The following is a 71918-nucleotide window of genomic DNA, read 5'->3' as shown; positions in this document are numbered from 1 at the left end:
GACTGTTTTATGCATAGCAGTGTATATCCGTTGATCCCAATCTCCCAATACATCCCACCCCTCCTTTACCCCGCTTGGTAACCATACGTTTGTTGTCTACATCTGTGTCTCCATTTCTGCTTTGCAGATAAGTTCATCTGCACCATTTTTCTAGATTCCACATCTAAGCGATACTATGCGATACTGGTTTTTCTCTTTCTGACTTAACTTCATTCTGTATGACAGTCTCTGGGTCCATCCAGGTCTCTGCAAATGGCACTATTTCATTCCCTGATGGTTGAGTAATATTCCACTGTATATATATACCACATTTTCCTTATCCATTCATCCATTGATAGACATTTAGGTTGTTTCCATGTCCTGGCTATTGTAAATAGTGCTGCTATGAACATTGGGGTGCATGTCTCTTTTTGAGTTATGGTTTGCTCTGGTTATGGATGAGATAACATTTAAATTGGTTGACTTTGAGGAAAGCAGATTGCCCCTATCAGGTGGGTGACTAGAACAAAAGACTCACCTCCTACAAGCAAGAGGGAATCCTGCCAGCCGATGGCCTTTGGACTTGAACTGCAGCGTCAGATCTTCCCTGGGTCTCCGTGTTGATGGCCTTTCGCCTTGAACTACAGGTTTCGGACTTTCCAGCCTCCATAATCATGTGAGTTGATTCTCTAAAATAAATTCCTCTGTGTGTGTGTATACACATACACAGATTCTATGGATTCTTTCTCTAGAGAACTCTGACGAATACAACCCGGTAGTAACAATCCAGAATATCTCCAGGCATACCGGGTGATTCCCAGGGGGTAGAGAAGTCTCAGTTGAGAACCACTGCTGCTGACAGGTGAGGCTGGCATTCTTTCATGGCATAGTTCCTGACAAGGCTGACCTGGCTAGAATAGTCCAGAACCAAATGAAAGCTAAAATACTTCCTGGAAGGTGTTCTCTATGTGTGGTTCCAAGCCTGGTCTGACAGCAGAGGTTTCAAGGAACCTCTGGAATAATCTTGAGCTAAAACTAGTCAACTTGGCCTTGAGCCATTAAATTCTCTCTTCTAGAAGAACTGTATCATATTTGCCTAAGTTTTACTTCAAAGAAAAATTAAAGCATATCACCTTTGAATCTAGTCTTTATAGATACTCTCATTTATAAGACTTTCTCTCAATTACCTTGTGTTGATAAATAGCATATCGCTTAGAGAAGAAGAGCCATAAATTAGCTGAAATCAATATAGATTTTACATATGAGTAGAAGGATCCTGAGATAATCAGTTTTTTTTTTTTAAGGGGGCAAAGAAATATTATTCAATCATTATTACTGGGTGGTAAACTTGAATGTTCTAAGTCCTTTCTGAAAACAGTATTGGGTGACTCCAAAAGTACCTCATGAGAAAGGCTGGGTTGGATAAATTGCAAACTGGGATCAAGATTGCCAGGAGAAATATCAATAACCTCAGATATGCAGGTGACACCACCCTTATGGCAGAAAGTGAAGAAGAACTAAAGAGCCTCTTGATGAAAGAGGAGAGTGAAAAAGTTGGCTTAAAGCTCAACATTGAGAAAACTAAGATCATGGCATCCGGTCCCATCACTTCATGGCAAATAGATGGGGAAAGAGTAGCAACAGTGGCTGGCTTTATTTTGGGAGACTCCAAAATCACTGCAGATGGTGACTGCAGCCATGAAATTAAAAGACACTTGGAAGAAAAGTTATGACCAACCTAGTTCAGTTCAGTCACTCAATCGTGTCCGACTCTCTGCGACCCCATGAACTGCAGCACGCCAGGCCTCTCTGTCCATCACCAACTGCCGGAGTTCACCCAAACCCATGTCTATTGAGTCGGTGATGCCATCCAACCATCTCATCCTCTGTTGTCCCCTTTTCCTCCTGCCCTCAATATTTCCCAGCATCAGGGTCTTTTCAAATGAGTCAGCTCTTCGCATCAGGTGGACAAAGTAGTGGAGTTTCAGCTTCAACATCAGTCCTTCCAATGAAAACCCAGGACTAATCTGCTTTAGGATGGACTAGTTGGATCTCCTTACAGTCCAAGGGACTCTCAGGAATCTTCTCCAACACCACAGTTCAAAAGCATCAATTCTTCGGCGCTCAGCTTTCTTTATAGTCCAATTCTCACATCCATACATGACTACTGGAAAAACCATAGCCTTGACTAGATGGACCTTTGTTGACAAAGTAATGTCTCTGTTTTTTAATATGTTGTCTAGGTTGGTCATTGGAGAAGGCAATGGCAACCCACTCCAGTACTCTTGCCTGGAAAATTCTATGGATGGAGGAGCCTGGTGGGCTGCAGTCCATGGGGTTGCGAAGAGTCGGACACGACTGACGCGACTTAGCAGCAACAGCAGCAGGTTGGTCATAACTTTCCTTCGAAGGAGTAAGCGTCTTTTAATTTCATGGCTGCAGTCACCATCTGCAGTGATTTTGGAGCCCCAAAAAACAAAGTCAGCCACTGTTTCCACTGTTTCCCCATTTATTTGCCATGAAGTGATGGGACCGGATGCCATGATCTTAGTTTTCTCAATGTTGAGCTTTAAGCAAACGTTTTCACTCTCCTCTTTCACATTCATCAAGAGGCTCTTTAGTTCTTCTTCACTTTCTGCCATAAGGGTGGTGTCAACTGCATATCTGAGGTTATCGATATTTCTCCCGGCAATCTTGATTCCAGCTTGTGCTTCCTCCAGCCCAGCGTTTCTCATGATGTACTCTGCATGTAAGTTAAATAAGCAGGGTGACAATATACAGCCTTGACGTACTCCTTTTCCTATTTGGAACCAGTCTTTGTTCCATGTCCAGTTCTAACTGTTGCTTCCTGACCTGCATACAGGTTTCTCAAGAGGCAGGTCAGATGGTCTGGTATTCCCATCTCTTTCAGAATTTTCCACAGTTTATTGTGATCCACACAGTCAGAGGCTTTGGCATAGTCAATAAAGCAGAGATAGATGTTTTTCTGAAACTCTCTTGCTTTTTCAGTGATACAGTGGATGTTGGCAATTTGATCTGTTTCCTCTGCCTTTTCTAAAAGCAGCTTAAACATCTGGGAGTTCAAGCCAGGCTTCAGCAATACGAGACCCATGAACTTCCAGATGTTCAAGCTGGTTTTAGACCAACCTAGACAGCATATTAAAAAGCAGAAAGATTACTTTGCCAACAAAGGTCTGTCTAGTCAAGGCTATGATTTTTCCAGTAGTTATGTACGGATGTGAGAGTTGGAGTATAAAGAAAGCTGAACGCCAAAGAATTGATGCTTTTGAACTGTGGTGTTGGAGAAGACTCTTGAGAGTCCCTTGGACTGTAAGGAGATCCAACCAGTCCATCCTAAAGGAGATCAATGAGTGTTCATTGGAAGGACTGATGTTGAAGCTGAAACTCCACTACTTTGTCCACCTGATGCGAAGAGCTGACTCATTTGAAAAGACCCTGATGCTGGGAAAAATTGAAGGCAGAAGGAGAAGGGGATGACAGAGGATGAGATGGTTGGATGGTGTCACTGACTCAATGGATAAGAGTTTGAGTAAACTCCGGGAGTTGGTGATGGACAGGGAGGCCTGGCGTGCTGCGGTCCATGGGGTCGCAAAGAGTTAGACACAACTGAGTGACTGAACTGAACTGAAATGTACCTCTATTGATGACAAGGATATTTCCATCAAAAATGAATATGAAGGCTTTATTAAAGGAAATGTGAATGGAAGCAAACAGTATTTCCAAATTTGTATCTTATTTTAAATGTGCCTTTGAGTTGTTCATATCACTAAATAAATTTAACATCACAAGGAGACATTTGACTCCTTATAGATATTGGTTCCCTATATCTATAAATTTGGCTCAAGTGTATTTTTGCAGACTGTCTTGCTGACACAGGAAGGAACCCTGAATAGTCAGCATCCTTGGCATTCTTAAGGCAAAGGGATCAAAGTCACCCAGCTCCTCGCCTTCCTCCTTCCACCTTTCTGCTCTGCCTTTTTCTCCACTTCCCTTTCCCATCCATCCCCACCCCACACATCCCAGCCTCCTCCTTGGTTTCTTTAATCTCCTTGTTTTCTCCCTCTTCCTTTCACATATGTACCTTTCAAAGATCTCCACCCCCTTGTGCTTATGTACCTATTCTTTTTCTATCAAATTTGATGGAAAGAAGAGAAAAATTTAGAAGAAGGGGATAAGATTGATTCTTCTTCCATTCGTGTGAGTGTCAGCAGGAGAGGCCTCCACAAAGGAACCAGGTCTGGGGAAAGTCATGCAGAGGACGGTTCCATCCGTACACTTGGCAGAATGTCACTCACTGTCCTCCCATGTGCATCTCAGTACGGGATGCATAGTTTCAACAAAGCAAACAGAGAAAGAAAAGTCAAGATTATTTAGTTCTTCTACTGCAGGGATGAATTTGCTGTAAGAATCAGCATTTTTTCCTTTGAAATCAGCTTGGTTTGGCTGCATGTCCACCCATCAAAGGTAGTGAATATTTTTAGCTGGGTCTTAGAAACCTCTGCCTTCCTCATACATCCTAATGAGTCCTGTAGGACGTTGTTGTTGTTCAGTCGCTAAGTCGTGTCTGACTCTTTGCCATCAAATGGACTGCAGCGTGCCTGGCCTCCCTGTCCTTCACTATGTCCCAGAGTTTGCTCAAACTTATGTCTATTGAGTCGGTGATGCCATCCAACCATCTCATCCTCTGTTGCCCCCTTCTCTTGCCCTCAATCTTTCCCAGCATCAGGGTTAGCCACCCACAGAACTGAGGAAGGGGACTTTAATCTTTGTGACAGTGGCTGAGGAAATGCCCATTTCCCAGGTTTCATGACCTTCTGAGGCAGGTCCCTCCACTTCACCTTGAATCCCCCGCATCTCTGGGGTCCCTGAGCCCACCCCCACTGCACTGCACATCATATTCCCCTGATTTTGCTCTTCTGGTACCTCAGCGTTTTCCCTCCTGGACATTTCAGCTCTTTTCTTCCAGGAGCATATCCCTTTCCTTTCCTTTTCCTATTCTTTTCCTTCTTTTCCCTTCCAAGTGTGACTGTCTTGCCAAGGAGCACAGGGGTGAGAAAAGGAGGTAATACCTCTTATCTTCTTAGTGACAACTATGAGAATGAAGCTGAATGAATGCCTCAGTAAATTATTCTCCCATGCTTCCATCTTCTATCTGCATTCTTTGATGAGTTTTCTCATAAGCTCCTGCTAGAAATATTTGAACAAATGATTAGGTTGTACTTACCTTCTTTTTTATTTATTTGTTTATTTTTGACTGCACTGGGTCTTTGTTGCTGCACGCAGGCCTTCTCTAGTTGCAGTGAATGGGGGCTACTCTCTAGTTGTGGGGCATAGTCTTCTCAATGCAGTGGCTTCTCCTGTTGCAGAGCACAGGCTCTAGGCACACAGGCTTTAGTAGCTGTGGCACGTGGGCTTAGATGCCCTGCAGTATGTGGAATTTTCCCAGGGCAGGGATCGAACTCGTGTCCCCTACATTGGCAGGCAATTCTTTTTTTTGGGGGGGGGAGCAGGCAATTCTTAACCACTAGACCACTAGGGAAGTCCATGTATTTACCTTATTTTTTATCTCCATTATTCATAGGTAATGTTCCTTGATTTACATGATCTCTGCGTTACTTTTCCTCATGTTCCCATGGAAAAGATGAATTGGCTAAAGGGAGCAGGTCTGGAATTTGGACGTGTGTTGCTCTCTCACAAGTATATAAACTTTATCACACCTTTGCCCAGATCCTTTCCTAATAAGTGTATTTTATAGGTGTTTTTGGGCTTCCCTGATAGCTCAGTTGGTAAAGAATCTGCCTGCAATGCAGGAGAAGCTGGTTCGATTCCTGGCTCGGGAAGATCCACTGGTACCCACTGCAGTATTCTTGGGGCTTCCCTTGTGGCTCAGCTGGTAAAGAATCTGCCTGCAATGTGGGAGACCTGGGTTCGATCCCTGGGTTGGGAAGATCTTCTGGAGAAGGGAAAGGCTACCCACTCCAGTATTCTGGCCTGGAGAATTCCATGGACTATAAAGAGTCAGACACGACTGAGTGACTTTCATTTTTCCCTTTCATAGGTGTTTTTAAATGATTAGTCTTATACATACTTATTTTCCCTAATGTGTTCAAAAGAATGCATGTGGGACCAGTTGGACTTTTTTCAGAGGTTAACTCCAGTCATTAAATAGGTTGAGTCACTTGTGACCTTATAAGGCAAGGGTCTATAACACCAAGGCTTGCAATTCTTCCTTTATAGAAGCTCTTAAGCTGTCCCTTCTTTTCATTCCCTGTTGTCAGCACATTGGTCTGAACCCATGTGACTCTCTGGCTGAGAGGTCTCAATCTATTGCTGTTGCTGCCTGTAGCCAAACCTGCCACCAGCCTGTCTGGACCACCCACCTTATCTATTTTGCACACTATCTAGCCCCCCATTGCCAGCAGGTGCATTTCTGACTGAGGGCTTCTCTGATGCTACCAGATGCCATCATAATGCCTGGGCGTCAGGCGGGGAGTTCTGGGGAACCTCGAATCCCCACCCCCAGGAGCAGCCCTCAATCGGTGACTGCTGGGAACTCACGTATAAACACCTCGGCTCCTGCATTCCGTGGGGGGACCCCTCGGCTCTCTGTGTTCTACGCTGGCTCCCAGAGTCCCCCAGCAAGGTTAATCTCATTACCCAGAGTGGTAAGGTACCTGACAGAGAACACTTTACTGGCTGCCTGCCGTTTCCTACCTGTCCCCCACTAGTCCCATACTGGTATTTCCTGGCATCACCCCCCAAAATCACTTATTTTCACTTGAATCTTCATCTCATTGTTGACTTCTGAAGGAACTCATTCTGAGACACTGCCTCTCATGTCAGCTCCCACTAAGCAGTCGTGTTATATTGAACTTTAAAAAAGTTCAAGGAGGTTAAAAAACAAAAACTTTGTTAACATCATCTCCGCTCATAAATCATTGGCAACTTGCAGTAGATAAAGTACAGATGGTCATAGTCTGAGGCTTGAGATTCTATATCATGTGGCTTTTTTCTACTCGCTATAATCCTGTTTCCTACAACTTCCTTCCACTGAGAATGGAGCTTCCAGCCATTGCCAGGGGACACAGTGCTCGCCTGCACCTCCAAGCCTCTGCCAGCACTGTTCCCACTACTTGAGCACACCACTGCCACCCCCCCCAACCCCACCCATTTCAGTGTATCTAAGGCCACCAACCATCGTGACCATCGTCCTCTTTATGGGCCTTTTTGCTGAACACACTACAAAACTTTGGTGCGTTGCCTCTACTTCTTTATTCTGATATTTACCATATTTTTGTTTATTCCCACCCTGGCCTCCCACCTGAACTCTAAAGCCCTCTTAGAGTAATGTAGCCATTTTCTGTCTTTAGGACCTGGAAGGTAGCTCTACAAATACTAGATGAGGAGACAAAATTCATACTCTGCCATTTATTAAATGTGTGACTGTGGGCAGTATATATACATCATCTCTTGGAGCTTGTTTCTGTATTTGTGATATATCTGTAAGGTAATACTACATACAGTTTGGATGATTTGAGTGACACAATACATGTGAAAAATGCTCTTAAAACTATCAAATGGTATCTAGTTAGTCATGATTAAGTGGTTGGCAGATAGTTCCTCCTGCTGCTGCTGGAAGTGGGAATGATCAAGTTACATAAGACAAGCAGCTCCCTAGAGATAAAGAATGAGTGTCAGGAAAAACCAGCAAAAAAATAATATATCATCATGATGAGTTTTATAGAACCAGTTCATGGGCAATAAAATAGCATGATTCTATCTACTTCACATATTCATTAATCCTGCAAAAGTTTATTGTTTGGATGTCAGATCATTTTTCTCCCCTCCATGCTCAGCGCTTCTTTTTCACTCAAGAGTAAAACCCAAAGTCCTTAAAATGGCCTAAAAAATCCTTTCACCCTCTGCAAACCACTCCCACCCTCCTCCTGAACTTATTTCCTGTTATTCTTCTCCCTGGCTGACTCCAGCCGCCCACCCATCCCTCCCCTGTTCCTCAAAGACAGAGTCAGGAGGGGTGATGACTCCTGCTCTCGGTCCTTTGCTTCAGCTCTTTCCTCTGCCTGGAAGGCTCTTCTTCCAGATGTATGTTTGGAAGACTCCCAAATCTCTCTTTAGTGAGACCTACACTTACCACCTTATTTGATAGTATAACCTGTTCTGGTCTGGTTCTCTCTTTACTCAACTCCATTCTTTTTACTATAGTACTTCTAACATATCTTATCATGCCCTTGTTTATTGCTTGTGGTTGTTGGTGTTTTTTATCAGGAAGGCTTAGATTTGTTGACTAATAGATATCCCAGGACAGTGCCTAGGACAGAATAGCCACTGAATGAATATAGTTGCCAAATTTGTTGACTTAAGTTCTTACTGTGTGCCCGCAAATAAAATAGCTGTGATCCTTATACTTGTGCAGTTATAGCTTAACAGTGATACCCATCTAACCAATCTTATTGACAACTAGTTATGTGCCAGGCAATGTATAAGGCCTTAGAGATACAGTGGGCTTCCTTGGTAGCTCAGATGGTAAAGAATCTGTCAGTCATGCAGGAGACCCAGGTTCGATTCCTGGGTCAGGATGATCCTCTGGAGAAGGGAATGGCAACCTTCTCCAATATTCTTGCCTGGAGAATTCCATGGACAGAGGAGCCTGGTGGGCTACAAGTCCATGGGGTCGCAAAGAGTCTGACACAACTGAGTGACTTTCACTTTCACTATAGATACTACAGCAAAAGAAGGACAGTTTCCTTGCTCTCAGATAGCTAATCCTTGTGAAATGATATGACGTTTTAAAAATTCAGATGTTAACATATGTGAGATACTCGGCCACCAAATTTAAAATTCTCGATTGCTGTTTTCACCTCCCTGTCTTGCAGACAGTCCCCACGAGCGCCCTGTCTTGCACATAGTCAACCTCAGCAATAAGGTGTCTTAAAACAAACACTAGATTGTGTAGCTCCCAAAACCTGACTTCTACTTTCAGTGTGAAGTCATATTTTAATTGTATAGTATAATTTACTGTCCAAGGAGCTATTTTTTGAGATTTTTTTGAAGACCTGTTGCTTTGAGTTGCTAAATACTAGATAATACATTGAAGAATATATGGCAGAAATTAATCTTGTCCCCTCTCCCCAAATATAGAAAAGACATAACATTAGGCTTCTAAAACCCTGGTGACCATTCTGGTTCTTGTCCTGGTCTTGCCATTAAACCAGTCACATAACAGTGACAGGCAGAGAGTGTACGGCTCAGGTCTTTCTTCAAGAGGACACCTGCTGTAGGAGGTAGAAGTGGGTTGGCTGAAGGCCTCCACGCTCTTAAACCTTCAGCATCCGCAGTGTCCAGACCAAGACCAGGGGCTCTGGGGCTGCTGCAAGCCACAACAGGATGGGGAAGGATCGTACAGGAAGAGCCCCCAAGAACAGCTTTGAGGATTCTTTGGGCTGGCTGGTGAAGACTCAGAGCCAAGACTGGGGGGTTCGGTGTCTACAAGGAGAGTGGACGTGGAGGATTCCCTGCAGAGTGACAATGAGAACTGGAATCAGATGGTTAAAGGCTCACGGGGGAGGTGGAGGCATCCCTGGTCACTTGCAAAGAGGCTGCTGTCTCTGGCAGGGGAAGAGGATGACATGAAAAGCAAGCCCAAGATTTCAGGAACTGTGCATCTCCAGAATGTTTCAGTGCTTAGCCAGGGCATCCTGCTACACAGGAGCCAGAGCCCTGACCGGGACAACCTGACACCATGAGCTGTGGAGTGGGTGCATGAATGGGTGCCCCCAGTTTGGCTCTGCCGACAGCCCTGAACATGCGAACTTGCAGAGGTAGCCCGCACTGCCTTGTTAAGATCCAGACTCTGCTTGAGCAGGAAGACACCATAGAGGCCTCTCCCTACAAGACAATACCTGCTCCCTGACCCCCTGCCCTCAGGAGCAGCTCCCACTGCCTCTCCTGGCTGCCTGGCCAGTCACCTGGGTTAAACCCAACAGAGGGCATGCTGAGCTTGTTGAGGGAGGAGAGAGATTATCCCCCAGAGAACCAGCAGAAGTTGGCCAGCATACACTGTCAGGGGAGAGGCCCTCCGAGGGACTGGGGTTTGAGGGGGTTGGAAGGCCAAAGAGAACAAGCGGGAAAACTTTGATTTGGACTCACTTTCTAGGAACATGGGATTTAACACTCCAGCATGAACCCCGGAAGAAGGAAGCAAACACTAAGTTTTTACTCCAATCGCAGAGCAGAGGTGAAATGCCTGAGTTACCGCAGCAGATGGTAAAATAGGATAGAAAAAGTATATGGAAAATAGGATCAGAAACAGTTCACACTCCTTGGAATGAACAACGGTATTCATTTACAGTTTTGCACCAGGGCTGTGTTAGCTCGCCCACCTTCTGTCTTAATATAGTCCAAAGAGATCTGGGCCATCTGGATATCCCGCAGAACAGCACACCAATTCATTACATTTGTGAAATAAAGACATGACTAGTACGCTCGGGACCTTGGTAAGAAATGTGTGTTCAAGAAGATGGGAAATAAATGCTGAAGAGTTTCAAGGACAGGCCACTTCAATAAAGCTTACAGGAGTCCTAAGAGTAGGAGTGAAAAAAAGGCGGTGCACATTTTTAGGGTCAGGGACATGTCAGGGTATCCCTCCAAAGTGAAGACACATGGTTGCATCTCGGATTCCCTATTACAAAGAAGGAAGTACATGCCTGGGGAGCCTTTTCACATTCTGGCGCCCAAGTACTTCACATCTAGGAATCCTGCTCTGTCTGGTCCGTGCCCTGGAGGGCATGGCAGACTGCCAGCTTTGAGTGGAGCCTGGGGCAGGAAGGACTGTACAGCAGGGCCAAGATTAGCAAAAGCAGCCTCCCCACTTAGAGCAGAACATCTGTAGACCCTGTGGTGTGGGACGTGTCAGTGGTAAGAAAAGATGCAGCATAGCGTTCATGGTAAGCCCAAGGAGAATCACAGCTTAGAGCCTTGGGGTTCTAGAGCAAGGCCAGAGCATCTATAATGGGGAATTAATTATATGCATCTCCTAGCATGTTACTGAGATCTGAGAGAGGCAGTGCGTGACCATAGTGTCCAATGGCCGTCCTCCCACAGCTGTCCACTGGGGGGTGGGTTCTGGCTCCCCTGTCATTCCGTAAAGTGCAAAGGGCCCAGCAACAATCCATTAGAACATGGAAATAGTATGTCCTAGCTTGAGCCCAAGGAAGACCAGAGGGCATGAGTGGGCTGCACAAATAGGAAGCCTCGATCTCCGCATCACCCACGTGATTGCATCAGCCCTCCTTCCTCAGCTCTCTTCTGTGGCCGTAGAGCCTTACAAATAGCTGATGGAGGAGGAAAAGGCCCCAGCAGAGTTGACAGGTGAATTGGCAAGGTTTGGGGGTACAAACTGAAAGTAAATAGTAGCATTACAACCTCATTCAGGTGAGAGACAGTAGAGGGGGGAATCTTCCTAATGGGCAAGAGTATACCTAGTCATCCAGGTTATGGGGAAGAAGAAATGGCCCAAGGTGAGAGCATGTAGAAATTGCTGTCATTGGCCAATGCCCCAACCCGCCCAGCACCTGGAAGGAAAAGGACAGTGGGAAACAAGGTCCAGGGTAAAGGCAGATGGGAATGGACACAGCAGGTGACCATTTTCACATGATAATGCCCAACGAAGTGTTAGTTGCTTAGTCGTGTCCAGCTCTTTGTGACCCCATGGACTGTAGCCCACCAGGCTCCTCTGTCCATGGCATTCTCCAGGCAAGAATACTGGAGTGGGTAACCATTCCCTTCTCCAGGGGATCTTCCCAACCACGAGATCGAACCCAAGTCTCCTGCATTGCAGGGCAGGCAGATTCTTTCCCATCTGAGCCACAAAGGAAGCCCTCAAAAGGCATCCACAATAACCACTGAAAAACCAACAAGACAAGCTGATTCAGCCAGTTGACATTAGTGAGCTTGCAACACTAGACACTCTAGAGCTGGCCAGGTGGGTACATGAACGTAGTAGCCAGAGTGACAGTGGCAGAGGCTACAGGTGGGCCAAGCAGCGTGAACTTCCACTTACCAAAGCCAGTCTAACTACTGAGTCCTCTGAATGGAGACCCGCCAGCAACAGAAACCAGTGCTGGGCCCTTGAACTGGCACTGTTTCCCAGAGACCAGCAGGTCACCTGCTGATGAGCTGATGACATTGGGCGCCTGCTGCTCTGGAAGGGCCAGCTGTTTCTCCTCATAGATAAAGAGAGTCCTATTTCAAGTATGGACTTGCTTTTCCTGCCCAAGAGCCTCAGCCAGGACCACTGTCCAGAAGCTAAGAAGCACCTGATCTATAGTCATGGAAAACTACACAACATAGCATCTGAGTAGGGAACACACGTCACAGCAAAGGAGGTCATGTGATCCACAGACACATTACACACTGCTCCCCCAGAGGCAGCCATGCGACACAGCTGCGCTTTGGCTTTTTAAAGGTGCAGCTGAAGCACCAGCTCAGAGGCCGTCATCTACAAAAATGGGATGCTGTCCTCCAGAATGCAGAATAAATCCAAGCGAGAGATCTCTATATGGTACTATAAAGACGACAACTACATAGGCCTGGGAACTAAGGAGCAGAAGCAGGAATGGCCCCACTTGCTATCATTCTAAATGGTCCTCTGGGGCAATTTGTGCTTTCTGTTCCTACAGTTCTGGGCTCTGCAAAGGAGAAACATTCTTGGCAGAGGGTAGAGCAAGAGTTCCGCTGAGCTATGGATGCTTCCTGGATGTTCTGGAGTCACTGTGTCCAGGACCAACAGTGAGAAGAGGAACTCCTTCTCAACCATGTTGGCAGCAGTGATGAACTCACATCAGCAGGAAGAGGTAAGGCTGCTTTTCTACATCAGGGATGTGTGCGATCACTGTAGGGCCCAGGTGATCAACTCAGGCGCCTCTCAGTACTTCTTAGCCCCCATGGTCACTGCAAAAGGATCTCTGTAGTAGTCTTCACCTTACAAGGGTATGATTACCAGTCTCAGAACCTTCAATCAAAAGATCTTTTTACCACACCTTTCTCCTGTCCATCAGTCCCTTCAGATCAGGATTTGATCAGTATTATGGCCTGAGGCTTCTGACTTAATCCTGTTCTCTCTCTCCTTGTCTTTCACAGGCTTCCCACCCCCAATACATGTCTTGGCCTTCTAATTCTATCTTGGCATCTGTTGGAAAATTCAAAGTGACCTAATGGGTTTAGGTTATTGGTTAATCTTTTTTCCATCTTGAAATAAGGAGGAAAACTGAGTAGGTATATAGAGCTAGACATCATTGTTAAGTACTGACTTAACATTTCTATAGTTTTTAAAAGTAAAATGGGAGAAATAGTTATAAAATGATTCATTTATTAATGAGCTTGCTCAGAAATCAAGGAAATCACAAGTCAAAACCAGTCACTAATTTGCAGAGGAAATACCTTCCATAAAGCCTGAAAACAAAAGTTCAGCAAAAAGTTAAACCAAAAACATGTTCATTGTTCCCATCCTTGCTAAAACCTGGTACCCGTTGCTTGAGGAGTTACGTTCTATGATAGTGCAGTGTTAAGTATGACTCATGGGCTTTAAGTGATACTAATCTTTGATATGATCTTTCATTAAAAGTGGTATTTTATACTACAATCAGATACATTTTCATCTTATTGATCTGATATTTCTGTGGCTCTTAAGAGTGTCACCAAACAAAGTATAATTAGGACAAGGTCAATTTTATGTTTGGTGGTGCTGGTGGTTTGGTCACTAAGTCATGTCCAACTCTTGCGACCCCATGGAGTGTAGCCCGCCAGGCTCTTCCGTCCATGGGATTTCTCAGGCAAGAATACTGGAGTGGGTTGCCATTCCTTTCTCCAGGGGATCTTCCCGACCCAGGGGTTGAATCTGGGTCTCCTGAATTGCAGGTGGTCTCCTGCATTGCAGGTGGATTCTCTACCAACTGAGCCACCATCTTATTGATCTGATTTTTCTGTGGCTCTTAAGAATGTCATCAAAGAAAGTAAAACTAGGACAAGGTCAATTTTATGTCTACTACACAGTAACTGGAAATTCAGAATGCACAATTAATGTTTATATTTGTGCACTTTTTAGCAAATGTGTATTGAAAGACATAATCTGCTCTACTCAGAAGCAGTTCTTTTTTACTAAAGGAAAATGTGTTGCCAACTGCTCCGTTTCCATGGATTTATGATTCTAATAGGTCCTGAAAATAAAACCCAATCGTTGCCAAAGTCCCACTTATGTTTTACATCAATAACATGCCCTTTATCCCTGCTTATGCATTGGGAAACACAAAAAGAACATCGTTAGTTAAAAATCCATTAGTTAAAACTTTAAAGAACTGATTTGGAGGGAGGGGAGATGTGTGGGAGCTGACACCTAACACTTTATTTTTATGAAAAAGAGGAAAATTGAACAAAATAGTAACAAATTGGAAAAAAAAAAAAAAGCGAACTTTTTCCGGAATACATTTGAAAGCTTATAGTTCAAATTAAACCATTTTCAGTATGTAATGATGTTAACTCACTGCAGGAAGTCTCAAGCAATAAGAGAGATACAGTTATATCTAAGACATTCTACTTAGAGAAACAAGTGCACTTTACATTTAATTCCCTAATTCTGCTGACCACAAAAAGAGGAACCAGAAGGTTACAGGGTTTAATCCTCATTTAACTGGAAAATCAAATCAAATCACCAACTTGAACTCCATTCCCTAAATAAGCAGCTCAATTTTAGCCACACCTTAGTGTGATCTGGGGGAACTTTCCAAATTCTCAGTGGCCAGGTCCCACTTCAGACTAATTAAATCAGAATTATTGTTGTTGGTTTTTTTTTTTTTAATCCACAAGTGATTCTGATGTGTAGCCAAGATTGAGATCCACTACCTTGGATACCACAATGATTTTAAGTTTTAGCTTACTAGTTAGAGTTATTTTAAGTTTTAAACCAGATTAAATAACAAATCTTTGCTGCTGGATGAAAGCATATTTGCCAAGTTACCTGTAATTTTACTACAGTACTGGAAAAAGAATGGAATCCAAACGCTTGGTTAACAGTATGTCTGATGGTCTTCCAGTCCTGGGGGCAGCTGTGTGACTGAGTTCTAGGCGTTTAAATAGACAGGAAACACTGCCAGGTCTTCTCCCTCTGGGATGAAAGGATAGAGCCCTATTGGGAGGAAAAAAGAGGATTTCATCTTTTCTCCATTCTCCTAGCCCTGAACTCTGATATAAATATGGAAACTGAGAAGGATGTGTTGCAGTCAGGAAACAAAAGAGAAATAAGTCAGACAGAAAAAGACAAATATGGTGTGATCTCACTCATATGTGTAATCTCAAAAACCCTAACTCATAAAAACAGAATAGATTGATGGTTGTCAGAAGTTGGGAGGGAAGCAGGGGCATGGAGCATAGGGAGAATGGACAGGTATTAGATATTTGAAGAATTAACTTGGTTAACTGTAAAATTATAGAAAACTTTTGTTGTTGTTATCCTATGAAACTACAAGATACTTCCAACTGACTCCAAACAAATCAAACACTCAAGTCAATCTTACTGTGAAATTTTTGACAGCACACAGATTTGATAAATAACATCATAATAATCATCTAGGACTTAGGTATGTGACTTTTTTTTCTCCCTGGTGAGAAGGCAGATGAACAGAGTTTGATGTAATAGATTAGCCAGAAAGTTTGTTTGGGGGTTTTTCAGTAAGATCGGATAGAAAACCTCAAATGAACTTTTTGGCCAACCCAATACGTTTGACAGCTACATGGATCTGTCTGAGAGGATGTGGGGTGATGCAAACTGTGGTGTTGAAAATATAAATATATCTCTTTCAGGTAGGGTGTATACATGAAGATTTTATCATTATTATTGGCTAGTACATACCATTCTATTTGCCTAACAGGTGCTGCAATGGACCTTTTGCTGTTCTTGTTCCGTATTCTCTCCTCTTGAGCTTTCACTGGAGGATCTGTGAATTAGAGATAGTAGTCCATAGTCAGTCATGTTGAGTTTGGAGTCAGACTGACTGGATCAAAACTACTGAATGTTTCCCCTTTCTACATAATTTGAGGGGAAAGACCTACTTAACTGTTCTTATGAGACTTAAAAGAGCTTATCCAAACTAATACTTAAGGCACACAGAATGTACTTAGCAACTGTCTATGTGCTGAATAGTGCTATAGGTGTTTGGGAAGTAATGATGGTCCCTGTCCTCAAGAAGCAAAGTGTAGTGAAATACCAGTCTGATGCCTTAAGAGGTGGGAAACATGTGATTTGGAAGACAGTAAAATCTGATGCTTGACACCCCTGGGATCAAGTCCTATTCCTCAACTTTCCCAGTGGCCCTCCAGACGATATATCAGTGTACCATCCCGCAGAACCTATGAAAGAGACTGCTTTTGGGAACAGGATCTTTGCAGATATTATTAAGTAAGGACCTCCAAATGAGAGCATCCTTGATTATCCTGATGGGCCCTAAATCCAAAGCCAAGTGTCTTTATAATATATGGAAGACAGGAAGACATAGAAGAGAAAGACATATGAAGACAAAGGCAGAGACTGCAGTCTCTGGAATGCCTGGAACCGCTAGAAGCTGGAAGGGGCAAATAATGCTACCCTAGAACCTTCAGAGGGTGCACAACCTCGGTACTAGCATGATTTCCAGAATTTTGTTAGAGAATAAATTCTTTTGTTTGACCAGAGCAAGTTTGTGGTGTGTTTCTTCATCTGTAAGATGGGGATAACATCCTAACTAGTCTGATTTCCTAAAGCCTTAAGTGAGGTAACTACCGTCTGGAGGAACTCGCAGAGGTTTAAAATGGCAAGCATTTCTTGAGCGCTTGTTCAAATCATTTATTGTGCTAGGCGCTTTCCATGTATGACTTAGCCATCTATAATTTATTGATCAGGTAACCAAGGTTCAGAGAAATTGAGGGATTTGCCCAAAGCCATCCAACTAAGAAACAGAAAGAAACGAGATCGCAATCATAGCCAACTACCGAGATATCCCTTTAATGCTCCCTGCTACCCTGATGGTAAGAGTGAAGGCAAAAAGAGAAGGGGACGACAGAAGATGAGATGTTTAGATAGCATCACTAACTCAACTGAACAAACTCCAGGAGATCGCGGAGGACAGAGGAGCCTGGCGTGCTGCAGTTCATGGTATCACAAAGAGTCAGACACGACTTAGCGACTGAAGAACAAGTAGAAGCCCGGCCAGCCAACCTTCCACTTCCACAATCGGTCTGCCTTCACTAGAAGCAGCCCGCTCTGCGGCCGGGAAGGGAAAGGGTTAATTAACGTCACTTTGAGTAGCCACCAGCACGTCATTGACCACGGATACTTTCTAGGGCCAAAACTCCCGTGGCGCCGCACTCGCGCCTCTAGATGACGTATGACTAGACGCGGACCAGTAGAAACGCCGAATTTCCGTTTTTCCGGCACCTCCCAGTCCCTTAACTCTAGCTCGGCTGAGGAAGAAGGGAAAAAGGGGGCGGAGCAAGGCGGGGAAGCGGAAGGCGCAGAGGCGGAGCCGGGCCCCGCCCTTGTCAGGGCCACACGTGTGCGGTGAGTGTTGGGGACTCCGCGGCTGCTTCGGGAGGGCCTCGCTCCCTGCCCGGTGCTGGAGTCGGAGGGTTTCTGAGGTAGAGGTTTCACCCTGTCACCCGCCGGGCGGCTTTCTGTGGCCGTCTCTGTTGTGGGAGTTTGGGGATTGACGGGAGCCTGGGGACAAGGGCGAGTGTACAACTCGTGTCCCTACCACGCTGCCTAGAGAGTGCTGGGTTAGCTTTTATTACCTTCAGCCTCTAAAGTCCGGGTCCGGGCTAGTTCGCTTTCAGCCTTTCTGTTGTATGTTTGACACTCACTCTGCGCCCGGTCAGGGCCCGGTGCCCAGTTTGCAATCTGAATGTACAGTTGCAAGTGGTACGCGCTGGAAGGAAACGAACTGGGTGCCGAGATAAAGGATAGGGGAGTCTAAGGAAGTGATCTTTAAGCCGAGACGCGGAGCGTGGCTAGAGGCAACCCTGAAATCTGGAGGCCCAGGGAAAACTACCTTCAGCAGAGGCAGTGGCTTGAGCTGCGTCCCTGAGGTGGGAGCTGTAGAGAGGTGACCAAGGTAGTGAGCTGGAAGTTCAGACATATAAGATAATACGGGAAGGAGAGTCGAGGTTCTGTAGAACTTTGAAAGCCGTGGTGGGAGTTTTGATTTTCTCTACAACGGAAGAATATTCCTCTTTGTAGAGCACAGGAAAGGCTTATAAGCAAAGGAGAAACACAATAGGCCCGGGTTCTTTTTGGAAAATGTATAATAATTTGGAATGTAAATGATTATATAGTTGGATTATTGATGCTGTGCATTAGGGCGGTGGTCGTGGAGATCGAAGTTGAAGGGTTAGAGGTGTTTTTAAAAGATTGGAGAAGACTTCCTGAAGAGTTGAATGTAGCAGAGGAAGAAGAGCAAACTATTACAGGTAAATCTTGGGTTTTTTCCTTGAACAGTGGAATGGATGGTGGGCTACTGATGAAATGGGCAAAATTAGGTTAGGATGTTATTGTTTGGGGGTAGTTTGCAGTGATTATATAGTTAAAGAATTCAGTATTTCGGTTCTGTTGGGTGGAAAGTGCCTGTTAGACACTTAAAAGTTTCAGGGGAGCAGTTAGATACACAAGTCTGTAGCTCAAGGAGATGTTCCTGATGGAAAAATGCATGGGGTTCCAGCATAGAAAGTCATAGGATTGCATGAGATCGTCAGAGAGAAGTGAGGAGAGAAAGGAATGCCAGCATTCAGAAGTTGGATATTGAAAGGTCAGTACTTTCAAAGTGCAGTGCTGAGTCTGCTGAGAGGAGTCAAGATCACTCAGGATCAGTCACGTGTCCTTCTGTGTCTGGGAAATCTTTACTGTTTTCTTTCATGGTTCTCTCAGCTCTGTGACTCTCAACACTTTCTGTGTATTTTGGTTATAGTACTTAGGTATGCCATGTTTTGATTTTCTCTTTGTCTGTCTCTATTACAGCACACTGATTTTGTTTGTTTGTTTGTTTGTATATGTATATTTAGAAACCCATTACCTTTCTAGTACATAATGTGTAGGTATTTAATGCATTTCAAGTTCAAAATGTTAAGTTATAAGCTCATCAGAATGTGCCATAGGAATAAGGAGAATCATTTGAGAAATAAGGAAGGCATATGGAGGGAAAATGATTAGAAATTGTCATTTAGGCTGGATTTGAAGGATGGGTACTAATAAAGAATGGCTTTTAATTTTGGCTTATGAGAAAGAATACTGAGGGAATAAAGTTTTCTTCAGTGTGGTGGTGTGATGTGGGTGAGTTAGGGCCAAATTTTACCAGGGCTTCCCTGGTGGCTTAGCTGGTAAAGAATCCTCCTGCAATGTGGGAGACCTGGGTTCAATCCCTGGGTTGGAAAGATCGCCTGGAAGAGGGCATGGCAACCCACTCCAGTATTCGTGCCTGGAGAATCCCCATGGACAGAGGAGCCTGGTGGGCTACAGTCTGTCAGGTCCCAAAGAGTCGGACACAACTGAGCGACTAAGCACAGCACACAGACTGAGTTTGAAATTTTTCCTGTAAGCAGTGGGAGACTTCTGAAGGTGTTGGAGCAGGTAAATAACATGGAATAGATGTAATAATGGACGATTAATCAGGCAGCAGGGAGTGGAATCATAGCAAATTGAATCTAACAGCAGAAAACAATCTGAACAAGAGATAAAGTGTCTGAATGGAGTAATGGAAGGGAAACAGATGATTTCAAGACACTGGAATGTGATGGTTTGATGTTATGGTACAGGGTCTACAAGCAAACGCATTTTGTTAAATGAAAGAAGCAAGACCCCAAAGGATGTATACTGTCTGATTCCATTTATATGACATTTTTGAAAAGTCACAAAGCTAGAGGGTAGAAAAAAAGATCAGGTGTTGCCAAGAGAGCCAGAAGAGGATGAGTGCAAAGGGGCTGCACAGGGAGCCTCTAGGAGTTGTGGGACAGTGCTGTAAGGTGCTTTGGTGGAGGATACATGACTGTGGGTTTGTCAAAATCAACACTGTACACCAAAAAGAATGATCTTGACCCTAGGCGAATGAAAAGAAAGTCAACTGCCATGCCTGGAAATGGAATGCAGACCTAAACAAAATGAATCTAACTAGTACAGATGTATATCCAGTGGTTAAGACTCCAGGCTTCCAATGCAGGGGACGCTGAGTTCAAAGTACTGAGATCCCACATGCTATGCATCACCTGCTTGCCTCCCCACCGCCAGTGACCTCACTGAAGGAGTGAAGGGAAAACATTTGACCTAACTAACTGAAAAGCAGTGTTTTGAATGGATACTGTTCGGGAAATGACAAACTGTAAATAAATATATTGTAGTTGATAAATTTTGTTTTTACCAACCATAACCCTGTGGCACATGTTTCGTGTTCAAGACATTAGTGTGAACTTAATGATACAGGAATACAGGTTTCTTTGTACACAGAAGATTAATGTACATACATATATTACCTAGCCTTGTCTAGTCAAAAGACCAAGAAGCAGTGACACCACAGTGACAAGCATACCTAGCACTCAGATCTCAGCATGAGGAATCAGGGTTCCTTGAAGAATGACTGACTTTAGGACCTGTGCAGGGATACGAAGAGATAAACGTGGAAGAAGTGCCAGAAATTAAAGATGTGCTAAGAAGAAAAAAGGGTGGACCATGGTAAAAGGACACAGAAACTTAGAGATGTCAAAACTGTAATAGTTTTAGCAACAAAATAAAGATACTATGAGTCCATAGAGGGAATAATATTTTCTTTTTTGTTTTAATATATTTTTTTAAAATTGTTTCTGAGGTTGAACATTTTTTTAAATGTTTTTTGGTTATTTTTCTCTCTTACACTTTACCCATTTTTCTATTCATCTTTCCTTGCTGACTTCTCAGAATCCCATGTATATTTAAAGTCACTAACCTATATTATATGTGTTGCAAAAATTAATGAGGCTTCTTTAAGGAAAATCAGATTCTTAGATTCTTTTAATTTGCTAATTTAAGCCATTAATCACCAAGCACAAGCTAAAGTAAGCAGGATTTTCTAACCAGGTTGAACCACTTTTTCCTCATTAATTGTTTTCATTTAAGTGTTTCCTAAATGCCTTTCACTCCAGAACCCTTTTTTCTTGTACCTATTAATATTTTAAGAAATGTGTTGTTCTTCAATGGACAATTCTTGTCTAGAAAGATCTGGAATTGTCAGGGATCCCTTACATCTACTTTAGAGGGTCAGCTTTAGATATTTTGAAATGAGTTGAACATGCAGCTTTGGAAGGTACAGAAATAGACAACACATAGTAGCTTTTGTTCTTGATAAATTCTGCTTTCTGGAGCTTTGGGCAGCTGAAGGGTTGTCTGTTATTTGTCCTGAGCACAGTGGGGTCTCAATCCAGAAATAACCCGCTAGCCAGATTCCTTTAAAATGAAATATTCCGTATGTCAACAGTCTTATCTTGGAGGTCTTTGAAAATTATTAGTTGCCTCTAAAAGAATAACAAACATTTGAAGTTGTTTTTTGTTTTAGCTACATTGGGTTACATAGGAAACTTTTAGATTTTAGATAATCTTTTGTATTATTTCATTAAATTTGAATGTGATTAAGTGTAGTGTATTGTTTGTTCCTGGCTGGGGAAATGGTAATATTGTCAGTTTCTTGTCACAAAAATCCTCCTGCTGTTGTCAGAAATGCAAACACTGACAGTTGTAGCCTGCTTAGTGTAAATAATGATTTATTTGTAACCTTTACTGTCACTATAATGTTGCCTCCGAAACATCACTCGCTAGTCAAGGTGTGTGTGTGTGTGTGGGGGGGGGGTGTTCTTATTTCTGTATTGGTGTCGAATTTTACTTTTTCAATCTTAGAAATAGTGATTGTGTAGTTCCTGGACTCCTCAGGGACACAGATAACTTGTCCTGCATCTGTGGTCAAGGAGTAAATGGGGCAGTGACGACTAAGGACCTTTATTGGATGAGAGCAATTTAGTGATCATTTCTGGATTTTGTTTTTGTTTTCCAGAGTTGCTATAATGGAAGTCAAAGGGAAAAAAAAATTAACAGGTAAAGATACAAAGACATCACAAGAAAAAAACAAATTTCATAAAAACAATGGTAAGATACTCAAAACATGCTTCCCATGTGGTGGTTTTGTCTATTGAAGGGAGGGTTTGGTGGGATGAGAGGGGGTGTAGCAGATTCCAATCTATTCGTGGGTTAGAGTTAGGATTAAAATAGTGGACAAAGTGTCACTGTGTATGAGTGATTAATATGTTTATTGGCAAGCCAAATCTTCAGGATTTCTAATTGTGATGTCTTTACTATTCCATCAGGTGTCAGTATTGCAAAGTAGAAAAGTCAAGAATTGTATCAATGACTAATTTCCTAAGCAGTCTTGGTGTTTTTTTCTTGTAGCTAGAAATTTTGCGATATAAACATTTTGAATTTGTCTATATGATGTACTTTCTAAGTTTTAAATGTTCGTTTTATTCTTAGACTCCTATTATGTTGTTAACCCCCAAAATACACACACACATGAAGACGTAAATAATATCTCATCTTGTGATGTGTGCTTAAAACAGATATATACCTACCTGACAGTAGTGGGTTATCTCTAGAATTATGAGTAGTTTTTACTATGTATTTCTATACTTTGTAGGTTTTCTATAATGAACCTGTGTTATAATTTTATCATCAGAGGAAGTTTTTAAATTTTGTTGTAATTTTTTAAGTCTTTCTGTGCTCCATTTTGAGAGAAGGACAAAGTATGTTTCACTAAAATATGTGTAATGTTCTGTGACAAATACAGCCCAGTGGATAAAAGATCCAGGCCCAGGATCGTTGAACTAATAATTATTTATTATTGTCACTAGATTCAGGTTCTTCAAAGGCATTCCCCAAAACAGTTAAGGAAGGTGGACCTAAAATCAGATCTAAGAACTTTGAGAAAACTGCCACAAAACCTGGGAAAAAAGGTGTGAAGCAGTTCAAGAATAAGCAGCAAGGGGATAAAATACCAAAGAACAAATTCCAGCAGGCAAATAAATTCAACCAGAAGAGGAAATTCCAGTCAGACAGTAAAAGTGATGGTAAGCACTGATTTCTTCAGCGTGGTTTTTACACAAGCCTTGCCCTGTCTCATGTGAAGAGCTGACTCATTTGAAAAGACCCTGATGCTGGGAAAGATTGAGAGCAGGAGGAGAAGGGGACGACAGAGGATGAGATGGTTGGATGGCATCACCGACTCAATGGACATGGGTTTGGGTGGACTCCGGGAGTTGGTGACGGACAGGGAGGCCCTGTGTGCTGCAGTTCATGGGGTCACAAAGAGTCGGACACGACTGAGCGACTGAACTGACCTGCCCTGCCTGCACCATTGTGCACAGGGACTCTTGAAGTCTGTTAGAGACCTCCTGTTCTTGTTCCGTGACAGGCAGTATCTCGGGTAGAGATGGGAAGGTGGTAGATGGGATTAAATAAACAACAGAAAGCATCTTCTCCGTTTTCCAGGGTTGCTACTAGTGTCTTTATTTTTACTCTCCAGAGTTGCTATTAGTGTCTTATTTATTTTTACAAAATTGTCCTCTAGTGCTTAGAATTCCTAGGCCCTTGCTAAATTCCCCTGGCTGTGGAGTTAGGCTAAGTTGTAATGGGCTTTATACATTGGAATCTCAATGAAGCGTTCCTTTCTGTAGGCTGACATTAATGAACTCATTCATTCAGCAAACAAATACTTGAGTTTTCTGCACACTGTCATCAAGAGACAGTGAAAAGAAATTAATCAGTGAGGGTACAAGCCCCAGGTAATCAGCATGGAAGCCAGCCTTAAATAACCAGTGTCCTGGTGAATGAGAAACATGTAGATACTGCTGTCACAGAGTTCAGGCCATTCTAAGAGTACCAGCTTACCATATGGCTCAGACCTGGTAAACCGTTCCAGAGAAGGTATATAATACACATGATAGATTTGACCTGAACTGGTGCAGGCTAGGTTGCTAACTGATTAGAAATGCTGGCCAGGCTCTTCTTTGTCTATTGAAACAAACTACTACTCTCTTCATCATGGTGATGTTCAAGGGGTGGTCTCTAACTCAGAGCGTTGCTCTCTATTGTACAACCAAGATGCTGTGCATCTTGCTGACCTGCAGGTGCCTTCTCTGCAGCGTCAGGAGACTTTCTCTGCTGTCTTTCATTCCCTTTTTCTCCAGCATGCTGGAGCCTGACACTGCCCTTTTGCTGCCAACTGAGACCACTGCCAAGGGGCCTTCTTAGTCCAGTCCTTTAGCCCTGGTCCTTGCTCTCTGCTCTGCTTAGGGCTGCTCACTGGAGGGACAGCAGCCTTAAGACAGAGACGTAGGGAGGGAGGAGAGCAGGGAAATTTTCATTATTTCTCATGAGGCCTGAAGGATTTTTTCTTGGTCTAGCCCTTTTCTCTTTTCCCCTTTTCTTCCAGTTTCTATTGCCTATCTACTCTTACCTTGCTTCTCTCATAGATCCTAATTCTTCCTTTCCACACTGGTATTCTTTTTTTTTTAAATTTTCTTATTTTTTGGCTGTGCTGGGTCTTTGTTGTGATGTGCAGGCTTCTCGTTGCAGCCCATGTTCTAGAGAGCATGAGCTATCCAGTTACAGCTCACAGGCTTAGTTGCCCAACAGCACGTGGGATTCCCTGACCAGGGATTGAACCCACGTTTCCTTCATCAGAAGGAGGATTCTTAACCACTGGACCACCAGGGACGTCCCCACACTGGCATTCTTGATACCTGCATTTTAAGTGCACACACATTCTCATTAAAGAGTGCCCCTTGTTCCTTTTGCTATAGGAGATAAGTTCCCCGCATCTCAAAGTAGAACTCTGATTTTCTCATTTTAATACCAGCAACTGAGGGGGACTGGATACTGGTCATTCCCAAAATTGGTTATATCTACTGCAGCCCAACATGGCATATGTCAAGGCTGCCCAAATACTTTTACAATTAAATGAACTGTGGATCGGTTACTATCCTCTGCTGTATAGTATATGATGTCCTAATATTAATAGTAAATATGCCTCTGTTGCCTGTAATCCTCTGTTATTAGATTGGGAATAAGTAAGTGAGCAGTAAGGGGAGTAAAATACATTGTAGTATATGATATGCCATTAAAAATTACATTCTTGAGGAATATTTAGTTTCATGGAAGAATACCTAGAGTATAATAATGTTTAAGTAAAGACATCAAGGAAATTATTATTATTATTATTATTTTCCATTTATTTTTATTAGTTGGAGGCTAATTACTTTACAGTATTGTAGTGGTTTTTGTCATACATTGACACGAATCAGCCATGGATTTACATGTGTTTCCCATCCTGAACCCCCTTCCCACCTCCCTCCCCATCCCATCCCTCTGGGTCATCCCAGTGCACCAGCCCTGAGCACTTGTCTCATGCATCCAACCTAGACTGGTGATCTGTTTCACACATGATAATATACATGATGCTGTTCTCTCAGATTATCCCACCCTCACCTTCTCCCACAGAGTCCAAAAGTCTGTTCTATACATCTATGTCTCTTTTTCTGTCTTGCATATAGGGTTATCGTTACCATCTTTCTAAATTCCATATATATGCGTTAGTATACTGTATTGGTGTTTATCTTTCTGGCTTACTTCACTCTGTATAATGGGCTCCAGTTTCATCCATCTCATTAGAATGGATTCAAATGTATTCTTTTTAATGGCTGAGTAATATTCCAGTGTGTATATGTACCACAGCTTTTTTATCCATTCATCTGCTAATGGGCATCTAGGTTGCTTCCATGTCCTGGCTATTATAAACAGTGCTGCGATGAACATTGGGGTGCACGTGTCTCTTTCAGGTCTGGTTTCCTCAGTGTGTATGCCCAAGAGTGGGATTGCTGGGTCATATGGCAGTTCTATTACCAGATTTTTAAGGAATCTCCACACTGTTCTCCATAGTGGCTGTACTAGTTTGCATTCCCACCAACAGTGTAAGAGGGTTCCCTTTTCTCCACACCCTCTCCAGCATTTATTGCTTGTAGACTTTTGAATAGCAGCCATTCTGACTGGCGTGTAATGGTACCTCATTGTGGTTTTGATTTGCATTTCTCTGATAATGAGTGATGTTGAGCATCTTTTCATGTGTTTGTTAGCCATCTGTATGTCTTCTTTGGAGAAAAACATCAAGGAAATTAACATAAAATATGTGTGGTGGGAAAAGACAAGAAGGAAATGAAATTTTAGTCTCTAGGTTTTAAGATTATAGGAGAATTTTGTTTTTTGAGTTTATTTTCTAATCAGAGAAAGGGCAGTATCTAGAAATAATCAGTTCTCCTAAGGGTTCTTTGCAGGGTACTCATGTAAATAATACCCATCTTATTAAGTTGTTCTTTGTTTGGCCTCATTGGGATTTTTTTTTATTCAATTAATAAGTTGCTTAGATTGTGAAGATAAAAAAATAAGCAATAGATAGATACTTTCATAGGATGACCCTAATTGTAGAGAACTTAGAAATTTTCACTGTGCATTGTCATGAGTTAGAGACAGCAGAGAATATTAAGTTTCAGAGCCATATCTGGGTTTACATCCTGTCTCTGCCACTTAGGAGTTAAGTGACCTTGGATAGGGAGTTTATCTACCCAGTGTTTCTTTCCCTGACATGAGAGGGAATAATAACAGTACCCACCTCACAGAGCTGTTGTAAAAATTACTTAATACATAACAGCACTCAGAGTAGTGAATTTGTGACTATTGTTTTTCCTATGTTAACTTGGACTAATTTCTGTTTTCATTGAGAATTGACTATACCTAACGTGCAATGATCTTTATGTTCTAAAGTAAAATTTCATTTTTACAATGGAAAAAGATGCTTAAAATTTTTAATTGCTTTTATAATCCTTTTAGTTTCCTTTTTTTTTTTTCTTAATAGGTGTCCTGTTAAGAATCAATTTGTTGAATGAGTGAACAGTTGGTATCAACCAAATTTAAAATATGTAAACTGCTCAGAAAATGAAATAAAGTTTAAGTTGATAGGGAATGTTTTCCCCCTTCTAGTTCCTACAATGAGTATTGATCTTGATTACTGATTGCCATAGGTACCAAATTTGCTGGGTTTATGGCACTGAGAATGTTAAGTATAATTGAAAATAATTTCTGTAATGACTAGAGTCAGCAGTCAAGAAACCCAAATGGGATGAATTCAAAAAAAAGAAGAAAGAACTGAAGCAGAGCAGGCAACTCAGTGATAAAACCAACTATGACATCGTCGTTCGGGCAAAGCAAATCTGGGAGATCTTAAGAAGGTAATGCTAGCCAATGGCGTCTTTATTGAGCCCTTGGAGATGATGGAGGAGTAACAGTGTACTTTGTAAATAGTGAGATGTCCTAAAATAAATGGCATAGCACTTCGGTTATTTAGGGAGTTTTCATAACACTCCAGGAGAAGCATCACTGTCTGGATGTGTGCCCTTTACAGAAATGCGTGGAATCATTAGGATGGCATCAAGATCTGCTTAGGAAACTGTATGAGAATTAAAATGGATTTGATGTCCTTCCTGAGAAATTTCTGAGAAAATGGAGGATAGTTCTTTTTGGCTAGGTTTTGAAATACTTGCGTATTTGGTATCTTGGATTTGTTTTATTATTTGCTTTGCTTTGAAGTTCTGGCTGTTAAGATTTAGATTGATGCATGAAATTATACCTTGTGAGATGAGTTTCTGCCTTTGAGAAAATTGCTTTTCTCTAGCTGCTCTGGAATGGTAATTTTAATGTCAAAGGTTTGCTTTCTTCGAAGGGAAGATCATACTGAACTGTGTGAATGTACATTGGTACGGTTTTTAGTTTTGTGTGTTTAAAATAATGTCTTTACTTAAGCTATGTTTCCTGCCTCTTTTATAGAAAAGATTGTGATAAAGAGAAAAGAGTGAAGTTGATGAGTGATTTGCAGAAGTTGATTCAAGGGAAGATTAAAACTGTAAGTAGGGCGTACTCATAGTTGCAATTTTAAGAACTAAATTGACTCTCTCTCAGTAAAGGGTAGTTGATTATTTATTACAGATGAAATTGTTTCTGTTTTTAATATATTTGGCCTCAGTTTTCAAATACCTTTTATAATCTCTCTGAAAAATTTAATAGAGACCTTACTGCTGGGAAATTGCAAAAAGACTATCAAGTATTTGGCTGTTCATTTTAAAATAATTTATTTAAAATAAATCAGTGTTCTCTTGGCTTGGCTATTAAAGAATCTGCCTGCAATGCGGGAGATCTGGGTTTGATTTCTTGGATTGGGAAGATCCCCTGGAGAAGGGAAAGGCTGCCCACTCCAATATTCTGGCCTGGAGAATTCCCTGGACTATATATGCCATGGCGTCGCCAAGAGTCAGACACAACTGAGTGACTTTCACTCACTCAGTGTTCTCTTAAAGTTATCTCAGGGAATTTATTAGTTCAACAGTGTTTGTTAGGATGTCTTACTGTGAACTCTGTAGGTTCTAAATGCTGGCTATTTTGAATGTGCAAAGCAAACATATTACTTTCTTCCTTGCTTTTATAAGCATTATGCAAAGATCTTTAACATAGTAGATTTGGGAGTTTTAAAGTGATTTTCATTATTGCTGTTTAATCCTGTTTTATAGTAAACTTCTGTTGATTCTTGTGTATTTGGATAAATACTTAGTGATATTTGGTCTTCCCTGATGGCTCAGATGGTAAAGAATCCACCTGCCACACAGGAGACACAAGAGATGCGGTTTCAATCCCTGGAGAAGGAAACAGCTACCCACTCTAGTATTCTTGCCTGGAGAATTCCATGGACCGAGGAACCTGATGGGCAACAGTCCATGGGGTTGCCGAGTTGGAGATGACTGAATGGCTAACACTTTTACACTTTTAGTGATATTCACTTGTAAGCCAACAGACTCAGTATCTTTGGAGACCCTGAGGGCCTGCCTTTGTCATACATATACATAGGTCTAAACAAATGCTTTATTGCAGTTTGAAGGACTGTCTTCCAATAGCAAGTTTCCAGCTGTTGCTTTCTTAAAGCCAGCAAGATCTTTTTAGGATAGAACTAGCCATCTCTAACAGTAACCTCTTATGCCCAATTTATAAATAATGCACGCTCAAGACGCTTCTCATTTACCCTTAGGTTATTGTTACTACTGATGCCTGTGGACTCGGGAGTTAATCTGTGCCTTCAGACAGGACAGCCCATTTATTCTTTACTGTGTGCCAGCAGTTATGGTAACCAGTGCATACTTTGTATCCTTTCGCTTAGTCATCATCCCTATTAGACATTTGATAAATTCAAGGGATTAGAACTTGTAAACAGTGTACCTGAAGAACTATGGACAGAGGTCCGTAATATTGTACAGGAGACAGCGAACAAAACCATCCCAAAGAAAAAGAAAAGGAAGAAGTCAAAGTGGTTACCTGAGGAGGCCTTACAAATTGCTAAAGAAAGAAGAGAAGCGAGAAGCAAGGGAGAAAGGGAATAGCATATCCAACTATACGCAGATTTCCAAAAAACAGCACAGAGAGACAAGAACGCCTTCTTCAGTGAACTGTACATGAAACTAGAAGAAAGCAGCAGAAGGGGAAAGACTAGAGATCTCTTCAGGAAAGCTGGAAATATCAAAGGAATATTTTGCTCAAAGATGGGCACAATAAACGACAGAAACGGTAGAGACCTAGTAGACACTTGACGAGATCAAGAAGAGATGGAAAGAATGCACAGAAGAACGATACAAAAAAGATCTAAGTGAACCAGATTGTTATGATGATGTGGTCAGTCACCCAGACATTCTGGAGAGCAAAGTCAAGTGGCCGTTAAGAAGCACTGCTGTTAATAAAGCTAGTGGATATGATGGAATGCCAGTAAAACTATTCAAAACCCTAAAGGATGATGCCATCAAAGTGTTACATTCAATATGTCAGCAAATCTGGAAGACCCAGCAGTGGCCACAGGACTGGAAAAGGTCAATCCTCATCCCAATTCCCAAGAGGAGTAATACTCAAGAATGTGCTAACATCAGACAATTGCGCTCATCTCCCATGCTAGTAAGGTCATGCTTAAAATCTTGCATGCTAGACTTCAGCATCCTGTGAACCAAGAATTTCCAGATGTCTAAGCAGGGTTTAGAAAAGGAAGAGGAATCAGAGAGAAAATTGCCAACATTTGCTGGATCATAGAGAAAGCTTGGGAATTCCAGAAAAACATCTACCTCTGTTTCATTGACTACACTGAAGCCTTTGACTATGTGGATCGTAACAAACTGGAAAGCTCTTAAAGAGATGGGAATACCAGACCATCTTACCTGTCTCCTGAGAAATGTGTATGCGTTATGGAACAAGAAGCAAGTGTGGAACAACTAATTGGTTCAAGATTATGAAAGGAGTATGACAGGGCTGTCTGCTGTCACATCATGAGATGTGATATACGCTGAGCACATCATGAGAAATGGCAGGTTGGATGAGTTACAGGCTGGAATCAAGATAGGCGGGAGAAATATCAACAACTTCAGGTATGTGGATGATACCACTCTAATGGCAGAAAGCGAAGAGGAGCTAAAGAAAGAGCCTCTTGATGAAGGTGAAGGAGGAGAGTGAAAGAACCGACTTAAAACTAAATATTAAGAGAACTAAGATCATGGCATCTGGCCCCATTACTGCATGGCAAATGGCAGGGCGGGTGGGGGTGGCGGTGGGTGGAGAACAACAGCATCTGGGCTCAAAGAAATTCTTTCCAGAGTTGTAAGGATAGCAAGTTTCTTAATTTCTCATAAACTTACTTTCATCTATAAATATCTAATAACACCAACTCACTTTTAAGTCTACATTGGAAAAATAAATTTAAACCACATATATTGGTTACATAGTAGGTAATCAATATATGCACAAAACAACCTAATTTTTAAAAAAATTATTTACTTATTTATGGCTGCACTGGGTCTTTGTTGCTGCACCTGAGCTTTCTCTAGTTGGGACACACAGGGTCTACTGTAGTGATGATGCAAAGGCTTCTCATTGCAGTGACTTCTCTTGTTGCAGAGCATGGGCTCTAGGCACATGGGCTTCAGTAGTAGCAGCTCCCAGCTCTAGAACACAGGCTCAGTAGTTGTCGCACATGGGCCTAGTTGTCCCACAGTGTGTGGGATCTTCCTAGACCGGGGATTGAACCCATGTCCCCTGCATTGGCAGGTGGGTTCTTAACCACTGGACCACGAGGGAAATCTCAGACTGATTTTTTAAAATTATTTTTAAATTTTTATAAAAAAGTCTAAACAGACCTCCCTTAAGCAAATTCTTCTGCAATCTGTGACTTTGATGAAGATACACCTTTACCTTCTGATTTGTTAGAATTAAAAAATTTAAAGACAGACTTAGGAACAGGTAATAAGCACTATTGAAATAGACTAGTATATAAAAAGTAATATTGCATGACTGATTATCTATGGTTATTGCTTTAGAAAATTGATCGGCAGGTCCATCCATGAGGATCTAATCCATCCAGTAGTTGTGAGGGGGTTAAGGTTGGAGAATCAGATTTGAAATACTTTTCTAGGAATATAACTGGATGTATATTCAGGAATTATAATGAAAATGTGAGAAATGGAGTGATTAGCTCATAATATAATTGCCAGTGTGTATCTGGATATAATTATTTATGTAGCAAGACTTTGGTTGTCAAAGCCAACCATTCCTAGATCATTTATATTAAAAAAAAAAAAAATCACAGCGTAATAGAATTTTTGCACTGGAAAATTCCTCTTTTAGGGAAAGTAACTGTCAGAGAAATGAGAAATACAGTATGTATAATGATTGTACAGATTTGGTTTGGTTTTAATTATAATGATAAAATCTTTAAAAATAGTTAAATCCATTCCTATCTCAATGCCATACAGTAGCCAGCAAAACCAAAGAGTGCCATTCTGAACAATTAAATAAAGAATTTTACTCCCAAGTAATGTAGATTTGATTAGCCATGAAGACCCTATTTTTTTTTTTTTTCCTCACAAGGAGTTGTAAAAGAGGGAGCAATACATCATAAGTGATATGATAAAAACATACATTTTCAGGGAGAATTTGTCTAAAGGCCCCAACTGTTTTCCTACAGATTGCATTTGCGCACGATTCAACTCGTGTGATCCAGTGTTACATTCAGTTTGGCAATGAAGAGCAAAGGAAACAAGCTTTTGAAGAACTGCGAGGTATTTTCTTACATGTATTTTGTAATCATTGGTATAAAGTTGCTTGTTTTCTCCTGAAATACTCAACACTGTGTTGAAAAAGAATTCTGTTGAGGAATAGCAGAGCGTCCTCTGCAGGACCTTTTCACTTTTTGTTTGTTTTTTGCCTGAGACAAATAGGGAGCTATTTGTTTGTGTTCCCAGGATTGTGCATTCAGTTCTCTCCTTGTTTCTGGAGGTTACCCAATCATTGTAATGTATTTTGTTTTTCAGGTGATTTGGTTGAGTTAAGTAAAGCTAAATATTCCAGAAATATTGTTAAGAAGTTTCTCATGTATGGGTGAGTTGTTTTATTTATAAAATATTTTAATTAGTTTTTTTTAAGATTTGGATAACCTATTGTGTGCAAATAAATGTTTCGTAAAAATCTGTGACCATAATGGTAGCCTTAAGCAGATGTTTGCAAGGAGTATGGTCTTAAAAAACAGTTATTAAAAAAAAAAAAGTTATTGAAATAATGTAGAAGGTAGTATTGCCTTCTTTGACCTTACAAGTGTATCTTGAAGTCCTGGAAGAAGAGAAATGGTTATAATAAACTTTTAATTAGTCACTAGTTATTTAGAGGTTGGAGTGGTAGGAAGGGCAAATGAGTAGACCTGACCAGGGTAAGTGGGTTAGGAAATGTCAAGACAGGAGGATTTCCTAAACCAGGTGGAATTAATACTTGTCTTGCCCTCCCAAGTGTAATAATGTGCCCAAATGTGCTAACCAACAACAAAGAAGTACAGCTGGAAAATTCCTAAAAACTGTATTCCTGACTAGAATTATTGGCCTCTTGATTATTTTAGGATAGAATAGAAATACTTGTGATTAAGTCCTGTTTTCAAAGAGAATCCTGGAATATGTTTTATTCGTATTATCCTGCATCTTTGACTTTTACCTTCTCCTTTTCTCCTTCTACCCAGCTTCTTTCAAGCTAAACAGTTTCCTGATAGGAACTGACATTTATTGAGCACTTACTATGTGCTGGTTACAGTTCTCAGCATGTCTTAACTCATTTATCCTCATAGTAACCGTATTCTTTCTATTTTATGACTGAAGAAGCTGAAGCACAGAGCAGTTAAATACCTTGTTCAGGCGCTTTTAGCTGGTCAGCGGAGCCAGGTTTCAAACCCAGGCAGGCTGCCCCCCAAGTCACATAGAAAATTTGCTGGTGGTCCAGTGGTTAGGATGCTTTCATTTCTGAGGGCCTGGGTTCAATCCCTGGTTGGAGAACTAAGATTCCCATAATTTGCACAGCATGGCCAAAAAGAGGGAAAATAGCAAGGAAATACAAGGTAGATATACAAGGCAATTTGATTTTCCTTCTCAGAGCATTTCTCTGGGGTAGTCACTCCCCCCCCTCCACACACACAATGATGAGAGGTCTCAGGAGAAGTGCGTTGTGTTTTATCACCACCCAGCTTTCTCCTTGTATCACTTACTTTTCCTGTGGTCACATCGGATTTAGGAGTAAAGCACAGATCGCAGAGATAATGCGAAGCTTTAAAGGCCACGTGAGGAAGCTCCTGCGGCACGCGGAAGCGTCCGCCATTGTGGAGTACGCCTACAATGACAAGGCCATCCTGGAGCAGAGGAACATGCTGACAGAAGAACTCTATGGGAACACATTCCAGCTTTACAAGGTGATGCTTCAAGACAGTTTTTTCCTCGAGACTTACTTTTCCTTTGTGCTGTTCTTTACCTTCCAGTGCCCTATTTTCAGAATATATTTTTCCTTTGGTTGGTCCTTTAAGAGACTGTCCCCTAACCTTTATCCTCTTGGAATGTTTTGTCTCTGGTGTATTGAGCAAGTGATCATACTTAAATTTCTCTTTCCCAGAGCATGATCTTTAAATCCCCTATAAATTAAAACTGCTTGTGTTACTCCTTCACAGGTACTCTTGAACTTCTGTACTAGAAGTACACTTCAGTACTTCTGTTGCTACAGTAGTCAGATAGACCTAGGAAGAAGATTCTTAATCATCAGTGGAGCTTTGTAAACACCTGCTAACCAGCCCTGGTTGAAGGGCATCGAGCTCCGTGTTGGCTGTGGATGACCCTTCTCCGGGTCCTACGTGGAGAGGACGCAGAGTAGAGAGACCCAACCCTGGGTGTACTACAAGGCTAGTAGTGGGACTAGGACAGTTAAGGGATCTAGTGCAGACGTTAGACGCAAGTACACACATTGATCTCAAGGGAGATGGATTGGTTCCTGGGTTGCTTCTGCTGGGCAGGTTCAGCTCCTGGCTTGAACTTAGTGCTCCTTTGTCACAGTCCCTCTAGGAATATCCAGCTAATCACAAAACACATGGTGGCAAGAATTTGTTAACTGACTACTTGACCTTGTGAATAGGCACTTGTTAAGTGCTTGGCAGGTCTTTACTGGCTGACTTGTTGAGTTGGTTGGTTATTTAGCCTGTAAGTACGATAGTGTATATCAAATGAGAATTAGATAATCAGGAACTACTCTGAGTGTATCCACAGAGGTGCTTTTGTTATGGGAAATCTAAAAATTTAAGTTTATGTAAAATGACTCTAATTGATTTTCTTTGTTCTAAAGTTGGAGAAACATGATCAAATTTAGAGGGGTTTGATTTTTCTTCTCTTGCAGTCAGCAGATCACCCAACTCTGGACAAAGTATTAGAGGTACAGCCAGAAAAATCAGAGCTTATCATGGATGAAATGAAACAGATTCTAACTCCAATGGCCCAAAAGTAAGAAAACTTTTTTTGTTTTTTATTAACAAATAGCATTTGAAAGGGAAAAGTTTTATGTAGACTTTGCATAGGAAAGGTAAATAGTTTGCCAGTTACGGTCTACTATATAAATTGGATTGTGAGATTTAAAAGTCCATGCATGTGGCCTACTTGGCATTAGGGCATTGCTCTGAACCCTTCCTGGGTTGTGAATCCTGGTGTTTCCCTCAATTAGTGACTCTGTGCCCTTTGGCAATTTAACTTCTCTGTGCCTTAGTTTCCCTACCCATATAATTGTGATGATAGTATTTATTTCATAGAGTTTTATGAAAATTAAACAATATTTCCAAAGTGCTCAGAACAGTGCTTTGCCATTAAAAACAGCTTATTTTTGCCTTCTACTTGGATATTCCATGTGAACTTAAATTTGGTACCTGATCATTAACCTACACTGTACATCTGAATTCATCATGTGTCACACTAGGAGGCTTGGGTCAATTAGGTGTTGTTGCAATTGCTGATACTGTTTTGATCTGTTTAGGTTTTAACTGCTGAAATGTTTTTGTAAAAAGGATACATTATAAAGGAGATGTGACAAAAAAAAATAGCCATTAAAATATAGTCCACATGTGGATTTCTAATCACGTGTCCATTGTTGGGTAAAAGAAAGTTAATGGCTTTATTTAAGAAAATTGAATATATTTTGAACAGCAATTTCATATTTGCTGATTAGGTACTAGAAATTTGTAGTCTGGTCTTGGTTGTAGATGGCACTATTTTTATAGGTCTGAAAGTTTTTTTTCAAGTCTTGGTGTTGCTGAAGCTAATCTATTTATGACAAATGACATTTGCTAAAACCATTTCAGTTGTTTTGATTATTTTAGGACAACAAAGGTTACCTACCTCTGTATTATTATACTACCATTTCTGACTCTTTTTTTCTGTTTTCAGAGAAGCTGTGATTAAGCACTCACTGGTACATAAAGTATTTTTGGACTTTTTCACCTATGCACCCCCAAAGCTAAGATCAGTAAGTTCTTGATTTTAGTTTTTAAACTGAAACATTGAATGCTGAGTAAAAATGTGAAATACTGCTTTGATGTATATTGGTGGTGTTTCCTTATTTAGCAAAGATAATACTCTCCACTTCCTTTGAAGAAGTCGCCTTCTTCCATTTAGACTTTTTAGTCTATGGAATTTAGACTAAATTCCATTTAGACTTTTGCTAGAAAGACAGTAGACCTGACCATAGTTTTATCAGTTCCATTGAATTTTCATATTTTAATTACAATCTAGAGAGTATACTCTAGCTTAACATAATCAGAAAATTAACTAACACATGGAGGAATATTCAGCATTCAAGGAGTTTGAAATTCACCTTTATTGATACAAAAAAAAAATTATATCAGTGTTAAAAGGTGACTGGAGGATATTTAGGTAAAACTAAATGGACCGTGAAAGACTGGACCTTATATGAGAGTGAAGGTAAATTGCACTGCCCTTCAAGTCAATGATGGGAGTATAGATGAGAATTCATTTAGTCCCTTGAATTTTGCTTGCTTCATCATACTGTGAATTCACTGTCCATTTGTTCTCATTCTAATAATAAGCAATAACCAAATAATGAGATTCACATTTTTTTTTTTACAAATATGCCAGATTGAACATTCATAGGAATTTTGACCCTCTCAAAATTGACATGCAAAATAGTTTTCCAAGTGTAGCCACCTATCTAAGCACGTAGTTTATAACAGCTGCTGCTTCTCTTTGGGAGGATCGTGCTTGTTTCCTGCCCAGTATCTCACAGTTCTGGATTTTCTGAGGCAGGACTTTACTTTCAGAACTGAGAAAATGATCATTTAATATACTCCATAAAGTCTTTATCTTTTTAGTGTTGAATGTTTTTTAGTAATAGCCAGAAAATATTTGGGAACTTAGTGTGAATATAAACAGACAAATCTTTGTGGCCCCTGCGGCATTTTCAATAGAGAGACTTAAAAAAAAAACTTTGGAGATGAAAGAAGCATGATTGGAATATATGTGTAACTCCCCAACTGGATAGCTTTGAAGAGATTTGTAAGTTTAGATCTGTAAGCTGAAAGCTGTACTCTTGAAAAGGGTTGTAAGATAGTTAAGGGTGGAATTTTTTGTTCCTTATTGATAAAAATGGGCTACTTTTCTCCTTCCTGGCAGGAGACTTTGTTTATTTAATATAAATTTTTAAAATTGGGAATGGACTAAACTGGCCCTGCAGCTATTGGCTGGCAGAACTCATCCTGTCCTATATGCTTGTCTTCCAAATATAATTACAAAATATATATATACATTGAAAACAGAGAATAAAGACTAAAAATAGCTAAAATTACCTCATAATACTTTAATGACTGGGTTTTATTAAAAGGTAAGTGAAGGCCTAGTCTAAATGTCAATATAGAGATTAATTTTCCTTAAGAGAAATGTTACTTAAGTGTCTTGATGGTGAATTATTAACGTGATTTCCAGAGGTGATCCATTGATAAACTAAAAGAAAAACATTTTCAGACAAAATTATTATTTTGACTTTCTGCTCATTATATGTGACTTTTTTGGAAGAATGTTTTATTTATTTTATCTGGCTTTTTAAGTTAAAAGCTTTCTTCTTATACCACAGCCAGTTCTTAGATTTCTTTCTTCTTGAAAAGTCATTGAGAATATACTATATATTTACAGTTAACCCTTGAACAGTATGGGAGTTAGGGGTACTGACACTCCTGTCTTCAGTCAAAAACCCACCTGTAATCATCCCTACCCCATCAGGGATGGGGATTTATCCAACTGCAGATGGTATAGTGCTGTAGTACATATTAGTGAAAAAAATTCATGTGTAAGTGAACCTTTCTGGTTCACATCACACTCAGGGGTCCACTGTATACATACTTTTTTGAATAGACTTTGATGAAGCTCAGGTATTTTAATAGAAATTGCCTGTGGGCAACATTTACTGCTCTTGATAGGAAAAGAATGTTTCTAGGAAGTGGTTATATGTATGCATGCCTGTCTACAAAATTAAAAATTAAGTTGTTTGCTACCTGTACTCTCTGCCTTTCATTCTCTGTGCATTACCGCTCCTTACTAGACAGATTGTGAAAAAGCAAAAGGAAAGAGTAAACCAAAGCCCTGACCGCATTTATTCCCCAGGAAATGATTGAAGCCATCCGAGAAGCAGTGGTGTACCTGGCACACACGCACGATGGCGCCAGAGTGGCCATGCACTGCCTCTGGCATGGCACGCCCAAGGTAAGGGCCGGTCAGGAGCTGCCTCTCCTTGGACCTTTTCAGTCTCCTTGGGGTCTTCCCTGTTGTGCACAGCGTTATCTTTGCAAAGTTGTACCTCAAGGCCTCACAGAAACTGGCTCCTCTTTGAGCCTCTTATTTCTTCTCTGCTGGAGTCTTCAAGTTTGAAAACCTTGTGTTGTCATTGTATGGGAAGGGATCTGTCAAGCAAATAAACACAGTATTTGTTGTTTAATTGCTGAGTCGCATCCGATTCTTTTGTGACCCGATGGATTATAGCCCTCCAGGCTTGTCTGTCTATAGGATTCTCTAGGCAAGAACACTGGAGTGAGTTGCCATTTCTTTCTCCAGGGGATCTTCCCAACCAGAGATTGAACCTGTGTCTCCTGCGTTGCAGGCAGTTTCTTTACCACTGAGCCATCAGGGAAGCCCAAACAGTGTTTATGTTCGGGTTTTTAAAAGTGTTGATACCTGTCAGTTTCTTTGATTCCTCAGTGAATGATCTTGGTGCTGGGAAGGAAGAGGAAAGAAAAGAAAATGTGCAGCCATACATTGCTCCTCTGGGTCTTAAGTACTTTGAGGGAAATGCTACAGATTCATATTAATTACAGAAGCTTAATAGAAATGATCCTCATTTCCTTAATTGGTATAATTCCCCTTTAAAGGACAGTTGTACTTTGTCCAGTTTTTAATACAAATGTAATCTCTGTTCAGTAAATAATGTATTGAATGCCACCTGTATGCTTGACTTTTATGCATTTGAAGACAGCTCAGATATTGGAAGAGGGATCTCAGTTTTTAGTATAAAGGAAGGTAGTTTCACCAGACTTACCTTGCAGCTGATAATTTCATGGTTCCATATTTATGTCTCAATGGAATGTCACAAAGAAGTCTTAAGATTATAGTAGCTCTGAGAGGAATTCTTAGAATATATTGCATTTTTTTGTTCTGGCTAAATAACTGTTTTCACTAATGAAAAGCACTCCAGTGGACGTTTAGGATTGTATAAAATTTCTAACTATGAAAATACCTTAATCTATAGTTATTCTATAACAAAATCTGTAACTGTAAGTTCATTGAGACAATTTTTCTTTTTTAAGGACAGAAAAGTGATTGTTAAAACAATGAAGACTTATGTTGAAAAGGTGGCTAATGTAAGTATAAAAACTGCATATCTCTTTTAATACTTTTTAATAGTAAAATGCATTTGTATCTGTTATAGGAAATTAGAAAAATTTAGAAAATTATCAAGAAAATTACTTGTTATTTCATTTCATTTAAATCTAAATATATGCCTATACATGTATTTTTACATATTATTAAATTTACACAAAATAGTTTGTTTTTCATTTGACATTGTACTTTGGCAATTTTCCATTTTTATTAGATAATTTTGAAGACCTTAATATTTAGTCTCTGGGAAACTGCACTTCAGAAACTTGTTACCTGTTTTCATTATCATCAAAAACATAACAGAAAGTGAAACTTGTCTCTCTTTTTTCTTCAATTAAATCATTAGTGTGGTCAAAGAAAATTTTATTCAAAAACATAACAGAAAGTCAAACTTGTCTCTTCAATTAAATCTTTAGTGTGGTCAAAGAAAATTTTATTTCTAAGTTTTATAATTCGTTGAAATCTTTTGGAGATGTTTTAACAGCTTTTCAAATGAAATTAGAGGATATAAAATGTGTTTCTTTTGAGGAAATAATTACCTCAAAAAATAATATCTCTGTATTTAAATAAACTAAATCATTTTCCATAGTAATTCTAAAATATATGTAGTAATAAGCATTAGTTTTCAATTTTTGAATTATTTTATATATTATGTTTTATAGCTTCTAATTTGCAGGTGAACTAAAAATGAGTGATATCAGCAACTCTTCCCTGTAAAAAATTCCAATAAGCACTGTTGGCATCTAGTGAATACTTGATATACTAAATGATAATTCAAACTCAGATAAATTAGATCTCTGAGATTATATACATACCTGTCATCTTCTGTAGGGTCCTAGACTAGGAAGAGAGTTAGTGTAAAACCACGTAGAAGGCAGCCAACTTGCTTGGAACAAAATGGAATAAGAGATTCTCTAGTGAGTTGTTTTCAAAGTAGAAAAATTTTTATGATTCATAATTCATCATTAAATCTTCTTGTATAGCATTTTTTCTTTTTTTTTCCATTCATTTTTATTAGTTGGAGGCTAATTACTTTACAATATTGTAGTGGTAGTGGTTTTTGCCATACATTGACATGAATCAGCTATGGATTTACATGTGTTCCCCATCCTGATCCCCCCTCCCTTGTATAGCATTTTTATTTGATTATTTTGATTTAGAAATGAATAAAAATAGAATGTTACTGGCAAGTTCCCTTATTTGGGGGGGTGGATAAATTAGGAGTTTGGGATTAACATATACACACTATTATATAGAGAGTGAATAATCGACAAGGATCTACTGTGTAGCACAGAGAACTCTATATATATAGCTGAATCACTTTGCTCTACGGCTGAAACTAACACAACATCGTAAATTGATTGTACTCCAATATAAAATAAAAATTTAAAAATAAAATGATATCAAAAGAAAAAGTTATGAAAGATGTTAATAGTAAAAGACAGTCTTCAGTAATAAAGTTAGATTGTTTTCCAATTTTGTTATATCAACAATAATTTTTCTTTGGAGAACCAAATCCCCACAAGGCATTGCAAAGTTAACAAATTAGCAATGCAGTGCCTGCTTTATCTTAAGGAGTTGCTTCTAAGGGGGTGAGATAAACTAATACTGTCCATGGGTTTGGTCTCTGGGTTATTTGGAAGTGTTTAATTTCCATATATTAGAACATTCTCTGTATTATTTCAGTCTTTTAAAATTTATGACTTATTTTATTGCGCAGCATATGGTCTATCTTAATGTCTTGAAAAGAATGTGTGGCTGTAGTCCTCTATAAATGTCAGTTAGATGAAAATGATTGGTAGTGTTTTCAGATCATGGATGTTTTTACTGACTTACTTATCACTGTCTACTTCTGTCAGTTGCTGAGGAAGTGTCGTAAAACTTACAGCTATAATTGTAGAATTGTCTATTTCTCACTTAAATTCTGTTCCATCTTCTGTATTCACCCAGTGATATTTTGCACTTGGGCACACTTCTGTGTATGGGACTTAAAGAACCAGAAAACCAGTGGTTGTTTTCTGTAAGCACAGTGTTCACTACTTTGTTTCCTTCACTTAATTCATCTCAGGGATCATTTTATTTCTATATATATCTCTCTCTCTACCTCTTTCTTGTTACTGACTTTATATTATATAACTTCCATAGTTCATTTAACCAGTCCCTACTGTTGGACGTTTGGGTAGTTTCTAGTTTTTTATTTCAAATAATTCTCCAGGGCATAGCCTTTGCTCATATGTGGAAGCATGTCTGTAAGATACCTGCCTAGAACTAGAATTGATAGATCAGAAGGTACGTGCCTTTAAAATTTTTAGTCTACTGTCAGTTGCCCTTAAAGAGGTTGAACCACTTTACATTCTCATTAGCAACATAAAAGTGTGCCTGCTTTTCCCCAGACCTTTGCCAAATTAGTGTATTATCAAGGACTTTTACTTTTGTGTATAAGCTAGGTAGCAAATGGTATTTTGTTTTAATTGTTGTCCCTAATTTATGAGCATTATTTCATATACTTAAAGCCATTTGTACTTTGTGGACTGATTCTTCATGTTCTTAGCCCCCTTTTAGTTGATTGTTGATCTTATATGTATAGTAAAGATGTTAGACCTTTGTTATTTTTCTCCAGTCTGTTTCTGATTGAGATGCTATTCCTGCCATATTTGTCAGATATGTCTCTGAATGAGTATTGATTGCAGGTGGATTCTTTACCAGCTGAGCCACCAGGGAAACCCATTGGTTGGTAGCAAAAGTCAAATACCTCTAGAGTTTAAAAAAAAAGATTTATATCATCATCTGGGATAGAAAAGAAATATGCCACCAGCTTTGAAAACTCTTCTTTAACATAAAGTAGAAATTCTTTAAACCTTTGGAACACTGTCGTCATTATGAAAATAATTCTGTTATTTAAAGAGTGACAATTGTGAATGTCCTAATGTATATTTATATAGTCTCATGCTGCTGTAATTTTTAAAAGCAATTCACTTTATTTTGTTCTCATATGCAGTATATAAGTATATTCTTCTAGTTTTTTTTGGTGTTTCTATTTTAATTATATAAGATTATTTTAAAGCAATTGTGTAATTTTTCAAAAGAAAGTGAAAAATCATTTGTAATCCTTCAACCCAAAGGTGACAGTGTTTTTCCTTCCGTATTTCTTGTGTGTGTATTATGTATATCTTATATATATTATTTTATTACACCTAAGTTTATATATTTTTATTTTCATGATTGAAATGCTATGCATAGTTTAACGTATTATTTTATAGTCCTTTTTTCCTCCCACTTTGACTGTAATTTTCTTTTGAATTTAATTTTAAAGTAGCTATTCATTAACAGGATACCTGTTTTTGAGAGATATCTGGTTAGTTTCAAAAATGAGTCTTAGCTATTTGATATTGAAGAATGTGCTCATCTGTTTCTTTTTGTTACTCAACCTAGAATGTAATTAACTAGGTCCTGATAAGAGAGCACGTTTCTTTGAGTGACTTTTATCTATCCCATTTCTATTATGCTGGATAAGTTGTCAGGTTGATAACCTTAATAAAGTAACTCCATGGGTGAAAGAAAAGGGAGAATCTGTGTATCTTTTAACCTTTACTGGTTTTTAATTCCTGCAGGGCCAATATTCCCACTTGGTTTTACTGGCGGCCTTTGATTGTATTGATGATACGAAGCTTGTGAAACAGATAATCATATCAGTAAGTAATTTGCATGGTCTTGAATTTAAGTTAAATGGATATATCATTTTTAAACATTTGAGTTTGATTTCACACATAGATGTATAAAGTGTGCTTTCTGTCAGTATTTGTTATTTTTTAGTTGCCTTAATTAAGCCTAATTTGGGGGGTTGCTTTATTCCTGTACAAACCATAATCTTGTTACTTGATATTACTAATTAATATTGCTTTAAACATGTGTAAAAAGACTGCTTAAATTAGGATAGCATGACTTTTTAGACCATATGATTTTGGGTTGGCCAAAAAGTTCGTTTGAGTTTTTCCATACAATATTACGGAAAAACTCTAATGAACTTTTTGGCCAACCCCATAGTAAATGAAAAATCAGCACTGCAGTGTTTAGATTTGATCAGAAATTTATTTACATAGTAATTCTTCAGTTATTTAGGAACTTATGTCCCCCCAGGCAGAAAACATCCACGACCGTTTTCTCTCTCCCTTTGGAGAAACTACCTCTACACAGCTTATCAATAATCTGTGCTGCCTTATCAATACATTGTCTTGACTAAATTTGCCCTCTGAAAAACTGAATATTCTCTTTAAAAAAAAAAAAAAAAAACTGCACCAAAGTAGAAACTGCATTATGAAATAATTTTCTTTGTTCTTAATTACTGCCCACTTTTCTGACTTCCGATCCTGTGATCTGCTTTTATTTTTCCTTCCTTTATTTCTAGTGGACAAGTGGTTTTGGGCGTGTGATACAGGTTGTAGGGGAAGGGATAAGAAACTGCAACATGGGTAGCAGCAACTAAACCTGGAAATGTTTTTAAAACCACATGATCTGTATAGATACCAATTGTTCATCTGAAGGGTGTTAGACATGGATGAGGTCATTGCAGACATCTTAGTGACAGAAGCTGCTTCCACACTGTCTGCAGGGAGCAGCATTTGAATGTTCAGGAAGAGGATTGCCCTGTTGGCTGTGGTGGTGCTAAGGCCTCTCTCAGTCCTATCTGGCCAGTAGAGCTGGGTGATTAGGGAGAATATCCTAACTAGTGAAGGGGCAGGAGATTTGTTTTCTTAGAAGCCCGCTGTATGTTCCAGTGTGTGAATTTCTCATGCCCTTGCTGTCATTTTCCAGCTTTTCCCTTGACTGTTTTAAGATTGTGATGACTTTCTCTGGAATAGGATTGTGGGAAGAAACAAGCTGGCAAGACTTTCGTGTCACTAACTGAGTATTTTGACACATTCCTTGTGACTTTATTACCCTTTTGACTCCAATCAATAATGCTTGTTTTTCATTCCAGTGACAGAAATGTGAGGCCATAGATTGGCTAATGAATAAAGTTGTTTCATGAAAATGGAAACAGACTGGGCTATTGAACACTTGCTTTTGTTTAATATTTTCATGACAACTGAAATTTGCATAACTGTTCCAAATGGATTTTAAGAGAAACCCAACTTCCTTCAGAATTTGCCACGATTGTCTGCTAGATTAATTTTTTTCCAAAGATTTATCCCACTTACAGTTGCTTTTGAAACAGTTTTAATTTCTTGTGCTTATCAGCTTGATTCCCACAACTGTTTAACCCACATTCCTAGTGACTTTCTCATACTTAGGGCAGCTTACCCTGAAAATGGCCTTATTTGCTGATGTCCTGCCTCTAGCTGACAAATGCTCATTGGGTTTCTGTGTATCATTAAACTCTGTAGCTAGCGATAAAATTCTGGAATGCTAATTGTGCTTGCATTTTCCCCACCCATCCACCACAAAACCTGTGGCAGTTATGCAGTGCTTTTTAACAATACCCAGGAAAGCTTAGTGTTGCTAAGCATTCTGTTTAGGGTAACCAGACTCCTGAAATGTCAGGTTGAAATCACAGCCTGGTCAGCTGAGCCCTCACCTTTCAAAATGGATACTCACTGTTTCCCACCTACTTTGCTTTCCAAAATAAGCAGACTTAAAAATCCAATCCTGGAATTGTTGGTGTGGTGCAGCTGCTTTGAGAGCAGAGAGTCTCTCGAAAGGAAGTAAGTACACCGACCAGTTGCTCTTTGAGAGTGAATAAATATTGATGCATACTTTTAAATGTTTTATCTCTAAAATGCTGTACAGTTAGGTATAAAGGATAATATCAGTGAACACCCAGCCTCCCGACTGATTGGGCATGCAGAAGTAAAACTTCCCAAAGAGTTGAAGTTCAAGACCCTTGTGTCCCACACTCACACACACACACACACACACACACACACACCACCACCACACACACACACACACCCCAACACACACACACACACCCCACCACACACACACACACACCCCAACACACACACACACACACACACACACACACACACACCACCCCCCTTCCCATCCTCTCATACTTGTTCTGATGGATTGGTACTTATTATTTGCATGCATTCCGTTATCCTTTTGCTATATGTAAATGTTTACAGCATTTACGTGTTTACAGATTCTATATAAGAGATGTGTGCTTTCTCCTGCAACTTGCTCTTTCCTTTGGCATTGTATTTGTAACTCATAATCGGGGTCAACAAGCTTTTTTAGTAAATGGCCAGATAGTAATTATTTTAGGATTTGTGGGCCATATCTGGTCTCTGTAGCATATTCTTGTTTGCTTTTTTTTTTAAACAGCTCATTAAAATGTTCAAAAATATATATTCTTAACTCACAGGAAGCACAGGCCATGGTTTACCCACAGCTGTTCTAAACCATTCATTTTTCAATGCTGAATAATTTTCTACTATATGAATACACCACAGTTGATTTTTCCATTTTTCTGTTGATGGACATTTAGGTGGTTTATAGTGTTTAAAACTTTAAACACTGTTATTATTTTTTGCTATTCCAAACAGTTCTATAATTAATCTTGCATGTCTCCTCGTTTCTCTGAGGCATTTACTTAGCAGAACTGAGGGTTGCCAGATATGCTGCCCATATGTTTATGGAGAGTCATGTGTCTGCGTTTCCCGCCCAGCCACTACAGAACCTGTTGCATTATGCAGTGCTTATAAAAATAACCAAGAGAGCTTAGTGTTGCTAAGCACTCTATTCAGAGTAACTGGTTTTCCTGAAATGTCAGGTCGACATTGTAGCCTAACAGCACTCCTCCTTTTCTCTTTAAAACCAAGCTCCAGTTTAATCTCCACATATTGTTCTCTGATCTCCCAGCTGGACCTGCTGTCCACGTCCTCTAAACTCTTACAGGTTTTTGTCTTTGCCATCTGTTCATTTAGCAGTTAGTTGTGGTCTCACCCAGGGCTTACACACTCAGAAACATTCATTGACCAGGCAGGTAAATGAGTGAGGCAGGCCAAGTTGGAGGGGTGGTGGGGGCATTGTGAAGAAAGAGGGGGGAGTGTCCGTGCCTTGTCCAAGGTGATAGCCACCCCCAGTTCCCATCTCTGGGAATGTGAGCCCCATGGTGATAGGTCTTCCAACTTGTTTTTCTTTCTAATTGTGAGAAAATTTCCTATCTTAACCATTTTTAAGTGTACAGTTAAGTGATATTAAGTATATTCACATTGTTCTGCAACCAGTGTCCATAGCTTTTCCATCTGACAAAATCAAAACTGTACTTTTAATAACCACATCCCAAGTTTTTGAGGACAGCCCAAAAGTTGGACTTTTGGATAAATCACCATATTTTTTAAACAAAATAATCACTGCCAATGATCTTTCTTTTTACATTTCTGTTTTTATTCATTATTTAAATCTCTTATTTTTAGTTTTAACTTTTTATTGTATTTTCTTGCCTATCCCGCTAGATTTTAGCTCTTTAAGGTTTCTTAAAGAGCATTTCTTTTTGTTCCACACACAAGCTCCCACGGAGGAATGTGCACCATGGATGGGTGTGGATGGGCATTTTGCATTTCTTTCTTCCACTGAAAATCCATATGTGCTCTAACCCTGCTTCCAGTGTGTACCTTTCATTTTGACTTTTACCTTTCCTTCTTAAAAGAGTGTGGCAAAACAGGAATGCCAACGAATCTGACAAGGGTCCATCACAAGGTCAGAATGGCCACAGGTTTTCACAAGGGAGTTCTTTTGTTCTTCCTTCACTTTTCTTCTGTGTACATACCTTCTTGCACTTCATTCAGTTCAGTTCAGTCCCTCAGTCGTTTCTGACTCTTTGCAATCCCATGGACTGCAGCATGCCAGGCCTCCCTGTCCATCACCAACTCCCAAAGCTTGCTCAAACTCATGTCCATCGAGTCAGTGATGCCATTGAACCATCTTATCCTCTGTTGTCCTCTTTTCCTCCTGCCTTCTATCTTTGCCAACATCAGGGTCTTTTTCAGTGAGTCAGTTCTTTGCATCAAGTAGCCAAAGTATTGGAGCTTCAGCTTCAGCATCAGTCCTTCCGAAGAATATTCAGGACTGATTTCCTTTAGGATTGACTGGTTTGATCTCCTTGCAGTCCTAGGGACTCTCAAGAGTCTTCTGCAATACCACAGTTCAAAAGCATCACTTCTTTGGCACTCAGCTTTCTTTATGGTCCAACTCTCACATCCATACATGACTACTGGAAAAGCCATAGCTTTGACCAGACAGACCTTTGTCAGCAAAGAAATGTCTCTGCTTTTTAATATGCCATCTAGGTTGGTCATAGCTTTTCTTCCAAGGAGCAAGTGTCTTTTTTTTTTTTTTTTTAAGGTTTTGTGAGATTTATTTATTTATTTTCATTTAGTTTTATTAGTTGGAGGCTAACCATTTCACAACATTGCAGTGGGTTTTGTCATACATTGACATGAATCAACCATGGAGTTACATGTATTCCCCATCCCGATCCCCTCTCCCACCTCCCTCTCCACCCGATTCCTCTGGGTCTTCCCAGTGCACCAGGCCGGAGCACTTGTCTCATGCATCCCACCTGGGCTGGTGATCTGTTTCACTTAGATAATGTTCATGCTGTTCTCTCTAAACATCCCACCCTCGCCTTCTCCCACAGAGTCCAAAAGTCTGTTCTGTACATCTATGTCTCTTTTGTGTTTTGCATATAGGGTTATCATTACCATCTTTCTAAATTCCATATATATGTGTTAGTATACTGTAATGTTCTTTATCTTTCTGGCTTACTTCACTCTGTATAATGGGCTCCAGTTTCATCCATCTCATTAGAACTGATTCAAATGAATTCTTTTTAACAGCTGAGTAGTATTCCATGGTGTATATGTACCACAGCTTCCTTATGCATTCGTCTGCTGATGGGCATCTAGGTTGCTTCCATGTCCTGGCTATTATAAACAGTGCTGCAATGAACATTGGGGTGCACGTGTCTCTTTCAGATCTGGTTTCCTCAGTGTGTATGCCCAGAAGTGGGATTGCTGGGTCATATGGCAGTTCTATTTCCAGTTTTTTAAGGAATCTCCACACTGTTCTCCATAGTGGTTGTACTAGTTTGCATTCCCACCAAGAGTGTAAGAGGGTTCCCTTTTCTCCACACCCTCTCCAGCATTTATTGCTTGTAGACTTTTGGATAGCAGCCATCCTGACTGGCGTGTAATGGTACCTCATTGTGGTTTTGATTTGCATTTCTCTAATAATGAGTGATGTTGAGCATCTTTTCATGTGTTTGTTAGCCATCTGTATGTCTTCTTTGGAGAAATGTCTGTTTAGTTCTTTGGCCCATTTTTTGATTGGGTCATTTATTTTTCTGGAATTGAGCTGCAGGAGTTGCTTGTATATTTTTGAGATTAATCCTTTGTCTGTTTCTTCATTTGCTATTATTTTCTCCCAATCTGAGGGCTGTCTTTTCACCTTACTTATAGTTTCCTTTGTAGTGCAAAAGCTTTTAAGTTTCATTAGGTCCCATTTGTTTATTTTTGCTTTTATTTCCAATATTCTGGGAGGTGGGTCATAGAGGATCCTGCTGTGATTTATGTCGGAGAGTGTTTTGCCTATGTTCTCCTCTAGGAGTTTTATAGTTTCTGGTCTTACATTTAGATCTTTAATCCATTTTGAGTTTATTTTTGTGTATGGTGTTAGAAAGTGTTCTAGTTTCATTCTTTTACAAGTGGTTGACCAGTTTTCCCAGCACCACTTGTTAAAGAGGTTGTCTTTTTCCATTGTATATCCTTGCCTCCTTTGTCAAAGATAAGGTGTCCATAGGTACATGGATTTATCTCTGGGCTTTCTATTCTGTTCCATTGATCTATATTTCTGTCTTTGTGCCAGTGCCATACTGTCTTGATGACTGTGGCTTTGTAGTAGAGTCTGAAGTCAGGCAAGTTGATTCCTCCAGTTCCATTCTTCTTTCTCAAGATTACTTTGGCTATTCGAGGTTTTTTGTATTTCCATACAAATTGTGAAATTCTTTGGTCTAGTTCTGTGAAAAATACCGTTGGTAGCTTGATAGGGATTGCATTGAATCTATAGATTGCTTTGGGTAGAATAGCCATTTTTGACAATATTGATTCTTCCAATCCATGAACACAGTATTTTTCTCCATCTGTTTGTGTCCTCTTTGATTTCTTTCATCAGTGTTTTATAGTTTTCTATGTATAGGTCTTTTGTTTCTTTAGGTAGATATACTCCTAAGTATTTTATTCTTTTTGTTGCAATGGTGAATGGTATTGTTTCCTTAATTTCTCTTTCTGTTTTTTCATTGTTAGTATATAGGAATGCAAGGGATTTCTGTGTGTTAATTTTATATCCTGCAACTTTACTATATTCATTGATTAGCTCTAGTAATTTTCTGGTAGAGTCTTTAGGGTTTTCTATGTAGAGGCTTACCTCAAAAACAAGAAAAAAGTCAAATAAATAACCTAACTCTACACCTAAAGCAATTAGAGAAGGAAGAAATGAAGAACCCCAGGGTTAGTAGAAGGAAAGAAATCTTAAAAATCAGGGCAGAAATAAATGCAAAAGAAACTAAAGAGACCATAGCAAAAATCAACAAAGCAAAAAGCTGGGTTTTTTGAAAAAATAAACAAAATTGACAAACCATTAGCAAGACTCATTAAGAAACAAAGAGAGAAGAACCAAATTAACAAAATTAGAAATGAAAATGGAGAGATCACAACAGATAACACTGAAATACAAAGGATCATAAGAGACTACTACCAGCAGCTCTATGCCAATAAAATGGACAACTTGGATGAAATGGACAAATTCTTAGAAAAGTATAACTTTCCAAAACTGAACCAGGAAGAAATAGAAGATCTTAACAGAGCCATCACAAGCAAGGAAATCGAAACTATAATCAGAAATCGTCCAGCAAACAAAAGCCCAGGACCAGATGGCTTCACAGCTGAATTCTACCAAAAATTTAGAGAAGAGCTAACACCTGTCTTACTCAAACTCTTCCAGAAAATTGCAGAAGGTAAACTTCCAAACTCATTCTATGAGGCCACCATCACCCTAATTCCAAAACCAGACAAAGATGCCACAAAAAAAGAAAACTACAGGCCAATATCACTGATGAACATAGATGCAAAAATCCTTAACAAAATTCTAGCAAACAGAATCCAACAACATATTAAAAAAATCATACACCATGACCAAGTGGGCTTTATCCCAGGAATGCAAGGATTCTTAATATCTGCAAATCAATCAATGTAATACACCACATTAACAAATTGAAAGATAAAAACCATATGATTATCTCAATAGATGCAGAGAAAGCCTTTGACAAAATTCAACACCCATTTATGATTAAAACTCTCCAGAAAGCAGGAATAGAAGGAACATACCTCAACATAATAAAAGCTATATATGACAAGCATTCATATGCTGCATTCACAGCAAGCATTACCCTCAATGGTGAAAAATTGAAAGCATTTCCCCTGAAATCAGGAACAAGACAAGGGTGCCCACTCTCACCACTGCTATTCAACATAGTGTTGGAAGTTTTGGCCACAGCAATCAGAGCAGAAAAAAAAGTAAAAGGAATCCAGATAGGAAAAGAAGAAGTGAAACTCTCGCTGTTTGCAGATGACATGATCCTCTGCAAGTGTCTTTTAATTTCATGGCTACAGTCAACATCTGCAGTGATTTGGGAGCCCAAGAAAATAAAGTCTGTCACTGTTTCCATTGTTTTTGCATCTATTTGCCATGAAGTGATGGGACCGGATGCCATGATCTTAGTTTTCTGAATGCTGAGTTTTAAGCCAACTTTTTCACTCTCCTCTTTCAGTTTCATCAAAAGGCTCTTGAGTTCTCTTTGCTTTCTGCCATAAGGGAGGTATCATCTGCATATCAGAGGTTATTGCTATTTCTCCCGGCAATCTTGATTTCAGCTTGTGCTTCATCCAGCCCAGCATTTCGCATGATGTACTCTGCATATAAATTAAGTAAACAGGGTGACAGTATACAGCCTTGATATACTCCTTTCCCAATTTGGAACCAGCCAGTTGTTCCATGTCCAGTTCTAACTGTTGATTCTTGACCTGCATACTGTTTTCTCAGGAGGGAGGGAGGTGCTCTGGTATTCCCATCTCTTAAGAATTTTCCACAGTTTGTTGTGATCCACACACAAAGGCTTTGGCATAGTCAATAAAGCAGAAGTCAATATTTTTCTGGAACTCCCTTGCTTTTGCTGTGGTCCAGTGGATATTGACAATTTGAACTCTGCCTTTTCTAAATCCAGCTTTAACATCTGGAAGTTCTCGGTTCACATAAAGTTGAAGGCTCGCTTGGAAAATTTTGCGCATTACTTTGCTAGTGTGTGAGATACGTGCAATTGTGTGGTAGTTTGAACATTCTTTGGCATTGCCTTTCTTTGGACATACCTGCTTTAGAGTAAAGCAAATAAGGGAAAGAAGTTACAACAATTAAAATTGTTTTGATTTTCTCTAAGTCAGAGGGAAAATGAATTGAAAACCTGTACATTTGAACCTTTGGTGTTGGAGTTCTCTTTTGAGGATACCAGGTTCATGACTCCATCAGCTTTATTTAATCTCCATAGTTAAAGGTGCTGTACATTGAGAGGACGGTATAGCATTTCCCAGTTTGCAGAGTGAATTTTTTTATTTACTCCTGGTAGTGGCCCACAGATTGGGCAGGTATATCAATTTCCTTTTGCACAGAGAAGGGAATTGATGTGTAGGGAGGTTTAAGGTTTTTCCAAAGGTTACACAACTTGAACCCAAAGACCAAATTCAACACAAATCAGCTGCGCTATATAGCTCCCTCTTCCTGTCTCTATGTGTTCTGACACTCAGTGTTCTCCAAGTGATCATCTAGAAATTTCTCTCCTTTGTGTACCCCAGGTCAAATAGAAATGAATTAGTACTCCATAATACAGCATTGCTCAGACTTTTTTTTTCCTAAGATAGTAGGAGTTGGGGGAGAATTAAATGACACCACATTTTTTTTTTTTTTTTTTAAATTTTTTTATTAGTTGGAGGCTAATTACTTCACAACATTTCAGTGGGTTTTGTCATACATTGATATGAATCAGCCATAGATTTACACTTATTCCCCATCCCGATCCCCCCCCCACCTCCCTCTCCCCCCGATTCCTCTGGGTCTTCCCAGTGCACCAGGCCCGAGCACTTGTCTCATGCATCCCACCTGGGCTGGTGATCTGTTTCACCATAGATAATATACATGCTGTTCTTTCGAAACATCCCACCCTCACCTTCTCCCACAGAGCTCAAAAGTCTGTTCTGTACTTCTGTGTCTCTTTTTCTGTTTGCATATAGGGTTATCGTTACCATCTTTCTAAATTCCATATATATGTGTTAGTATGCTGTAATGTTCTTTATCTTTCTGGCTTACTTCACTCTGTATAAGGGGCTCCAGTTTCATCCATCTCATTAGGACTGGTTCAAATGAATTCTTTTTGGCTGAGTAATATTCCATGGTGTATATGTACCACAGCTTCCTTATCCATTCATCTGCTGATGGGCATCTAGGTTGCTTCCATGTCCTGGCTATTATAAACAGTGCTGCGATGAACATTGGGGTGCACGTGTCTCTTTCAGATCTGGTTTCCTCAGTGTGTATGCCCAGAAGTGGTATTGCTGGTCATATGGCAGTTCTATTTCCAGTTTTTTAAGGAATCTCCACACTTGTTTCCATAGTGGCTGTACTAGTTTGCATTCCCACCAACAGTGTAAGAGGGTTCCCTTTTCTCCACAGCCTCTCCAGCATTTATTGCTTGTAGACTTTTGGATAGCAGCCATCCTGACTGGTGTGTAATGGTACCTCATTGTGGTTTTGATTTGCATTTCTCTAATAATGAGTGATGTTGAGCACCTTTTCATGTGTTTGTTAGCCATCTGGGACACCACATTTTTAAGTAAACATTTTTTAGTTTCTTAGGATTGTTAGTTTATAAACATGACACTATTTCAAGAAACAGACCAACCTGAGTGTAGATACTAAATTCCTTAATTGCAAACTGAAATGTAGTTAAATTTCAGTGAATTTGGGGGCTAGTCCTTGAGTAGTAGTTTTTCATGGGTTTTATATGCATCTTGTTAAAGTGAAACCATTTCTGCCTAAGCTAAATACACTGCACTGGCCCTTAAGTGTAGAAGCTATAGAGAAGGCCAAGTGCATTGAAGAATACATGATGGCTTCATGCCACCCCCCTTTTCTTCCTATACTAAGAGAAAATAGCTAATCAAATAGCAGCCATTGATAGTTCTTCACAGCATCCCCCCCACCCCTTCCCTTTTTGTTTTTTTCCCTTCAAAAAATCAAGTGTTTTAAAGGTATAATACCCCAGAGGGTTTTTTAAAGACAGCAAAGTTATGGAGGTCTTTTAATGATTGTAGAAATTCACTTAAGCTACATATAATTCTCAGTCTCTTCCTTCAACTGATTAAAGCATTTGTTTTCTTTTATGACTTAGTTAAACTTGAAATTGAAAAAGCCACATTAAAGGTAGCCCATATTTGTGGCACTAAATGCTTCTTTATCAGAAATCCATATATCGAGTCTACTTTGAGGCAAGTTTACCTTGAAATTGGAGAAAAGCTCCCATCCCCTTGATAAACTTACATTTTTTTTCTGTCTTCCAATTTTTTGCTGAAATTTTAAGTTCATTTTTTCTGAGTGGTTTAAATTTGTATTCATTTTGAGGTAGTGATATCTATTGTACCTATTTTCCAGCTTGTTTTTTTTTCCCCCCAATAAAATTACTAATCTCATTCTAATTGATAGGCACTTAAGAGAATAGCAGATCTGAATATAACATCTCCTAGAGAATTCCTTTCCTGATGAGGGGGGTACATGTTCTCTTTGAGAGAGACTAGAGTTGGAAAGTCAGGGGACCAAGACTAGTCAGAGCCCTTTTACTGACACCTCAGTGTCATCCTGTGGGTCACCTCCTCCCTTTCGGGGTTCCTCATTTCTGTAAACATGGGTGGTTGGGCTGGAATTTTTCTGTGGCCCCAACCAGTTCTGAAGAATCTCTGGTGTTCAGATGCACGTGGCTTTGAATATAATTATTAGGTTTGTTTTATAAGAAATAGGAATGTTAGAGAGGGGAAGGCTAATGATTTTTCTGTTGCATATTTAGAATAAAGGAAGTTTTACACAGTGATTCCTCTGTCTTAGTAAACATCACCAAATCTATACGGGAGCTCATTTGGTGTGGGGATGACATTGCCTTTGTTCCTTAAACAACTAGAAAAGGAGGTTACTGTTCTTGGTAACTTGATGGGATATGTCATAGAAAGCAATTATGTGTAACTGCTCCATAGAGTCTTTCTGCAGTTTTTTCCCTTCCCCCCTCTTTTTGTTTTCTATGCGATACTTCATTTGCTATGAATAAGTAACCTAACTTTAAAAGCCTTTATCCACTTGTTCTATTTAACAGAGTTTCTTTATCTCCGTTCACATACATCTCAGTGGGGAAATTCTAGGAAGAATGGTCCCGATCAATGCTGATGCTGCATTTAAGTGCAGCTGCAAATTAACTGTATCTGCTCAGTGGCCCCAGCAAGCAATGTCCCAAGTAATAGCCGCCTAAGAAATATTGGTTACGATGAATGAGTTAGCTCCTTAAGTCCTTGGGCTTGGTCAGTCAACTATAAATGGATTGTTCAGTAATGCTAGTCCCAGTAGAGAAGCAGTTCTGTGTTCCATGTGTAAGAAATTTCTTTAGCTTTAATGAGACGATTTCAGAACTAGCTGTACATTTTTCATTATGTTGGAGGAAAGTTATGTATCCTTCTTTTCCATTCATATTCTAAGCATAATTTAAGTGTATAGTTTCACTTTCTGCTTCTGTAATTTTACAGGAAATTATCAATTCCTTGCCGAACATAGTAAATGACAAATATGGAAGGAAGGTCCTGTTGTATTTACTAAGCCCCAGAGATCCTGCTCACACGGTACGAGAGATCATTGAAGTTCTGCAGAAGGGAGATGGTAATGCACACAGGTAAGGGCTTAAGCCCGCTCCAGTTGTTCATTCATTTTGAGTGACACACATGTCCACCTCTCATGCTTCCTCCCTCAGACTCCAAAGGTGAATTCCATTTTTAAGCCTGTATTTGTGGCAGATTCTTAAAAGTTTTATCCTGAAAAGGAAATGAAAGTATCCTGCCTCTGAGACTCAGCACATATTAGGTGTCTGGGTGTGTGGTTTTTTATGATTTTGCTTTATGTTTAAAGCAACCAGTTAATCAGGTCCTCTAGAGAGAAGAATCCATACTATAATCTAGACATGTGTTGTCTTGTGAGATATTTTGTTGTTGTCTTTATTTGGTTTGGGGTTTTTGTGTGTGTGTGTGTGTGTGTTACACAAGGCGAGCTTCACTTACTGAGTGTCCATTCTGTGCCAGGCACTATTTGGATCCTGGGGACCCAAAAATGAAAACTATCCCACCCTCCAATTGCTTATCCATATGCATAGCAGAAATCAGACAATTATAGCAGAGCAGGACATTAGCTCTTAAAAGCCTTAGAGGTTTCTGTATGAGGAAAGCATTAACTCTGCTATTCATCTTCCCTTGATTCTTCATTCATCATGTTCCCACAGTAAGAAAGACACAGAGATCCGCAGACGAGAGCTCTTAGAGTCCATTTCTCCAGCTTTGGTAAGCTACCTGCAGGGACACGCCCAGGAGGTGGTCCTGGATAAGTCTGCATGCGTGCTGGTGGCTGACATCCTGGGCACTGCCACGGGAGACGTGCAGCCTGCCATGGACGCCGTCGCCAGCTTGGCAGCAGCAGAACTACATCCCGGCGGCAAGGACGGAGAGGTGAGATGCCACCGTGAGACGGGCGGGACAGCTGCTTTGGCCACAGAAACTCCCATCTCTGGGAACACTGCTAGAAAGAGCCTTTTAATGATCATTCACTCACCTCCTATCTACAGTACATTAATGCTGTTAACACTCACTTTAATACTCACTGTCTTTTGATGACTCTACATTATCTGCAGAGTAAAAACAGACTCCTGTTGATGTTGTCCATGACTGACCCAGGCTGCCTTTCCAGCATTCTCAGTGTTCTTAATTCAGTTTAGAATTTGCTGTGGACTTTTGTAGTTCTTCATTTCTGTGTACTTCTTTTCTCAGTCGCAAGTGCTGCCCATACTTCCATTTACCTGCACTCTTCCTGCAGAAACTGCCTTATTCATCCTTCCGAGTCCTCAGAATCCTTCTCCATGAAGTCTTTCTTAATTCCCTCTCAAGCAGAAACTCTGTGCTCTTTCCTTTTTTTTTTTTTAACTATTATTTATTTTTGGCTGCGTTGGTCTTTGTTGCTGTGTGCAGGCTTTCTCCAGTTGGAGCGAGCAGGAGCTACTCTCTAGTTGCAATGCACAGGGTTTCCATTGTTGCAGAGCACAGGCTGTAGGTGAGTGGGTTTCAGCAGTTAGGGTGCACAAGCTTAGTTGCCCCATTGGCACACGGTATCTTAGTTCCCAGACCAGGAGTTGGACCCATGTCCCATGCATAGACAGGCAGACTTTTAGCCACTGGACCATCAGGAAAATCCTCTATGCTCTTTCTGATTGCTCTTGCTTATGTTATTTGGGCCTTGTATCATTCTGTCTTGTATCTCAAGTTTATCGGTTCATGCACCAGTTATGTGCTAGGCAGTGGCCCACACTCCCCCTACCCCCACCTAAAACAGAGAATGCCATTTGGGGAAACATAGTTAAATAAATATGTGTACACAAATCATTATATACGAACGGGAACCAACTTGTCCTCAGAGGACTTCCCAGGGCAGTGAGACCCAGAAGATGGGTAGATGAGTGAAGGAAGAAGATTCTAGGTAGAGAGAAGAGCCATGTGTGGCCTCCTGGAGGAAGTAAAGAGCTCGGCAGGTTTGAGAACAGCAGGCACAGGGGGCTGGAAATCAGTGAGCAGAGGGAAGGGGAAGGCAGAAGCCAGATTCTGCTGGGGCCTCGTCCTGTGCAGGTTTGTGAGCTCCTGATGGAAAGACATGTTTGGGGAGCCGACCGTTGTCTAACACAAGAGATGCGGAAAGAAATGAGCCGGAGGTCTTAGAGATGCCCTGACTCCTGCCATCATGGAGCAGATCCTGTTAACAAATTGGGACGATGCATGTGTCTTGAAAGTTCCTCTGTATGGAGATAGAGCTTGTCTCCCACACTGGACACGGAGAGGTTGATCTCTATGCAAACAGTTCATATGGCCCTTGAAAAGGAGGGAGGGTAAGCTGAAGGATGGTTTCCTATCCTGCTCACCAGGCAGCACTCCTCAGGCACCTGTACTTAGACATCGTTCAACATCGAGTTTCAGTGTTTCCATGTGTTGCTCCTCAGAACTGCATATGATGATCTGAAAAGTGGTTTGTGTGATCTTAAGACGAGCCGAGTGGTAGAGCTGTTCAATCTGGAGCTTGTGAAGCTGAGTGTGAGCTGTGTTATCTTGAATAACTGTCTTCATTTCGGTTGGGGTTGGAGTAGGTCTTTTCTCTCCAGGAGTAGTAGTCATTCTCAGTAAAGACCTCTTAAGCCTTGTGGAACTTTTAGCTCGCCTGAGACCTTATCCATATGTGGTGATATCAGGTGGATGAAGGCAGCTTCTTAATTAATGTGTTTTTGACCTCTCACAGCTTCACATAGCAGAACATCCTGCTGGACATTTGGTTCTGAAGTGGTTAATCGAGCAAGATAAAAAGATGAAAGAACGTGGAAGAGAAGGTAGGCTGTGCAGCTTGACCTCTTCTGGTATTGTATGTGAAATTTCAGTAATGTTTGGCATCCTTGAACTTTATGCTGGTCATTTAAGCTCAGATGAAAGCTTGTTGCGTCTTCAGACATGATGTCTGTAAGAAATGATTTAGTGGTTACTGCTTTTTCCCCTGGAGATATGTCTCCTTGAATCCTTCCATTTTCTTTCCCTTTCCCACCCTCCCTCCCTCTTCTACTACTTCAGACCTCCAAACAGGCTTGTCCAGTGCATTAAAATGCCATTTGGTTCTTTGAGGATGGTGAGAGCTGAGTAGGAGGGCCCGTTTGTGAGTATTATCACCCCAATTGAAAAACATATTTATCTCTAGTTTTGAGGAAAGGATAACTAGAAGAAAATTACCCTTATCAGAGATTTTGAACTGATGCCAATTTGGCCTTGGAATACATATGACCAAAGAGCAAGCCAGTCCTTGGCACTTCATGGTTTTTCATAAACCTTACAGCTGCTCTGTAGAAACTCAGCTCCCCAGGAGGACAGTATCTTTTATCTAAGTGAGAAGTTGCATGTCCTTCCCCTGTCAGTCCTGTCTCTTTGACCAGACCTTCTCTTTCTAAATTCAAACTCGATTCAGACTCTATTTTAGCCACTAAAGAGATTTCCTCCCGCTGAGTTAAAACAGTTTGGGCTTTCTATTACTGTGTCTGGAAAAAGTGACAGATCATGAATTTATGTCTTGAGGCAAGTTGCAGTGCTGATGGCTAGCAAGGCAATCACTGAGGCAGTAGAGCTGTCACTTCTCACTCTGTCTTTAAGAAGATAGACTTGGCCCTATTTCTCACTGTAACTTTTTTTTTAATAAAAAAATCTTCTTGTAATAAACTTTGAAGAAAAAATAATATATTGAATCATCATCTTCATTATTAAAAAGTTGATACATAGTTGAGCTGAGTTTATGTCAGAAAAAGTTTTCTTGCTTTTAAAATGTGAAGAATTTTCTAGTGACTTTTCTCCTTATTTCAATTGCACTGGCAACCCTAAAACACATCTACTTGGACTCGAAGTATTCATCATTTTCATGTAGTACCAAATGTGTGGCTAGCAGTCTTGGTTATCTGTTGATGTGTAACAAGCTGCCTCAAAACCTAGTAGTTTTCAGAACAGCAGTCAGTTGGTCGGTGTTTGGTGGAGCTCAGAAGCTCTACCCCGAGTCATCCAAGGCTGCTTGACTTGGGGTTGGAGTATCTACTTACACCATGACTGGCAGTGGCTAAGTCCAGCAGTCTCAGTCCCTCTCTCTAGCGTGCTGAGTTTCCTTACAACATAGTGGTCCAGTTTTAGGACAATGAAGTAGGTACATGGTACTTCATGATTTAGCCTCAGAAGTGATTTAAGGTCACTTGTACCATACTTTGAAGTCAGTTACAAAGGCCCACCCAGTTCACAAGAAGATACCAGTTCCACCTCTAGATGGGGAAGTGGCACTATTCTAGAAGCATACGCAGGAAAGGAGATGTTGCTGTGGCCACCTTTGGAAAATGTCATCTGCCTCACCAGCTGGTTTCTGACCCTCTTGAGCACGAGCCACAAAGAGTGAAATAGCCATAGACCCCTTGGTTTTTAAAGGTTCCTCACTATTGGATATCTTTGAATGAATTATACGTAGGACCTACCCAAGATAGCTGCCTTTACAATAGGTTGTCTCTACTTCCATCTGTACCAGATCCTGGTATTCAGTTTCTCCTTTGTCCTAGAGTTAGTCATGCTTAGATTACCCAGTGAATACGATAATATACTCCTAAAACCTTGGGAATCAGATGTACTGCAGTAACAAATGATGAATGGTATTTTTGATGGAAGAACAAAGGTTTACTGTTGTAGAGAGAAAACATAATCGTGTTCATGGCACCTTCGGAGTGAGCATTTTCCTTGAGGAGCAACTTGATTTTAACCAAACACTGCTGTTACACCTTTACTTCCTAAATAACTTTCAGATTAGGGTTAAATCATTAAATAGTACAAAGAAATGCAAACCTGACCAAGTGAGCATTTTATAAAAATTCATTGTTTCTCTTGAGTAATTACTGCTAAACATAGCTGGAGATTTGGGTCAGGGTTGAAAGAAATGGCTATATTAAAAATGTGTTATGTCAAGCTGAGCTGGAATTTTTCATGTTAAGTGATATTGGGTGAGAACTCTATTAGCTTTCTTATTAAAACATGTTTCCCACTCTAAGAGTAGTAGAGAGAGAGTGATTGGGAGTTTAAATACTGGTATATGACGTTCATGAAGTTTCAGTTTATTTTACAGGTTGTTTTGCAAAAACACTCATAGAACGTGTTGGTGTGAAGAACCTGAAGTCCTGGGCTAGTGTCAATCGAGGAGCCATTATTCTCTCTAGGTATGTAGAGTGTGTGTCTTTCCTGCTGAGGCTTCTTATCCTTAATGCCTGTTGGTGCAAAACATGGTTCTTTCACATTTATTTCTCGGTTGGAATGTCTGTTTTCAGTAGTCCAGCATTCCTCTCAGTCACCCTTGGTCTGAATTTGCCAAATATTAGAGAGTAAATATCACTTTTTCCATATGTCCTCTTTTGGATATCAAGGATCATAAAATTACGGCATTTACAAGGCATCATTTGATTGTTTCACCATATTTTTTGTTTTGACCACAGTATAATTGTATGCTTTTTTAATGAACTAGTTTTGTTCCTCTGGACTCTGATGAAGGTTTTTTTTAAATCACAACTGACTTTACATATAATTCTTTGTTTTCAACTATTCTGGATTCAAGGAGCATTTGCTATTACAGTCTACCTACTTATCTTTGTTTCTAACTAAAATGATAGAAAATTGATGATTTGTGAATTGAGACATATGGTTAACTTGTATATTTTTGCCTGGACATACGGTGAGTTTATAATTTACAGGGCATTGACATTGCCATGTATTCTGTTCCCAGATAAAACACTTCTAATAAGGATATTCATTTTAAAATAGACTCTGTGTTGTTTTAAAGCAATTACTGTTGATTTTTGCCCCCTGCTGTGTCATCAAGCTTTGGAAAAAACAGTTACCGGTTTCAGCTTGAATTTCCCATAGTATTTCACATGCAAGATCCTCTGCAATTTAATTTGTATTGTTTATACATCATATGTATTTCTTCAGTTTATGTTTTGATTTGGTACACATGTACTCACAAATATATACATTCCAAATGGGCATTCATTTTTTTTGGTTTATTAGTATCTCTAGATGCACAGGTGATATTGATCACTAGTTTATTCCTCATTAAAATTAACTCATTTTCCAGTTGATGTTGAGCAGCTGGAGTCCATTAGTTGAAACATGAATTTTTTTGACATGGATTTCATTACTAGGTGTTTGCAGTGTTAACACCTACTGACATATTCTTTCATTACACACAATTAACTAAAAATTCTGGCAGTGCCATAAAATTAATTTTTTAAGATTGATCATCAATCAGAACTCCCCCTGGGTGGATTTCAAACATGAGAAGGATATTATAGGTTTATTATGAGTACTCCTTAAAACTAAAACATGAAATATCTGAGGTTCTAAGAGAAGTGAAGCTGTAGATAAGTTAATAATTGATTATTATAATTATTTTTTATTTGGTTATAGATTATTGTCATGTGCTTGACTTGTTTGGCAAGATTCTTTGCTTGTTTATATTTTTCTTTAAACTCATGCAGTACATATATGTGTTTTTGTTTTTGGTTTGTTTGCTTTGCTGTATCTTTTTAGGAGTAAGTGGAAAAGCCTCATTCTGGGTAAACAAAAATCAGCCTTGTATGCAGTCTGAAAAATAACTCAGGGAAACATTATTCTCTAGCATTTAAATGCATGGGTTCATTCCTGGCTCACTGTGTGGCCTTGCACAAATTATTCAACTTTTCTGAGCCTTAATTTTCTTGGATGTAAAATGAGATTAATAATAATCCTAGGTTGTTAGGAAAACTAAATGAGATAATGCATACATGATGCTTAGCATTAGGTCTAATGCGTATGTTCAATAAATATTAACTTGTATTACTGTTGTGCACAATGTGACTGTGTGTTTAGCCAAGGTATATAAAATAAAAACACCGAGTGAGTCACAAGTCTGTTAGGAGGGCACCTTTCAGCTTTGCAGGTGGCAGGCAGAACTCGTTACTCATCTCCCACAAGCATTGGAATGCTGTTGGGGGCTGCTGATTTCCCCTCCTCTCTATGGACATTCTGGAAATATTGCAGCCAGGATCTTTCAAAAGTGCCAAGTGATTACTTTCTAGGATGTACTTCAGTGGTCAGTAAATGTGGTCATGAGGAAGTCAGGGGAGAATAAGAAATTCAGCCCTGGTGTTTGGCGACAGAGTGCCTGTGACCTGGCCCCTATCTAGAGAAAGGGGCCTACTTGTTGCCAGCCTGCAGGGCTCCGCTCACCTGGGCTAGAGTGCCCCAGCAAGGTCTCAGAGAGCAGAGCTGACCTTATCTTATTCAGTGACTCACATCGATCGAGTACTTAGCTACGTGTCAGGCTCTGGCTAGGTGCTTTAGGTACGAGATCATGTGAGCCTCAGAAAACAACCCTGTGAGGTAGAAGGTGGATTCTTTTGTTGATTCCATTCTAGAGGCCAGCAAGTTGCAGCCTTTGAGAATTTTAATGCACGCTTTTGGTTGTATAGTTACTAGAGTGTCAGAGGTATTTTTCAAATCTGTACAGGTAAGGTCTAGGGTAAAGCTCGTCGCCCCTTCATTCAATGTTTTAGCAACAGAGTGCAGCGAGAAGGCCACTCATTAACTGCTTCCCTCTTACGCGGCCCACCTCCCTCCATGCACACCTACCTGCAGATGTGGACTCAGCTACTCAGTAAGCACTTCTTGACTGTCTGCTCTATACCACAGTGCCATGGGATAGATAAAACACAGGGTCTTTGCTCTTCTTGAGCTTATCTAGGTGGAGAAGGCAAGATAAAATAAATGTAATAAACAATCTTAATGCAGCGTGTTCCGTCCTAAGACAAAGTAAAAGCAGGACAAGCTATGTGGTTTTAGAATAGACTTCTAGCCCTCATCATTCGTCTGATGAATGAAAAAAAAAAAACATATTTATAGATATAAGACTTCTCTCACATGTCAGTGAATTTTTTACAGTGTGTGTGAAGGTAGTATTTGCAGACCAATCTAAGAGGCTTTATGAAATACATTTTTGTTGTTGTTTATTTCTGTCTTCTCTCTTCAGCCTTCTCCAGAGTTCTGATCAAGAAGTTGCAAATAAAGTCAAAGCTGGACTGAAAAGCCTGATTCCTGCCTTGGAAAAACGCAAAAACACCAGCAAAGGAATAGAAATGCTACTTGAAAAACTGACTGCCTAGGTGGAAACAGTTAAGAACAAGTTGGAATCATTTTTCTTGTTCTGTTTTCCAGTGCAGGAAAGAAGGGCTAGGGTCCATCTTACTGGTAATTTGGGTGCTCTGTATATGTTTCTTCTTTGTATAAGAATCTATTTATAAAATGGTTTCTAAAAATGGCCTTTTTAAGAAAACAATCTCAGCCTTTTCTTTTATCATGTTGAATAGTAAGCAAGTCACAATGGAAAAGGATTGACAGTCATACACAAGGACCAAACAAATTCATATGAGGTAGTTGTATGCATTGATTCAGGGGGAAAGACACCTTTAGTGAACAGGAGTCTGAGAGGACTTCTTGGAGGAGGAGGAATCAGAGAGCTTCAGATGAGGCCATGTGTGAGTGCTCAGTCGCTCAGTTGTACCACGTCTGACTTTTTGTGACCCCACCGCATGAACCGTAGCCCACCGGGTTTCTCTGTCTCTGGGATTCTTCTGGTGAGAATGCTGGAGTAGGTTGTCATTTCCTCCTCCAGGGGATCTTCGCAAGGATGTGGTGGATGAGAGCCACGGAGAGTCCTTGGTGGGAGCAGTGCTTCAGGAACCATTGGGGCCCAAGGGGCACAGGGATGGGGCCTCCCTACATCTAGGGCAGCTGCATTCCCAGCTGCCTGATAGATTGGACACCGTGTTAGATTTTGTTAGAAACAAGCAACTGCAGTAAATTAAGATTTGTAGGGGAAAATGTGCTGGGTGAATTAAAGGATCATGCAGGGTAGCAGTGTGAATATCAGGGTCACAGGGAAAATCTTCCTGTCTTTGAAATTGGGCCTTCCAGCTCTTTCTAATGAGACACTTTCTTTTGGAACTTTTCCCTAAAGTAGTTGAGGCCTCCAGAGTTTGAGTTAGAAGGAAGGTTATGCAGATTTGTTAATAATGCAGCAGTTTGAATTTAAGTACAAGTCGGCTGTTTGAATTTTAAAACTACACTTGACTCCCAAGGAACCAAACTTGGAAGGGTTGGTAGACCTTGGAAGGGTTCGTAGTCAGGCTCACGTAGCCCTGCCTAGGAATACTGACTGCTTTTGAAACCAGCTTCAGTGCTTTCTCTAAGTAGTCTGCTATAACAGCGCACCCACTTCATTCTGCGCCAGGGTTACACCTGAGAACAGCTGAGCCTTTCCTGCCAGACTGCCAGGTCCCAGGACTACTTCCAACACAGGAGATGTCGCCTGCTGCCCTTTCTGGCAGGTGCCTTGAAAAGAGCCTATGACCGTGGTTCTCTTTTGTGTAGATTGTCTACCTACCCACGCCCCCATCCCCACTCCCAACTGGGCCTAAGGGTGGAGATGAACTGCTGGGTCTGGGGTGGGGTGATGAAATATAATGGGGAAGAAGCTTGCTTTTGTTTGACCAGTGTATTGTGAGTTTGTTTTCCATATAATGGGCCCATTTAGAAAGAGAGGGGGACAAAACTCTGCTATTTGTTCCATCTATAAGACTAAAATAAAATAACATCCGCAGTTTTGAACGTGAAGAGTATTAGGAAGCATATATCAAAAACAGAAACCCTTTGTCTGCCCTACTCCTTTTCACTCTTGGCCTTGTCCTCCCCAGAAGCAACTTTCAGTTCTTTTTTAGCTCTGCTAGGTGTTTAAACAAAATTTTTGAGGTTTTAAAATATATATATGTTTTAAACATTTTCTTTTAACTTCCTATTATGGCAAAATACAGAGTGAGACCTTTCACCACCATTGTTCCCCTACTTCTTTTCTTTCCATTTCCCAATAGAATTGCATCATTCTTGAAAAATTGGTGATCAGTTTATATAATTATGCTGATGTCAGTTCTTAAATACTGAAGGAAGTAATGAACTGTCATGACGTTTCCTATACTAATTTCTTTTTCCTGGGATTAATAAATTGCCTCGTTTATTTTTATTTATTTTCTTTCCTGCATTCCTATTATTTTTCTCAAACTGTCCATCAGAATTGTTTAAACTCTTCTCCAGCAGGCCCCCTTTTCCTCTATTTTTTTTCAGCCTGGCAAGGCTCCCATGTCACTGGGGTGTCTACCCTTTTCCCCATGGCTCTGATATGTCCCTCATGTGCTTCAGGTGGGTCAGAAATGTGCTGAGATTTTAACAGCTTCAACCCTTACTCCACGAAGCCATTACACACATCTCCTTGATTAGTTCACATCAGTGTTCTTTTGCAAACTAATCCCAGGGGCCCTTCCCTTAAGTCAGTGATGGGTTTAAGGAGGGCCTTGACCAATATGCTTCTCAGAGGAGAAGTATATTCCTGGGACAGTTTCCTTTGGTCTCAGGCCCACAAGGAACAGAGTCCCCTTCCTGCTGACTGACTTCAGTATATGCAGAAAGCACACTGGGGGTGGTGGAGCAGAAGGTTGAAGAATCTGAAACTTTGATGGTGAACTGCTGAATAATCAACTGCCCTACTACTGAACTTCCTGCTACGTGAGAGAATTAACTTTTATTTATCACTTAGGCCATTTCGAGTTGAATCTTTGGAAATTTGCAGCCCAAAGTGTGCTTATCTTTCACTGAATAGTAATATCCACCCTGTCCAGTACATCAAGTCAACTGGCAGACACCTCTCCTGGAGCCAGCTGGCTTTCATCCTGGGCCTTCCGTTCATGTCTCTTATGGAAAGCCCATTTCCAGGATCCCATGCATTTCATCTTCTTGCTTAACATCCTCTTTTGAATGGGGCACAGTCTCTAGTAGCTTCCTGAGAAAGAATGCATATGTGGTCACAATTTAAAGTCTGAATGTCTTTATTCTACCTTTTCACATCTGAGCACCTATTTTAGCTGGTTATAGAATTCTAGTTTGAAATTAATTTTGCTGTGGAATTTTGAAGACATGGATCAGTATTTCCTTCAGCTTGCAGAGTGACTGGAAATTCAGTACCATTCTTATTCTCAGTCTTTTGTGTGGCCTCTTTTGGAGGGATGAGAGGGTTTTCTCTGAAAGGTTTCAGGACTGTATCGCCAGCCTCCTCGTATTTCAGGATCTTGGCATTGCTATCTATTGTGTGTGACCTGCTCTTCATTCTTCATACTGGGTGCTTGTTTAGGGTTTTCGTTGGAGAAGGCAAGCCCTCCCATCCAGGGGCTGTGTTTGTATTATCTCCCTAACGCCTACTTCCTCCAACCCTGTTTTCTCTATTATTTGTCTTTGAAGCTCCTGTTTTGCAGATTTTGAATGCTGATTTGATCTGCAAATTTTTTCTTTCAATTCTTTGGCCTTTTGATTTGCTTTCTGGGTGAAATATTTCCTCCACTTTTTCTTTCAGCCCTTCCATTGTCTTTTATGTTCATTTTGTTTTACTTTGCTTTGTCTTTTTTCTGGTGTCTGCACTTTTTATTTTGGTCTCTCACATTTGAGAGCTTCTGGGAGAGATCTTTGGCTTTCCTTTATATATATGTATGTGGGCCCAACCACTCAGTCATGTCTGACTCTCTGTGACCCCATGGACCATAGCCTGCAAGGCTCCTCTGCCCATAGAATTTTCCAGGCAAGAATACTGGAGTGGATTGCCATTTCCTCCTCCAGGGGATCTTCCTGACCCAGGGATCAAACCTGCGTCTCCTCCTTATGTATGTAAAGCCCCCCTTTATATACATAACACCGCTAAAACTGATCAGATAAATGCAGGACCTTCTGGAGTGTTGACAGTTCGTTGCACAGGTGATGAGATGTGGCTGCTGCTGTTGGACTGGAGTCCTCCGTGTGTTGGGATCTGTAGGGCTTCTGTTTGGACCTTTCGGTGCCTAGAGGAGATGCCAGCTGGCAGCCAGAATTCTGGTTGCTCAGCACTGTTCAGGTCTTCCTTCACCGACCTGTTTTGCATACAGTGCCTATCTGTCATGCTCTCTTGTATCTGGGACCCCATAGCTTGGAGAAACTGAACCACTGGAATCCACAAAATAAACTCAGTCTTTTGCCATTGTGTGGAGTGGTAGCCTGTTTGAGCCAATCCCCCGTTTTCATCCTAGGCCTCACCCCAGCTCTTTCCAGTACTTAGCACCTCTTCTTGCTGAAATTTTCTGTAATCACAGAGAGAATTAGCCTGCTTCTCTGCATGTACCTGCTATTCAGCTTTCTGGGCCCTGCTACTTTCCCCACAACTTCCTCTTCTTCCAGATATTTGTTGCTGTTGTTCAGTGACTGATGACTTCTCTCCTGTTTCCACTGTTGTTTTAACTTTATACTATTTTTATTTAATCTTAACAGAAATCAACAGATGGTTTTAACCACATTGAGAACAACCTACCTGACTGAATGGAGGCTGTATTTTCCATGGAAAAGTTCACTGGATTTGAGAAATGTTTTTAATTTTAAATTTTAACTTTTGTAGTTTTCAGATTGCACTTCTATCCTTTTCTCGGGGATTTAACAGACCTGGAAGAAAGGAGAATCTGTTCCCCTTCCAGTTCAGTTCAGTTGGTCAGTCATGTCTGACTCTTTGCGACCCCATGAACTGCAGCACGCCAGGCCTCCCTGTCCATCACCAACTCCCAGAGTTTACCCAAACCCATGTCCATTGAGTTGGTGATGCCATCCAACCATCTCATCCTCTGTTGTCCCCTTCTCCTCCTGTCCTCAATCTTTCCCAGCATCAGGGTCTTCTCAAATGAGTTAGCTCTTTGCATCAGGTGGTCAAAATATTGGAGTTTCAGCTTCAACCTCAGTCCCACCAATGAACACCCAGGACTGATCTCCTTTAGGATGGACTGGTTGGATCTCCTTGCAGTCCAAGGGACTCTCAAGAGTCTTCTCCAACACCACAGTTCAAAAGCATCAATTCTTTGGCACTCAGCTTTCTTTATAGTCCAACTCTCACATCCATACATGACCACTGGAAAAACCATAGCCTTGACTAGACAGATCTTTGTTGGCAAAGTAATGTCTCTGCTTTTTAATATGCTGTCTAGGTTGGTCATAACTTTCCTTCCAAGGAGTAAGTGTCTTTTAATTTTATGGCTGCAATCACCATCTGCAGTGATTTTGGAGCCCCCAAAAGTAAAGTCAGCCACTATTTCCACTGTTTCCCCATCTATTTGCCATGAAGTGATGGGACTGGGTGCCATGATCTTAGTTTTCTGAATGTTGAGCTTTAAGCCAACTTTTTCACTCTCCTCCCTCACTTTCATGAAGAGGCTCTTTAGTTCTTCACTTTCTGCCATAAGGGTGGTGTTATCTGCATATCTGAGGTTATGGATATTTCTTCCAGCAGTCTTGATTCCAGCTTGTGCTTCCTCCAGCCCAGCGTTTCTCATGATGTACTCTGCATATAAGTTAAATAAGCAGGGTGACAATATACAGCCTTGAGGTACTCCTTTTCCTATTTGGAGCCAGTCTGTTATTCTATGTCCAGTTCTAACTGTTGCTTCCTGACCTTTAAGGCTAGGTTAATCCCCTTTAAGATTGGGGTAGTGTGTGTTGGGGTAGTGTGTGTTAGCCTAGTGGAATCAGGCTCCCTGCGTGCAAAGGGTAGGTTCTTTAAAACTGTCATGGCACTTCTGTTTCTATTTGCAGTGAAGTTTTGAAAAGGTTACATCTTAATTAGAGCAGGTTAGTCACTCTTAAGAGTATGTCTTACAAATACAGGACTATGTGTTTATTTTTAAAATAATGGTTAAGAGAGGACAAGGTCTCAGAAAAAGGAGCAACCATTTACACCGAACCACTAATCAAACTTTTTATATTAAAATTAATGAACTTGGGACTTCCCTGGTGGTCCAGTAGCTAAGACTGTGTTCTCTTAATGCTGGGGGCCCAGGTTCAATCTCTCATCAGGGAACTAGATCCCACCTGCTGCAACTTAACAGCCAGAGCAACATATATAAGTAAATAAACATTTAGAAAAAAAAAAAAAGCTAATGGACTTAAATCAACAAACATAAAAATCTGCCCCTTAAACTTTTTTTTTCCACTTCTGAACTGTTGAACCTTAGGAAACTAGGTTTATAATCATCTCCATCTGTTAAGGACTGAATTAATTGTGTCCCCTTCAAGTCTGTGTATAAAGAGCCTAACTGTGCCCCCCACCCCCCCGCCCCCCACCAGTCTGACGGTGTGACTGTATTTGGATATAGGGTCTTTAAAAAGATAATTAGGGTAAAATGAGGTCCCATGAGTGGGCCTTAGTTCAGTATGACTGGGTATGTCCTTATAAGAAGGGATCGGGACGCACATAAAGAGGCCATGTGAAGAGAAAATATCCTTCCCCAAGCCAGGGACAGAGGACTGTAAATGAAACAAACCCTGCTACACCTTCACCTTGAATTTCCAGCCTTCAGAACCTGTGAGGTGATAAATGTCTTTTTTTTTTTTTTAAGCTTCCCATGGGTGCTAAGTCACTTCAGTCGTGTTTGACTGTTTTCAACCCTGTGGAAGATAGCCTGCCAGTCTCCTCTGTCCATGGAATTCTCCAGGCAAAAATATGGAGTGGGTTGTCATTTCCTCCTCCAGGGGATCTTCCTAACCCAGGGGTGAAACCCATGTCTCTATGTCTCCTGCATTGGCAGGCAGGTTCTTTACCACTAGCATCATCTGGGAAGCCCCCTAGTCTGTGGTATTTGTTAGGCAGCCCTAGCAAACTAATACGTCATCTTTCCTTTTCTAAATTTAAAACTGTCACCACCACAGTGCCACCAAATTCCGTAACCTTTTTCCCAGATGAATTCTTAGGGTTGTAAATGCAGTCTTAAGCAGGAGATATATACTGTGTTCTTTGGATCACATGTCTTTTATGAATAGTAACTAAAACAGCCTCTCTGTTCTGCATCCCAGAGTGTACAAACAGACACTGATTACTCTGTGCATGTTTGTACCCAAAACAGTGATTGGGAAGATGGTGCCAATATTTTCGCTCCCATCTGTGTGAAGGAAAGGTGTTTGGAATCTTTCATCAAAATGTTTTCTAGTGTTTTTAAACATGGGCTCATGCTTATTGTTGAAGTGGACAGAGAAAGCTGCAAAAACATGGTAATGAGAAATTTTGGCCCATGAGCTCTTGTTTTTAATTACTTGTTTAAAGTTAATTCTTTCTTGGGGGAAATGATTAGCTCTTCTGCCTGATATGTGACAACACTTAAGTGGAAGGTGATAGAAACCTGGTAAGGTTATGGGAAGCATCTGACTTTGTGCTCTTGATGACTATAATTAAGCATAATGAATAATGTAGATATTTCAAATGACTTCCAGATGCTTGAAAACAGGACTTTCCTTTTACATAGAAATCCTCTTGCATTTAAAACTCATGTTGTTCTTAATAAACCTTCAGTAAAGACACTGACTTACTGCTGTTACATTCAACAGTACACAGTGATAGAATAAACGTGATTTATCAAGACCTTTGTAGCAGCAAGGAAGTGCTTTTCAGGGACTGAGCATGTCTTGGGTTTTACTTTTTGTTGCCAAATCAACTATTCTGTCCTATCTATTGTTTAACACTTAAGTCTAGTTCTAAATGTAGATCTGTTGGAACCCATTATATGGATATCTGCATGTAATACAACCTGGTGGACGTGAGTTTTGGTCTGGGTTCCCCTCCTCCCACATTTCACAGCCATCCTCCCAGGGTAGGGTGAACCCATCATGACCTGCTTTAACCAGATGCATGTGACCCAAGTCTCCCAAATGACACTGAGCAAGTAAGCACAGTATTCTTTTTAATAAATAGCATCAAATCAGAATCTGGCATAAGACCAAAAGCAGCATTTAGAGCTCTGGGGCTTCTGAGACAACTTGTGAGAGATGATCTGCCTTTCCCTAGGGTCTCAAGCTCCTTATCCAGGCAGGCAGCCCCAGGCTGCAGTTACATTTCATCAGTTCTAAAAATGCACTCTCCACCCCAGCTCATGCCACCTTCCTGCCCACCCACCGGTGTGTGTGTGTGTGTGTGTATGTGTGTGTGTGTGTGTGTGTGTGTGTGTGACTGTGCTTGCCACCTCCTTGCCCACCCCCAAATGTGTGTGTGTGTGTGTGTGTCTCGTGTCCGATTCATGGACTGTAGCCCTCCATGCTTCTCTGTCCATGGGATTTCCCAGGCCGGAATACTGGAGTGGGTTGCCGTTTCTCACCCTCATCTCCTGTGTCTGCTGCATTGCAGGTGGATTCTTGACTTCTGAGCCACCTGGGAGGCCCATCAAACATACATTTTAACAAGTCTGAAAGGATGCACCTTACAGTTGGTGGCATCTTAGTCTGGTCATTTTCTTAACATCAAGGTGGTGTTACAGTTAGTAAAATACTGAATCCATCTTTTCCTCTCTTTTTAATGAGCCTGATTTCTTTCCTGTGGTAGCTTTTTACCTCTCT

General features: G+C 40.4%; 1 protein-coding gene and 1 long non-coding RNA gene across 12 annotated transcripts; one reads left to right on the top strand and one right to left on the bottom strand.

The window, feature by feature from the left end:
* Positions 1 to 12713: 12713 nt before the first annotated feature.
* On the top strand, positions 12714 to 63762 carry PUM3 (pumilio RNA binding family member 3). 10 transcript variants are annotated; one of them, XM_043486883.1, is made up of 19 exons: positions 17504 to 17605; positions 18401 to 18510; positions 22107 to 22147; positions 22957 to 23172; positions 27249 to 27384; positions 27980 to 28055; positions 32196 to 32289; positions 32542 to 32608; positions 33779 to 33953; positions 34922 to 35025; positions 35959 to 36037; positions 38185 to 38283; positions 39381 to 39434; positions 43065 to 43145; positions 55344 to 55486; positions 56087 to 56309; positions 58138 to 58225; positions 60514 to 60616; positions 63460 to 63762. In XM_043486883.1, exons 3-19 carry the CDS (start codon positions 22117 to 22119, stop codon positions 63590 to 63592), a joined length of 1902 nt encoding a protein of 633 aa, XP_043342818.1. In that variant the 5' UTR covers positions 17504 to 17605; positions 18401 to 18510; positions 22107 to 22116; the 3' UTR covers positions 63593 to 63762. The 10 variants fall into 10 exon arrangements, with proteins under 10 accessions (XP_043342816.1, XP_043342819.1, XP_043342818.1 ...); XM_043486879.1 differs by having other exon boundaries at positions 22107 to 22198; positions 60526 to 60616; XM_043486877.1 differs by having other exon boundaries at positions 22107 to 22198.
* LOC122453038 lies at positions 14768 to 17302 on the bottom strand. Of its 2 annotated transcripts, none has more exons than XR_006272927.1 (3): positions 17139 to 17302; positions 15923 to 16007; positions 14768 to 15199 (listed from the first exon to the last, which is right to left on the bottom strand). It is a non-coding gene; the product is annotated as an uncharacterized LOC122453038 (long non-coding RNA). The 2 variants fall into 2 exon arrangements; XR_006272926.1 differs by having other exon boundaries at positions 17144 to 17302.
* Positions 63763 to 71918: the final 8156 nt, after the last annotated feature.

Source organism: Cervus canadensis, chromosome 14, assembly GCF_019320065.1.
Source record: "Cervus canadensis isolate Bull #8, Minnesota chromosome 14, ASM1932006v1, whole genome shotgun sequence".
NCBI classification, from domain to species: domain Eukaryota; kingdom Metazoa; phylum Chordata; class Mammalia; order Artiodactyla; family Cervidae; genus Cervus; species Cervus canadensis.
This window is presented reverse-complemented; position numbering and strand designations above follow the sequence as displayed.

Excerpts from the sequence above, each read along its gene's own strand:
- PUM3 (XM_043486877.1), top strand. The coding sequence starts at position 22,117 with ATGGAAGTCAAAGGGAAAAAAAAATTAACAGGTAAAGATACAAAGACA. Across the intron at positions 22,199-22,956 it reads CAAATTTCATAAAAACAATG|ATTCAGGTTCTTCAAAGGCA; the intron begins GTAAGATACTCA and ends TATTGTCACTAG. Across the intron at positions 35,026-35,958 it reads CTAACTCCAATGGCCCAAAA|AGAAGCTGTGATTAAGCACT; the intron begins GTAAGAAAACTT and ends TTCTGTTTTCAG.